Consider the following 72,089-nt stretch of genomic DNA (forward strand, 5'->3'; position numbering starts at 1 on the left):
AATTCAGGGAGAAAGGCAAGGTGTTTGCGGTGTGACGTGTGAGGAGGCAAAGATGCATGTGTGCTAAGACAGAGTTCGTTGGACTCGGTGACCCTGAAGAAATTCTCAAATGCTTGATATGGTGTTTCTTAACGTCCTCATTGCTGGTGGTAGCAGTGTCTGTGCTGCGGTCTTTGTAGGAGCCTTGATGAGAAGCTGTTTGCAGCAGCTGTGCACAGAGCGTCTGTTTGGTCCCCGACTTCCCTCAAGGAGGGAACATCCTGCCTCGTGTCAGGGGTCGAACATGATCTGTTCTATTTCGTTCATGGCTTTTTCCCCTCCCTGGTCCTGGGCACGCCCGTTCTCTCTGGTCTTTGCTCCGGATTCCGCATCAGTAAGGCCAGCTGCATTCCTGGCCTCTGCCCGTCTTCGGGGGTACACTACAGTGACTAATTATGATTTTTAAATGAATGTGTGTTGCTCGAAATTAATCCCTTCTCCCTTTTTGGCTCCACTGAGAGATAACACCTCCAAACTCCATCTCTGTGAGCTGTGCTGACCAGGGGGTGTTTCCAGGCAGGATGAGCAGCACCTTCTCCTAAACATCTCTGCTGATTGGACATAATTCCCAAGTTTCAGCATGAATCAGCCAGCCTGATAAGAGCTCGGTGCCATTTCTAAACGACTGCTGTGCAAACAGGGGCCAAGCAGGCTTTCGGCTTTTCTCTAGGGTTAACGGGTTTAAAACGCAGGAAGAGGGGAGTGTCTTGGAAATGGCTGTGTGCAGGGTGACCAGCACGGAGACAGCCCCTTCCCCTCCTCAAGAGGAGACCAGACACTTGCTACCCAAACAGACATTTCCGGCGGCTCTTGGGCACTTTGCTTGGCTTATTGCAAGAGGTGTGTCCTGCAGCTTCCCTGGGAAAAGGCTGCTGGAGATTGGGCAAAGGGTGGAGATTGGCAGGCTCATCTTTAGGGCTTAATTATCCTCTGCCCCTCTCCTTTCAAGGCCATGCTGCTCCTCACCCCAGTGGAGACAGACGCCTCCTGCTGCCCCCAGGCTGTGATGGGAGCCCTCCCATGCTAGCCCACCTCACACGTGCCTGATATTTCAGCCTTATCACTACACTCCTCAGGGGCCAAAATCAGTGAGTTGAGCCCATGACGTGAGCCAGGGGCCTTTCAGAGGAGCGTTTGGCAAAAATTTCTCACCTGAAGGAAATTACTTGTAGGGTCCCCATCTGCACCTTATCCTTCCATCCCTCTGTCCCTTAGTTCTTTTTTTATTTTAATTTTATTGGAGCATAGTTGATTTACGATGTTGTGTTAGTTTCAGGTGTACAGCAAAGTGATTCAGCTATACATATACATATAGCCATTCTTTTTCAGATTCTTTTGTCATATAGGTTATCACAGAGCATTGAGTAGAGTTCCCTGTGCTCTACAGTAGGTCCCTGTTGGTTATCCTCTGCCCCTTAGCTCTTCATTGACATCTGTTCTCAAACTGACCTCCTTTTGTGTGATACTCAAGCTTTGGGGCCTCCAGTTTGCAAAGACCTGCTCCCTGGCCAATGCTGCTTCCACCCCCATCTCTGCTCCCTCGCATTCTCAACCTCCTAGTGTCCCCAGCCCCAGGCTCCTCCGACCTCGGTACTGCTGCCCCTCGCTCAGTACAGGTGCCAGCCCACCTCTGCCATCCCTCTGGGCTTGGTGTTTCAGCCACCAGCAATTTGAAACAAGATTTGATAAATGAATCCAAGTGGATGTAACCATAGTTGATAATTCAAAGGGATGACAATTTTGGACAAGCTGGTGGCTTTTTGTGTCCTTCAAATCTCACCATGTCTGCTTGTCTGTGGGTCTAGTCCTGCGCCTGTGGGAGCAGCTTTCAAGTTGACTATCAGAGTATACAGCCTTCTCCCTCCTGATCCACCAATTTTTCACCTCCTGAAGCCAATTTTTTTTCCTTTAAGAATAACTACTTTATACTTTTTGTGAAAATGATTGATAATCGTTGTAAAAAGTCACACAATGCAGAAAAATACAAAGAGAGGAAAAAAATCACCCCAAACCTTGTCACAAAGAATTAGGTGTCATTATCATTATGTGAATACATTTCCAGCCATATTTCCATGAATAGATACCAATGAAAACATAGGCCGACTTAACAGTATCGTCTTATAAACATGGTATCGTGCTGTGCATCCTACTTTTAAAAAAATAATTTAATTTTCCCTAAATTAAGCAGAAATCTATGTAAAACGGAGGGATTTTGGGAATTCAGATCAATGTTTTTTTCTCCACAAAAGATTCTTCATAATTAACGAAAAAGATCAGGAAAACGTTGTGGTAGGAGGCGTTAGTTGTTATAAAGAACGTTTCATTTTAGGTAGGGTCCACTTTTGTGAAAAATGGGACATGAATACTTTTACTATCCCCCTGCCTCCTCTTTCATGTCGTTTTGTGATTCTAAGTTTTAGAACATTTATATTTCATGTTGTAACCATGGGTTGTTGAGCACAGCTCTCTTTGTAAACAATTTCTTTCTCACCGTTAGTTCTTTTATTATTCCTTGTTCTATTCCTTGTTTCTTTATTTTGATTTATCCCTTGGTTGGCTGGATTTCATTCTCAAATGCTTGAAAGGAAAACTTGGCTGGATATCATATTCCTGGATCACTTTCCCTTAGAATCCGTAAACATCGCTCCACTATTTTCTGGCACGAAATGTTAGACCTCAGTTTCTCTGTTTATGCCTTGGTTGCATCAATACATAGTTTTTCAAGAAGGACTCTAGGGTGCTGTATTTCTCTGGTCCTTTCATGTTGGGGACGTTTTAGACTTGAATGCATCTCGGTTGGGTGTAACATCCTTGGATCACGTTAGCTTCCCCTTATAACATTGCTCCACTCTTTTTTGGCTTTAATATTGCTGTGGACAAGCCTGAGGCTGGCCAGATGCTCCCTAGAAGATTCTCTACTTGGACAACTGACGAATTATTGATTTTCTCCAGGAAAGTTAATAACAACCAGGATAAGTCTCAATAGTCATAATTTTTGTATTGATTCTCTGAAAAATATGCCACCATGATCCAGAGTTTCTCTTCTCCCTGCATTTCAGGAAAACGCTTTTCATGATATGTTTTTGAGTGCCTTTTAGTTTTTCACTGGCTGACCTTTTTCTTAAGGACACTAACTTTTATCTATTACATTGTTCTTGTTGTAAGTGATTTGTCTTTTTCCTTTGCATTTACTCTGATAATATGAAACCATTCTTTAATGTTAGTAATTGATTTCTGACCTTAAGTATTTTGTTTCTTGCTGTTTCTAATCTATTTCTTGGTTCCGTAATGGTATTATTTCCATGCTCAATTTATTTCTGCAGCTTTACAATTCTATAATCCTCTATCTGTGTTCTTTTTCAAATCCTATCTTGCTTATTATTTTATGGAGCGCTTTTCAATGTTAAAGCAGTGATTTTATGTGCAGAGAAGATGATTTATGAGTTGTTTGGCTTCACATGAATATCTGACTGATTCAAATGGCAAATGTTAAAATCAAATTTCAAGACTTCAGATGTAACGCACACATCTTATCATTCTGTTTATAAATGTAAATCAACACAAATAATTAATCTTATAAGTTTGACTCAGTTTATCTCTATATTTATTTTTAATGTTTTGTCTTTTTTAAAATTTAATTTATTTGTTTATTTATTTTTGGCTGCATTGGGTCTTTCGTTGCTGCGCGTGGGCTTTCTCTAGTTGCGGTGAGTGGGGGCTACTCTTCTTTGTGATGCACAGGCTTCTCATTGCGGTGGCTTCTCTTGTTGTGGAGCATGGGCTCCAGGCATGCAGGCCTCAGCTGTTGTGTCACATGGGCTCAGTAGTTGTGGCGCATGGGCTTAGTTGCTCCACAGCATGTGGGATCTTCCCAGACCAGGGCTCAAACCCGTGTCCCCTGCATTGGCAGCTGGATTCTTAACCACTGCGCCACCAGGGAAGTCCCTATATTTATTTTTATTTATTTATTTATTTTTATTTTTTGCGGTACGCGGGCCTCTCACTGTTGCGGCCTCTCCCGTTGCAGAGCACAGGCTCCAGACGCGCAGGCTCAGCAGCCATGGCTCACGGGCCCAACCGCTCCGCGGCATGTGGGATCTTCCCGGACCGGGGCACGAACCCGTATCCCCTGCATCGGCAGGCGGACTCTCAACCACTGCGCCACCAGGGAAGCCCCCTATATTAATTTTTAGAAGCCCATGTATTGATACATTTCCATATTGAACAAGAAGGAGTGGTTTTGCCTCCTTGGGTGGACTGGGGTTTTCTGGACAAAAACTCCTAGGGCATCAGTGCAGTTATTCATCAAAGGGGGATCTGCACCCAGAACTCAGGATCTGGGGCTACACACCTGCAGGATGAGTCTGTCCAAGTGAAGAAGCAGGGACGGTTGTGCAGATTGTGTCCTGCACTGGGCACTCTGGGAGCCGAAATCCAACCTGCACTCCACCGAGCCGTGGCCCCAGCAAGGATGGGGAAGGAAGGGCACTGTGCTGACCGCTGTGCCCAGAGAGCATGCCGTTTGCTGACTGGTCCAGCCAGAAGAGCATCTTTTTATTCACCCACTTATTCTCCTAGAGCTTGTGCCTTTTTCTAATCTGTACCAAGGTGGCTTCCACGCTCAAGTGTTATTGGTAGCCCTGAGCCCTGGATAGATATGCTCACCTTCCTGACAGTCAGGGTTAGGGCAGCCGAAAACCCAAACCCTCACTTCTAGGAGGTTTAGTTTCACAACCGGCTCATCCTGTGCTTACTGCCCAGGCTTCTGGGACTGCTGTCCTCTAGGTGTTAACCTCTGACTGGGACACACAGCATTCTGCTCGGAGCTCATGTTACTGTCGATTTACTTTGTGACATGATGCTTTCAATTAACCTCTCTCCTGCCTCAGTGGATACAGCATTATTTTACTTTTTTTTTTTTTTTGGCTATATCACAGCCACATGCTATAATCATTTATTAACATGTGTTTTCAAAATTCTATAGTGTAAAGCACTCTGGGAATTTCTTCTTTTCCTCAAGTTATATTTGAACTTCTTCCATTTCTTAAGTTATGCGTTCTTCCTAATTGGGTCCTTTGTCATTCAGTGCTCCTTTCCTTTTCCTCCCTTCCTTCCTTGCTTCCTTCTTTTTTTCTCTCTCCCCTTTCTTTTTATTTTGCAGCAGATTTGTGTACTGGCTAAGAGGAGGCTTTTGTTCTTATTTAAAACAGGGTTTTTTTTTAGCTGTTTAGGATTACAGAAAACATTGAGGGAAGAGTACAGAGAGTTCCCACATACCCTCGACTCCCCCCCCCATTTCTCCTATTACGAACATCTTGCCTGGGTGGGGTACATTTGTCACAATTGATGAGCCAATATTCATATATTACTATTAAACTAAGGGCCACAGTCTGTAGTAGGGTTCACTCTTTGTGTTGTACTTCCTCTGGGTTTTGACAAATGTACAGTGACATATGACTGTCACTACAGTGTCACGCAGAAGAGGTTCACTGCCCTAACAAGCCCCTGTGTTCCACCTCTTCCTCAGGGAAAGCCTTTTCATCTGTGCTATTTTGGGTACCCTGCTGATTGTACCAGATGTTCACTGAGTCCTTCACAGTGCTACAAACTGTGAAGAAGTACTGACTCCTGAGGATTAATAATAATCTCCAAATATCAACCCCTCTGTTCAGTGATGTAGGTAAGAAGGGGGCCGACTGGTGTAGATGTAGTGATTTCCCCAGGATGAAAATCGTAGGTTCCTTTACCATGGTCCCCACTTAAATGTCAACACCCCGGGCTTCCCGGGTGGCGCAGTGGTTCAGAATCTGCCTGCCAATGCAGGGGACACGGGTTCGAGCTCTGGTCTGGGAAGATCCCTCATGCCGCAGAGCAACTGGGCCCGTGAGCCACAACTACTGAGCCTGCACATCTGGCGCCTGTGCTCCGCAACAGGAGAGGCCGCGACAGTGAGAGGCCCGCGCACCGCGATGAAGAGTGGCCCCTGCCCGTCGCAACCAGAGAAAGCCCTCGCACAGGAACGAAGACCCAACGCAGCCAAATAAATAAATAAAACGAATTTATTTAAAAAAAAAAAAAGTCAACACCCCACTCAAGTCCTGGTAAAGCCAAGGTGACAAAAATAAAGTTGGTCTACAACACATTTCCTGAGTAGATGTTGCAGCAAAATATTTAACTGAAAAGAAACGGTTCATGCACAAGTACCATTCACCTGCCCTTATTTATTGACACGATGGGCAGTTTGTTAAAATCTACTAGAAATGTCTGAGGGGGAAGGAAATCCACCTTTGGAGCCTTTTTTCCCATGATTTCAATAACACGATTCATAAAACCCAAGAATTGAAGATAGGATTTTGACATCACTACGGGCAACGTTACTGACAATATCCTACAAAAACACGTGAGAAGTGCCAGACGTCTGGAGTTGTGAAGAAAATGGACTCAACTTTCAAAAGAGGGAGGAGGGCTTCCCTGGTGGCGCAGTAGTTGCGAGTCCGCCTGCCGAGGCAGGGGACGCGGGTTCGGGCCCCGGTCCGGGAAGATCCCACATGCCGCGGAGCGGCTGGGCCCGTGAGCCATGGCCGCTGAGCCTGCGCGTCCGCAGCCTGTGCTTCGCAATGGGAGAGGCCACAACAGTGAGAGGCCCGCGTACAGAAAAAAAAAATAAATAAAGAGGGGAGAAAGGCTGATAGGAAGACTCCACAGCAAATGATTAGAGTGAGGTTGTGAGTATTCCTTAAACAAGGGCAGTGGCAGTTCTGTGGTCCCTCAGATGTGTGGGGAGGTCTCCTGGCATCCGAAGCATCTTCAGGAAGGAGGCACGTCCTTGCTCTCCAAGGCATGAAAGCCTCCTCTTGACCCTAAGAAGAAGGTGACACCTTGTTATAGGGCATACGAGGCTACAGAGGAAGGACAGTTTACATTACCCGTTTAGCTCTGATGTCAGATTGACCTGTTTTGCCAGTTACCGGTTGTGTGACCAGGGGCGAGTTAATTAATATCTAACTCTCAGTTTTCTTATCTATAAAATGCAGAAATCAGTAGTTCCTCTTTAGTAAGTTTGTTTTGAAGGGTAACTGAGGACACATTCAAAGCTCTTAGCGCAGGACAGTTACTCTGCCCACAACAAACGCAGCTGTGTACAGGTTGGTTAAAGGCTGGTTACCGTCATGCCGGACTCCTCCTCAGCTGGAAAGCCCCAGCCTTCAAAGGTTTCAGCACATCCTGCCAGTGATATCTTAGAGAGAATTCCTGGGCTGGATGTTGGGCTGGATGATCTAATAATCTCTTCCAGCTCTAAGATTCCACAATCCTTTAGCTTTGACAAAACCACAATTTCCAGGCACAGCCGAAACGGTACTGGGCCACAGAATGATTCCTTTTTCACTCCTTTGGGAGACTCGTGTTGCCATGGCTGCCTCTTGTCTGGTTAGCACTGCGACTCTTCTATGCCAGTGGGTGTCGTGCCACAGTAGATGGTCACAGAGTCTGTCCCCTAGAAAGCAGAGAACGAATGCAGCCTGCATTCGTGTATTAATTCATCCAGTAAAAATGTACGTGTATCTTCCAGCTCACCACCCCCATTGCCGCAAAGGAAAACCCTCAGGGGGGCAGGACCACAGACCACAGTTGTCGTGGGGAACAGAAATGCCCAGAGTGTCCTGCCCGGGGTCAGGCTCAGTGGAGATGTGTGGCCTCACCGAGCAGGAGTCAGTGCTGATCGGGGGTTTGGGGGCCTGGCGAATGCCAGGAAGGCCTCCTGTTGCCGTTTCTGAATCTGGAAAATGCAGCCATCTGCATCACCATTTTCCTGAGTTGGGAAGAAGTTGTATCAAATGAAAGATATTCACCCCTCGAATTCTGAGAAGCTGGGTGTTTCCCAGGCCTCGAGATCAGAGGAGACGGGGTCGTCAGAAATGCAGTCAGGCTGCACGGAGGCTGTGACCATGGGTCTGATCGTGTGTTTTGTGACCACACATGTTTACAACAGTAGGGTTTCAGCAGAACAATCATTTCAGCTGTTTAAGCCGGTGATGCTCGTGTCTTGGCTTATAAAGTGTACTTTACCCTCAAACCTCATTTTCAACCCAAATTTCAGAAGAAAAAGAGATCAGAGAAATTTCCACTGCAGTCATCTGGTTAAGAGCCCTGGCTTGGCACAGGTGGAAGTGAGACCATCCCAGGTCCGCATCAGGGGTGCTGGCAGAGGTCACCACCCAGGATGGAGAAATCAAAGGAGCAGCCTGGAGTGATCCTGCCAGGATATATCCTTCCAGGGACATAAAACTGGAACAAATGGGTCCATTGGGTTAGTAACGAAATGCATACGGCTTTTACAGTGTGCTGTCTTTTCTGGAACATTTATGAGTTCTGAACATGTGTGTTCATTTGTGGGTTTACCATCCAAGAGCGAGTCCCTTCTGAGCCCACACGGCTGTCCTTGTGGTTTCTGGCACGTTTCCTAATCTGCAGTGGAATCGGCATGCAGCGGGGATCAAAGGGCAGGCCCACCAGCCTCCCCCATGCCCTTGGCCCCCCGGGGCCTCTCAGCTTTAGGCTGAGAACCTCGCTTTTCTCTGAAACTGAACTTCAATTTGAAGTCGGCCCACTATCTGACCTCCACTTACATCTCCTTCTAGAAGTCCTCTCATATCACTGCTTAGGAGAGTTCCCTAGCACGCCCACTTTTGAGAAGATAAAAAATAAAGCATTAAGGGCATCGCTAGTGTTACCGCCTCTGTCTCCCTTCCTCCCTGGACCTATTTACTGAGGACAGACTGTGTGGCTAGAGCTGGCACCGTGGACATATGTGACCAAAGCCACCGAGAAGGGTCAAAGGTAAGATCAGGGCTTCCCTGGTGATGCAGTGGTTGGGAGTCCGCCTGCCGATGCAGGGGACACGGGTTCGTGCCCCGGTCTGGGAGGATCCCACGTGCCGCGGAGCGGCTGGGCCCGTGAGCCATGGCTGCTGAGCCTGCGCATCCGGAGCCTGTGCTCCGCAACAGGAGAGGCCACAACAGTGAGAGGCCTGTGTACCGCAAAAAAAAAAAAAAAAAAAAAAAAGGTAAGATCAAGGCCACTGTTGGGTGGCCCCCCTCCTCCCCAGGGCCGGCTTCAGGGTTGCAGGGCTCTGGGCACACATGTTTTGTGAGGCCCCTCTCTCTACAGTTTGACTTTAACATGTGTGACAGAACTCCTGGGTCCGTGAGAAGTAGTAGAGTGATTTTCGATAAAGATTTAGAATAATGAAGGGGAAGAGGTATGACCTCACTGGTTTGTTGTTCTGACAGCGAAGGGGTTTCACAGGGTCTGGCGTCACCTCCTCGTGTTCTTTATTATTGAGTCACTATTTCTGGCTAAAGTCAGAGCCCCTGGTTTAGGAAAAAGTCGCCCCACCGGGGGTGGAGGCGGCGGTGGGCGGCGTGGGGTGCAGGGGGTGATGCAGCTGGCACCGAGCCAAGGACCCTGACCTCTGGGCAGGGAGGGACGCTGTGCTAGGCGCACTTGGGCCACTTCCTGGGGACATGCTGTCGGCTGGAGCCCATTCCGTGGGACTGGAAACCTGAGCAACTTTCCAAGCGCACGGCCCATTTTCCTCAACCAAGATCCCCTGCAGGAGGAGCTGCGTTTTACATCATCACCCAGTCCTCCCAAGCCCGTCCCAGGACAGTCCGTACCCTGGCCACATGCCATATCCTCCTGTTCTATCCTGCCCTGCCCTATCCCACGCTATCCGATCCTAGCCCATCCCACCCTTCCAAAGGCTGGCCTGAGGTGTACCCTATGGCTCAAGGGATTCCTCCACATTTGCCCACTCTCCACACTCTCCTGTCCTATTCCCCCAATCTGGGCTCCCTGGTGCCTGCCTTTCCCAGCCCGACTACTCCTGTGGAAGGATGGCCCCACGTTTGCTTTGGTTTCTACTTAGGAGTTTTCTCTTGCCTGTTGCCTTGTCTCTTAGCATCAGAGCCCAGAGGCAAGGCCTGCCCGATGCCACACCCAATCCACCCCCCCACCCCCCCACCCACCCCCCACCCCCCGCTCAGGTGCAGTGCCCCAGGTCCTGCCGTGTGGGAGGGAGGCTCCTGCAGCGGGTGACGTGGCTCAGGGGCTGATGATAGGGGTGGAGGCAGGGGGGCACACATACTGAGTCAGGCAAGCGGGCGCTGAGACCCTGAGCACCACGGCTGCTTGTGGGGGAGCCAGGAGACGCAAGGAGCCAAAGGTAAGGGCACACAAGCACCTCCGCGTGACCCAGGGGAACTGGCCACCTTGCCGTCTGAGCCAGTCCATGGCCTTCCTTGGTTTGGGGTTTTCATGCTGCCTGTCTGTCCTGCTCAGCTCTTCCTCTGGGACAGTATTGATCCCCAGCTGCTTGGACTTTTTAATTTACTATTCATGCACTGTATGCAAAGCCGCCACAGAGGCAGGTGTAGCTCTTACATGGCTCAGTGCACACTTACTAAGTCAGAGGTGACCCCTCTCCCCCAGGGGCCTGGGGGCTCTTCCAAACCACCTACCGAGATTGTACGTGGGAAACCTGGTGTTTCTTGTCCCTTCCCTTAAACCTAGAAAAGGGTATCAGACATTAGTGGTCCAGATTCCTCTCTGAATGTTTAAAAGAACCCTCTCTGAGTTCTAGGGCTTACCTCGTATTAACCAATGAGTTTATTAATTCCAGTGTGCATCCAGCCGTTTCCCTTTGACCTTGGAATTCCCTCTTGGGATTATCATCTCATGAAATGCCTTTCCTCTGTGCAGAAGACCTCAGATCTGCAGGTCAACATCTTTGAGACGAATGTGAGGAAACACACTGCTCTGCAATGTAACTGGCCCCCTGGGCACAATGCTCTCCACACACAAGCCCACTCTGCCAGGCAGGGGTCCAGCCTTTCAGGGGCATCACTAACTCGCGGGGGCGGGGCTGGCTCAGGTCAGTGGGTAGGCTGTCTTCCTTGGAGAGGAAATGGTGTCACGTACGTGGTGTCAGCACCTGGACCCGGTTTACGACCCGCTGATGGCTGAGCGCTGTTTGAGTTTTAAAAGACAACACTTTAACGGATGCAGTTTCTTCCCAGGTGATCAGAAACTCACACAGGGGAGGAGAAGCGATTGTTCGGACAGGAGCTGTGAGTCAGACACCAGGCTTCATCCTGGCTCTGCACTAACTCTTGGACCCTGGGCAGTTCACAATCTTCCGGGCTGTACTTTCTTCTCTGCAAGGAAAAGGGTGGGATTGGAGTCAGTGTCTTCAAACTGTAGGTTATAAACCGTTAGTGGGTTGTGAAACCATTAGGTGAGCTAGGCTGGCCTTTTGAAGAATGTACTAGAATAGAAGAGAACAAAGATACAGGAGAATATCATTGGCGGGAATGGTACAGATGGTTCTGTGAATCATCCGTTCCAGTCTGTATGAGAATGAGTTCAGGTTATGATCCAAGATGTGATTCTTACCGTGGGTCTTGGTCAGATAAAAAGGATTTAAAAACCCTCTGAGCTAGAGAGGCAATCCTGCTTCCTTTCAGTTCTGATTGTATGTTCAGTGATAATTTAAGACCTGAAGATTACTTTTCCCTTAGTTATCAATACTTATAGGATCAAAATACCTCTTGGGTCCCCAAAGATGAGTGGCACAGGGAAAGGAATGGATTTTTGTCATGGAGGCATGTTTTGTTTTCAAATGGCAAAGGCATTGGGCCTCCAGTAGGAAACCCTAAGGAATAGAATGGTTGTCTTAAGACCTGAAGACAAAAACCTTGTCCTCATGACCATGTCCTTGGAACGTATATTCCATTTCTGAGTTCAAATGGGCAGTGATCTTATGCAATTGAATTTGAAAGGTGAGTTTTCACGTGTGAACAGGAGAGTGTCACATTCCTACAAGTTTGCCAGTAAATAATTGTCTCCATGTTGGGAGTGTTATGTGCACTGAAATTTGGGGTGAAAATACTCAGAGTTTCTATATATTCATTCATTTTTCACAAGACAGTACCCATGTGTATACCTCTGAGACCATCCTTGACTCTAAGGGCATATTGTCCTGTTTTCACAGAGCTGACGTTCCAGTGGGGGAGAGAGAGAGAGAATAGTAACCAAAGGAAGGAAGCAGCGTGTAGGGTCACGTGTACGGCAAGGAATGTAAAAGGGCGTGGAGACCTGGTAGCTGGTTTAGCAGAAGATCAGGAAAGCCTCTCTGATGGGTTAACAAATCAGCTGAGGTGTGACGATCAGGGAAGATGAGTTAAGATTTGTAAATGTTGCCACAAATTCCTTGCTATATTAGTGGGTTTTTTAAAAAATTTATTTTGCTGACGTATAGATGATTTACATTGTTGTGTTAGTTTCTGCTGTACAGCAAAGTGACTCAGTTATACATATATATATTCTTTTCCGTATTCTTTTCCATATGATTTTTCACAGGATATTGAATATAGTTCCCTGTGCTATACAGTAGGACCCTGTTGTTTATCCATAGTATATACAATAGTTTGCATCTGCTAATCCCAAACTCCCAACTCATCCCTCCCCCACCCCCTTGCTATATTAGTGTTGATTAAATAAATTAAAAGGAAATAAAGTCTGGGAGAAAAGCATTGCATGGAAGGAGCAGTAAATTAAAGCTCTGAGCTGAGGACTAGCTGGGCAGGTTCAAAGAGAAGCTGGGCCTCCTGGGGAGAGAAGGGCCTGGGGGCAGCAGGACTTGGTAAGTCAGGGCCGGGCATGCACTGTGCTCTGAAAGTGGTCTGGAGGCCATGTGGGGCATGAGACAACACGTGTTGGGAGAGGGGCCCTGGCTGCCAGTGGAGAGAAGCTTCTGGAGACGCCCCGTTAGAGCAGGGAGGTGGCCTGGCTCACGAGGAAGAAGTGCGTGCCTGCAACAGCCAGACGGCAGCTGTTCCGGCTCTGGGCCGTCAGGCGCCCTTTCTCGGCCTGGTCTCCATGGACATCTTTTGGACCCTTCATCTCTGGAGTACCATGGTGTAACATTCAGAAAGAGAAAGCAGAAGCCCATTGCCTTCGGGGAACTCAAACTGTCTGGTATCGAAAGGACAACACCTTTGAGAGAAACCTGAGAAGGTCAAGGGCACCAGCAGCTTAACAAAGGCCAGGGCAGCACCTGTACCCCAGGACGCGGGGCCGGAGCACGGAGCCCGCAGCGGCCACTCACACGCGTGCAGAGCTGCTGACCAGCCTGCACGGGTGACGCCCAGATCACAGCAGCCGTTTGCACCTAAATAACCAGTTTTGTGCCATTTCCAAGATGCTTCTGAATGCTGTTACCTTCAAAGAACCTACTTCCCCATTGGAAAAATGGGTATTTGATGTCTGCCCAGCTACAACTCCATCAGGCACAGAATGTTCTAGACATTTCCAGATGAAAGTTCTCCAAGGACCAGAACTCACTGAGGGCGTGTAGGCTCCTCCAAAAGCGGCACGGCTCAGAGATGAATACTAGCCTCACAGAGTTGTCACTCATCTTTGCCCCAGCAGAGTCATCACTGGGGACAGAAGGGGCTGGTGGTTGGCGCGTGGGGAAGGAGGGCAGAGCCCTGCAGGGTGGCCTCGGAGAATCAGGAGGACGTTCTGAACTCAGGGGGACCACGAGACTTCAGGAGGCTTGTGCGGGCAGCCTGGCCCTTTTAAGTTGTAGGAAGGAATCCCATCACTAGCAAACTCCAACGGTGTCCTCCTGAGGTGAAGGTGAAGGAAAGCTTTCTCAGCCTTTCTTATGAATCAGAAGGACAGGCTCGAGGTGGGACTTCCTGGGGCTGGGTCTGGAGTGAGAGGTTTCCACCCCCTGCTGTGACGCTTGGTTTCTGCCAGCACATTTCACATAGCATAGGGGGGCAGAGGGGCACCCCCAAGAATGAGGTGCTGGGTTACCCAAGGTCGTTGGGCAAGGGTGCCCTGCCCACACAGCGATACCCCAAGGGCACGCGCACGAGAAGGTTCATAAGGAACGCGGGATCACCAAGTCTGAACACAGCAGCTGGGTTCTTGGCTCAGGGCTGCTGGGTCTTGATTCCAGCCCCAGAGGAGCTGGGGAGGCTGGCAGGCTTCCTGCCTCACCCAGGGAATTGCCGGGCTGCCAGCAGTTTTTCACCTTCTGCCCACGTGACACCGTCTTTGCGGAGGATGTATGGACACGTTTGTGACTTTGAATCCACCGTGTCAGTTGGCAAGACAGAGAAGAGTTGGGGCAGTGATGGGGAGCAGCAGGTAAGCCCAGTGAAGGCAGTGGGGTCTTCCGTTTGGCCTGTCCTCCTACTTCTGTGGATTCACGCGAGGAGATGGGTCTTCAGAAGGAGAAGCTAACGTGTGCTCAGGAGAGAGGTGGGGAGCTGCTTCCTGCGAGGCTGGACACGTGGAGGGAACCAGAGCTGTTTACAGACGTTGACAATTGTTCAGCAGAAGGGGGTGGGGCCCGTTTCCTATCACTAAATAGTCACCGAGGTGAGAAGTGGGGCGACTACAAAAAAGGTTTCACTCAACATACATGTTTTCTGATGATCATGACAGTGAAAGGAAAGAGTATGGGTTCCAGGTTGGGACGCCCAGAGTTCAAATCCCTGGGCTGTGACGGACCAGCTCCAAGACCTTGGGCAAGTTAGACAACTACTCTGCATTTGATTTCTCTAATTAGTTCAACCGTTTCTTCTTGAGCTCCACCTACATGCCATGTTCCAGAAATGGGCAACCCAAGAGTGGGGAAGAGAGGAAAAAATAAGCCCACAGTTTGCGTTCTAGAGAAGAAGAAAGAGTCCAGAACCAAGTAACATGTACACAAGGCCACGTAGTGATAAGTATAGAGAGAAAGGTGAGGCAGAGGAAGGACAGAGGAGTGGGTGTGGGTGTGCACGTGGGTGTGTTGGTGGGAAAAGTCTCTGCCTCCTAAGGCATTAGGATTGGATGAGAAAACATGCATCGAAGGCCCTCAACTCGCAGCGAAGAGTGCACACCCGCCCCTTCCCTGGCCATCCCCCTAGCGATGGACCAGCAGTGACGCCCTGCCCCTCCAGTTACTGTGCGACCCCGGCAGCTACTTCTCTCATCTCTGAAATGTCTCCCGAGGAGGGAACAAGCTGGTGTGGACGAGCTCCGGGTGGAACCCAGGCCCTGACGAGGACCCGTGTGCCCATGGTGCAGAAAGCCAAGCTCTGACAGCGAGTGTTTGCGGCAAAGTAAGGGGTTATTTGCAGGGTGTCAAGCAAGGAGAACAGGCAGCTCATTCTCAAAAGACCCAGGCTCCCTGACGGCTGTCAGGCAAGGGTTTTTAAAGACAGTGTTAGGGGAGAGGGTGGAAGGATACATTAACAGCTTGTGGACCTTCTGATGGGTTGGCTGTGAGGTAACGGGGTGATGTTTTGGGAATCTCAACCTTCTGGTTCCAACCAGTCTGGGGTCTGCATGCTTGTGGTCAGCGTGTAGTCACCATCCTCCACCTGGTGGGGGTCTTAGTTTCTACAGAACATCTTAAAGATATGCACCAGGTTATAACAACCTATATCCCTTCAGGAGGAACTAGGATCATAAGGTGACTTTATTCTCCTGATCATGAACTACTCGAGCCTGCTCTTAGGAATCTGGGGAAGGCCTAGGAGATGAAAGCCTTTTTTTCCTACAAACACAAAACAGGGGGCATGGAGGTGCTTTTCCATCTGGGAAGTCCTTCCCAACACCCTCACGTCACCTTGAACAGCACTCTCTCATGACCTTGAAAGCTCTAAGACATCACCTTCATGCAGGTAGATAGTTCTGAGGGTATTTGAGTTGATTTTAATTTCCCCCTATTTTGCACAAGTCATTTATGTTTTTTCTTAGTTTATTCCTCGTGGGGGGGGGGTCGTATTTGGAATGAGAAGGGCCAGGTCTGAACCGTGAGCTTACTCTTAATATGTACAGCATCAGAAATATTGAAGCAATTCACCTTGCCACAGAAAATGAAATGGTTTCCTCATGGCGCTACCTGGACGGGTCTTTGTCATTCAGAGACGATTTTTGTCAGATTCATGATGGTGATCATGGTACCGTAGAGGTGCTGAAATTTGTTAGTGACGTCGCGAGAGTGCACAGGTGGGGGTGACGTGTTTACTTCCCAAGTTCATTTCTTCATGTACTTACTTAAACACTATTAGGGAACTTTATAGAGATCCATCTCATCTCCAAGTCGGTTATGTGATCCGGTCCATAGAACTGGATTTGGACATGGGTTCCAGGACAGCTAAAACCCCAGAGCTGACACTGGAGCGTGCTTCGCGTGAGCACTCACGTGCCCTTGTTCATCGATCCACTTTACAAGACTGTTTTCTTGCATCAGTTCAGGGCATAACAATTCCTGGTCACGCCTGGCCTGCTCAAAGCGCACGTCAGCTGCCCGGGGCTGAGGAGGAAGGAAAGCGGGCGGAGGGCAGGCGGGGAAGTTGAGGGGGGCGTTTGAGGGCTGCTGGGAAAGCCCCTCCTTTCCTCTGGAGGTTTAAAGGTGGATTCCGAGTTTACTTTACAAACGATGGGCTGCAGCCTGGTGAGCATCCCGGCTGAAGAAGGCACCCAGCGGGGCTACTTCCAAGCAGAGCCCTTGATGTCGGGGCTGAGCGGGGCATCCCCACCTTGGGGAGGTTTCCTGTGGGGAGGAGGAGACACAGCCACGACGGCTACGGGGACTCGGGGGTCCCTCCCAGGCAGGGGGCAGCAGACGTGCAAGGAAACAGGCTTGGGTTGGTGGGGAACTTGCGCTTGAACAAGCTGTAGGTGATGGTGGGGTCACTCTCGCTGGGGCAGACATTTACACAAGTGCCAGGTGGCTGCCCCTCTGTGGAGCTGCCGACCAGCGTTTCCTGGCCCCATCCCCACACAGCTCTCTGATGCCAGCCGGCAAGGAAGCCCTTGATAAGGAGCCCAGCCTCCTCTCTCTCTGTGTCTCTCTCTCTCTCTCTCTCACATGCTCGGAGCTTGCATTTTTTTGGCACAGAGGGTGGAAGCGCATTTGTCTTACCCTCCTGACCAGCTGAGGAGGGGGACATCTGGTTCCCTTCCCCATCCGTGTCCCCAAGGGAGCGTGTGCACACCTGTCTGTTGCTCACAGGTAGAGGCCAGCACGATCCGATGGATGCAGCTTCTGTTTCTGTGGGGTGATGGAGGGGCAAGGGGCCGTCCCCACAGCACAGAAGCCAGCTCACTGCCAGAGGTAGGAAAGTACACTCTGAGCACCAATGTCTGAGGCCTGAATGTCAGAAACCAGGGGCGGATCCACATGAAGAATAGCTACCCTATGGAAAGGGGGTGCCTGGCCCAGGTTGGCGGGCAGCCCTCTCTGTGAATGGCGGGGTCTTGGAGGCCCCTCCGTCAATGGTTTATTATGGTTAGGGTACCACAGGCAGTGTCTGTGGGAAAGACTTTTCTTTAGAGTCACACTGCTTTGGGGGCCCTTTCTCAGAGAGGAGGTTCTTGTGTACGTTTTCCCTTTGTAGATAACAACCTGCCAAAAACCTGGCTTCCTGGCTGCGACACAAACCTTCCGAGTGTCGTTGAAGATACACGTCAGCTTAGACCTGGGCCGTACTTTTTCTCACATGTGTGAGAGCTAAATTTCTTATCTTTAGGTGACTCAAGAAGTATTGCCAAAGCCAGTGCATTTAAGGAACACACAGCAGGTCCAGCACTTGTCTCCTTGTCACCGTCACCAGGAACTCGTTTTCATTTACATCCCTTTCTTCATTAAGTATTTCCTGTTCGTTTTGATTTCAAACGTTCTCCGCCCTCAGTTGATCACTGGTAATGAATTTGGTAGAACATAATGGACCCATATAAAGGATGAGGCGATTTAATGTTTTCCAGATGGCAGCTGTCAGGGAAACCGTGCGAGGCTGGGGGCCCTGGAACCCCACGCCCACGTGACCAGGGCTCTGGGTCCAGCTCTGATTTCCAGAATCCACTTTCAAACCACAGGATGGGGGTGAGATGAGGCGGATGATCGCAAGCGTCTGTGAGGTTCCACAACGACGTTGTCAAGTTTTAGTCAAACCTCCTAGTTAAAAATAATACCGCGCTCTGTGTGTCACAATGCTGAATGTTCCATTTGGATCAAAAGTATGGTCACAGAATTGACAGGTGAGGGTGAGTGTTTACAGATGTGAAGAATGGAATGAAATAGCACACTTGATAACCATGTGCAATTAATATCACAACACAAATTCAGCCATCTTTAGCTTCCAAAATTCACTTTTCCTTAATAAATGAGAAATCATCTTATATTTAAAATTTGTTTCTGAGCCAGGGGATGGAGTGGAAAGATCATACATCTCAGGTATAAGCAGCCTCTAACTGTTCAACTGGTTCTAATATTGCAACATATGAAGTTTAACTTTGCTTTGAGTCATAAAAATGCCAATTTGAAAATTAATGGTACTTGAAATCACATTTAAGGGTGCTTTTGAATCTTGACATGTTTTTAAGCCCTTTTTCCTAGTTATCAGGTCTGTGAGCACATGGAGGGTTGGAAGACTGGTGACCCTGTACCATTTAGAACTGGAATCAAAACGTAGCTTCTTCGTTTTGCTAACTTGCCACTAGAATTGGTGATGAGAGAAAGGAACACATACTTACCCCTTTCAAAATCTGTGAATCCCCTGTTCGATTTTCCCTTCTTCGACTCCTGCAGTTTGCTTTCAGCTTCTCTCTTCATTGGATATTTAATCTTCTTAGGGCCCCATTCTCTCGGGTTGCCCCTAACCTCCAGGAGCAGAGGAAGGAATGGCTCTGATCAAACCGATTGGCTGGAAGACCGGCCCCGCCTCGTCCTGCTCAGGACTCCTCACTCGGAGAAAAGGCCTGGAGACACAGTAGGGGTCTTTCAGGCACCAAGCTGGGGGCAGAGACTTGGAGCTGGGCCTTCCCGCTCGCTGCATGAGCCAGGCCAGCCAGGGGGGCGAGCTCGGAAGCCACTCTCCGGCTGGAATAAGATACTCTTACAGGGCTTTTCAGAAACTTGACTTCGAGGCAATGGGCTTCAGGGATGCGGATTTCTTGAGCATCCCTTTTATTTGATTTTCTTTCGAGTACGTCAGAGTGCTTTGGAGTTAGTTCCTTGGGTGGATGGGAGGACAGGCAGGGCGATTAGGACTTTGGTGGGTGGAGTACAACGGCCCCTTCAAAGCCGCAGGAAAGGAAACCCAGGCAGTAAATTAGCCGCGGGCTCAAAGCCCCGCTCAGCCAGCTATTCACAGCACCCCCTGTGTCACGTGTCCTAGCTGCTCTTTTCTCTGCCCTCCATGTAATCCCTGGAAAAAATAGAAGCCTTTTTGTGTGCTGGGGACGGTATGGGGGTGGGGACCGCCGAGCAAATGCCCCTGCGTGGATGAGAAACCGACGGAGTTGCCAGGGAGTTTTTTCAGCCTTTGTGGAAATTCAGGGGCTCCTGGAGGGGGCTTATCCTCCATTGATGGGGAGTTTGAGTGGACAATGGGGCTGGGTGGCACAGGATTACCCAGCCAGTCACAAAAAGCAACAGGAACTTTAAATCTGGAAATCAAATGTATGCACCCAGTGACCCCACAGTCAAGGAGGGCTCGATGCTACATGAAGGAACCTTTTTTTTTTCCACGATGGCAAATCTCTCTCAGTGTGGAAATACAGCTGTGAAGCTTCTGACGTTTCACCAGCCTTTTCAGAACCCCGGCTGCATAATTACATCCCCTCAGGACCCTGGGAGGATTAGCTCATATCCTTAGGAGTTGTGGGTACTGCCCTCCGATGTGCCCCTGGCCTGGGATGCCAGAGGGGAGGGAGGCGGGTTCATCTCAGAGGGACGGTGGGTCCCTGGGGAACATCCACCTTCCCCAGATACGTTGGTTCCTTTGAGGGATGTGTGGGGATTCGGTTTATTCAGCCGTTCACTTCTGTCCCGTTTTGTTTCTTTCATCTCAAGGTGCTTATGCGCTGGGGACGCCAACCCATCATAGCACAGCTGGGAAGAAGAGTAAACTGTATTTGATGTGTCTACAAGATGTGCAAATTCTTGCTGAGTGGTTGGCTAGGATTTAGGCCTTCCTGCGCCCTTCTGTGCGCGTGGGTGAGAGTGTTTTTGCAAGTCAGGAAAGTATTAGATCTTACCAACGTTCACCTGAGGGAGGCATTGAGCCTTGGACCTCTTAGGAGATGACCATTGCTTTGAAGTCGCCCTTTGGTGATCAGGGAAGAAGGATGCATCCCTCTGCGCGCTTGCGGGCTGGACGTCTCCGGGACTGTCCCAGAGCATGACCGAGGCAGCGCCGGCAGAGTGGAGAGAAGCTCGTGGGCCTGACGGTGGGCGTTTAGAAGTTTGGTTTTCAAGGCTGTGAGAGGCTGCTCCTGCTTTGCGCATAAACAGGGCTCTGCTGACCAGACGGAGGCTGATCCAGGCACCACCCTGACACCCAGAGAAATGTGGCAAATGAGCCTCTGTGTGCAAAGTCCACAGGAATGCCCCCGGGGAACAGATTTTCCTTTTAAGAGGCTGGTTCTGATTTCCTGCCCCAGGAATTGCTGTGGATATGTCTCCAAAGTCAGCACCCCTTGTTCTGTTCTCTCTCGGTCCCCTGGAAGACCCACTGAAGGCTGATGGCATCAGGGAGAGCAGGAGGCTGTGGGCAGTGCCCTCGGGAGGGGTTGAGTCTGCCTGAGCCCCTTCCTGCCCCACCTGAGGGTCCTGAGGGGCCCCGAGGGATGAGGAGGGCACAGGACAGGCAGCCCAAGCAGGACACCTGAGGTTGCGGAGGTGACACAGGATGGCCGTCCTTCCCATTGGCTGTCTTGTGGTGGAATCTGACGTCATACCCGGGGGCTGACTCCAATTTTCATAAAAGGACCAAAAGCTCAGTGGTTTAAGTGACCTTCCGCACGATGGAGGCCCCAGAGGTGTGAGCCCAGAGTTCTGCCTTCGGCTTTCTTGACCTCATTATTGAAACTGTGAATTAAATGGGCAGGTGGGCACTTGTTTCTCAAATCACAGACCCTACGATGAAGCCATACCATCGTGTCCTAAGAAATGGGACATTTTTGTTCAAATAAAAGAAAAAACTGATGGTAATAAATTTATCGAACTTATTATGCCAAGAGTGGTTTCAGCAAATTCTAGGTCCTCTCCTCCCCGCCCCCTCGTTCCCCCTCCCCCTCCTTCCCATCCCCCTCCTTCCCATCCCCCTCCCCCCCCCCGCCCCCTCCCTCCCCACCGAGTGGATGCCTGTGTTGGATCTGGACAACTTTTCCGGAGGAGTTCAGATGAAGGTTCCGAGTTCTCAGTGCAGCATCCCAGGCAGCTGTTTCCAATGTTGCAAGTTAGCCCTCCCCCACCTCAAATGGCAAATCCACTTTAATTTTGGAAAATGTACTTGTTTAATTTTTGGTTAGAGCACACATTACCATGGCTCACAAAGCAGAAAATATTTTAAAATGAGGGCCAACATCTCCTTCCAGCACATTCCCCAGTTTTCTCCTTCCCCAGAATAGAACAAAGCAACAGGTCACCATGACTCTTGGCTTCCCGTGTATCCTCTCAGACTGTCTTCACACTTGCATAAGCAAATAGAAATAAACACTCCTCCCCCTTTAAAACGTGACCTGTACTGTCTGCACCTAATGGAACAATATGTCGTATAGATTTTCCTCGATTCCTCCCGTAGTCACATCCCAGGGCCCTGCCTGCACTGTGATCTAGTTCATATAACAGGTGAGTGAGGGCACCAACCCCGACTAAGGGACGTTTGGGTGTTTTACCCTCCTTTGCAGTTACAATGATGCACTAAATAATTTTGTACGTATATTATTTCCCACATCAACCTATATATGGGGAGGATGCATTCCTGGAAGTGGAATTTCTGGGTCAAAGGACGGATGTACTTATCATTTACGAGATGTTTCCAAATAGCCATCCCCACTGATTGGTGTTTACACACCTGCCAATTCTATGTGAAAACGCCCCTTTCCCTCAGCCACATGCTGTTTTATCACACTTTTTATTATTGTCAAACTGCTAATCAGAAATGGTATCTTAGTGAGGTTTTATTTGGCATTTCTCTTACTATGAATGAAACTGAGCGTTTTTTCTTATGTTTAAGATGCATGTTTATTTCCTTGTTGTGTTATCTCAACTTTTAACTCATTGGTGGGTGGTGGGTAATGTGCCGCCTGGAGAAGTAGGATGTTCTGGGGTCACACATGCCTCCCTCATGTGTCCCCAGGACTTAGTGTTGTGGGTCATGAGTGTGACGGGTCCCATTTTCAGAGGGAAGGGCGCTCTGAGCAGAAGGCGTGGTGAGCAAAGATGCAGCGTCGCTGGTCCCTGACTTGTTTGGAAATAGACCACGTCTGTAAGACATGAGGTGACAGATGGGACTGGACAGCTGCCTGCAGGGCCTTGAATGCCGGGGTGAGGACGGCCTGGTTTGTTCTCCCCACCGCGAGCAGCAACAGTAAGTTACTGAGTAGAAAATCCATATCTCAACTAGTATATATAGGATGGATAAACAATAAGGTCCTACTGTATAGCACAGGGAATTATATTCAATATCCTGTGATAAATCATAATGGAAGAGAATATGAAAAAGAATATATATATATGTATAACTGAGTAACTTTGCTGTACAGCAGAAATTAACATAACATTGTAAATCAACTATACTTCAATAAAATTTTTAAAAATAAAAAAAAGAAAAGACAGGCCCCAGCTGCTAGCGCTACGTGCACTGCTGTGTCCTAAACACAACATAAATTTATACGAACATGCAGATCATATTAAAAGTCAGTCACTCCTACTAGAGAATGGACTTGAGGATATGGGGAGGGGGAAGGGTAAGCTGTGACAAAGTGAGACAGTGGCATGGACATATATACACTACCAAACGTAAAACAGATAGCTAGTGGGAAGCAGTCACATAGCACAGGGAGATCAGCTCGGTGCTTTGTGACCACCTAGAGGGGTGGGATAGGGAGGGTGGGAGGGAGGGAGTCGCAAGAGGGAAGAGATATGGAGACATATGTATATGTATAACTGATTCACTTTGTTATAAAGCAGAAACTAACACACCCTTGTAAAGCAATTATACTCCAATAAAGATGTTAAAAAAAAATAGTCAGTCACTGAAAATAACATTAGTTGCAGGGAGTCCTGGCTAGTCACCAGTGGCGTGTGGCTTACAGCAGTCCACAGCGCTGTGGTCCAATTTTGATATCTTAGCAGTCCTCCCAGGCACCAGCGCTGGTCCGGGGTCCCAGGTCCTACCTCCATCCCCATCACAGTCTGAAAGAGAATCCTTTCTGGGTAGAGTCTGACCACAGGGGACATGGAACTGCTGTCACCCCCAACCTGGGAGCCGAGAGGACTGAGAGGTTGACTCTAAAGCACATTTCTTCCTAGAAATGGTTTTACTACATCAGAGGGAAAAGGAAAGAGGAGAAGGAGAAATTAGGCCAACTGGATCCAATTCAGGATTCAGGTGTCGAGATTTTCACTTCCTCCTCATCCTTACGTAGATGGAGTCCAAAATTCATTGATATTTCCTAGCTTCACAGATACGCGGAGTATGTCACTAAGAAATGTAATGGCTGTCCTTAAATATATTTCAAACCTAAGTATACATTGATTTTCAATTGGCTATTGCTTTGAGGGATTATCGCGTTGCATCCTCTTCTTAGCATGAGTAGCCCAAGCTGAGAAGCGGCACTAACGTCCTCCCGTCCCGTCGGCACAGCGCGGAGGAGGGGAGGGGCCCTTACTCTTTCTGGAAGCCCACAGATCCATCCACTGCACCTCCAGCAGAAGTCTGCTCTCCCCTCTCTGCTCGACCACGCTCTCTCACCGTCAGGAGGCAGATGGTGCGCAGCCCCTCCTTTGCCAGGAGCAACTCTCAGAGCTCCCGATGGTGAGGTCTCCCTGGGTGGAGGAGTCTGTGAGAAGTTGGCTTTCAATATCCAAATAATGAATAGGCTTTAATGTGATTCTAAAAAATCATTCAACCAGAAAAAGTTGGCTCAGATGCGCAAAGCACTTCCCGAGAGCCTCATTTACATACGATCTTCCAACTGCGTTTTCTTAGGACCCCAGGGATGCCGGTGGCTGGCTCAGTAACTGAATTAAAAACTATTCCCTAGTTAATTTCAGGTACTCTGCACCAAACAAATACTAGTCTTCCTATGTTTTATAATTTTCTCCAAGGCCATAATCTCAAATTATCAGATGAAAACAAAATCAGGGACTTGGCTATTCTACCACCGTGAACTTCTTAACCCTTAATAATCACACTCCAAATAGTAACCTACACTTATGTTAGTTTATAGAATGCAGAAGATTCTGCAAATACGTCACTTGCCCCTCATATTAACCCTACGAACCAGATGACAAAACAATCCTGGAACTGTTTTTGAGTTTCCCATGTTTCCATAGCAACAAGCGCATCTTGTCTGAATCACACAACATTTGCTGTGGTGCGTGCTATACCTTCGTGCAAAATTTTAAGCTAGACAGGACCCCAACTCTACATTTTTCTTGCATGCATTTTATTCCTAGTACACACAGTGCTCTTTTGTACAGAGTACACAGTTTTTTTGGTTTTTTTTACATCTTTATTGGAGTATAATTGCTTTACAAGGGTGTGTTAGTTTCTGCTTTATAACACAGTGAATCAGTTATACATATACATATGTTCCCATATCTCTTCCCTGTTGCATCTCCCTCCCTCCCACCCTCCCTATCCCACCCCTCTAGGTGGTCACAAAGCACTGAGCTGATCTCCCTGTGCTATGCGGCTGCTTCCCACTAGCTATCTATTTTTCATTTGGTAGGTACACAGTTTTATTAATGTTCAGAGCAATCAAAGGACAAATTTCTGTCTGTTTTTGCATGAGAATCTAAAAGTCCATCTTCCCAACTCTTAGCATCATTGAGATCATTTTCCCAGTGGGCCTGGCACCCCTTACACAGCAGTGCACAAGTGCCCACTGGCTTTTATTCTAAAGGTCTTCTTCCTTCTTTTTTGTTTTTTTTAAAGCAGAAGCCTGTACAAATCCAAATACTCTCTATAAAAGACAAGAGAGTTAGCATTTAGTCATTTTTTTCTGGGGTTTATTAAAATGAAATATGTAGATGATGACAAAGTTGTATCCAACCCGGACCCGCAAGTATGAACTCACTCACCTCCTCTTCAGAGAACTACCATCACAGATTCAGTGAGTGTCCCTCTAGTTTATATTTTTTACATTTTAATTACATATATATTCATAAGCAATAGATAATACTGTTCTGTGTTTTAAAATTATGTATACATGGTATCATCTTAGAAAACAACTTCATTTTTTAAACTCAGCATAGCATTTTCAAAATCTATTGATATTTCCATTTACATAATCAGCATGTAGCTGGATTTTAAAATTCAATCTCTCTTTTAACATGTAAGTTAAAAATTTATGGTTGTGATTACTGGATATATTTGTACTTATTTCTGCAATTGTATATACATTTTCCTTTGACTATGTTTTTTGAGACACATTCTAACTTCAATTTATTGCATTTGTTTAAAGCTGTAAGTTGGCTAAAAGTGCATTCCTGTATGTATGTTCATGTCATCCTGGACAACCGTCCTGCTCTCATCTTTATCACCCCTGAGGCCCTTCCTCATGTGTGATCCTGGGCATGGTTCTTACTCTCTAACTCTCCTCATCCAGTTGGTGTGGTTCCATGACCAGGAGTTTTTCCCACATGCTGGTCATCTTTAATAGCAACAATAACCCCAGCAGTAATGACAGCTGTCATTTATTGACAGGCTGCTATATTTTCTATATTTATTGAGAGATACATTCCTGGAAAATAATAAGCTCTTGGTAAATACCAGGTTCTGAGCCAGTTGCAAAGTAGACCCGAAAGTCAGAGATGGTTTCCCTCTCGGCTGGATTAAGAATGTGTTGGGACCATCATCTCAAATGAAACTTCTCATTCCTTCCTTTTAAGTTTAGGTAAGAAATAAAAGCAAACACACAATCACATGGAGAATCTCTGGCCTACGAGATGGTGAACGCCCTTGAAACTGCCCTCCCTCATAGAAGGTACAGACCTTACGATAGGTCCCACTCTCAATTCACGCTCATTCTGTTACTGTGCTGAGTTCTTGAATTCATCACTTGCACCTCCTTATCACTGGCAAGGTTCAGCCGTGGAGATGATACTCTGAGCTGATGTCTCTTCAAATATCTAAACAAATCACCAAGTAGAAACCAAATCATAATCAATCTTTCTATCTTTGTTCGCTTAGGATCCAGAACATTCTGGCAAAACCAATCTATTGTTTGTTCAGCTATGATAAACTGTAAGCGAAAAAATTCCCAAGAGATTAGTGAGCAGGATTATGAGATGGAATAATATCTCTTGAATATGTGGGGCTTATAAGAACGAGAAATGCACAAATGTTGTAATTTCTGCTTCAAAATCAAATGTCATTTAAAAACTCGAGAGGAGAAGAAAAATCCATTTATCCATATTTTTGCTTTTTCCACGTTCTTTCATCCTTCATGATGTTCCCAAGATTCCTTCTTTTATCCTTTCCTTTCAGTTTCAAGAACTTCCATAAGCCATTCTTACAGGGTGGATCTGCTAGTGACAAATTCTCTTACTTGTCCTTCATCTGAGACTGTGTAGGCTTCCCTTTCATGCCTGAAGGATATTTTTGCTGGGTATAGGATTCCAGGTTGACAGTTCTTTTCTTTCAGCTCTTGAAAAACTTAGGATACTTTCTTCTGTCTTCCCCAGGGTTCTGATGAGAAATTCATCGTCATTCAGATTGTCACCCTTATAGGTACAGTGTCATTTCTCTTTTGCTGCTCTCAAGATATTTTTCTTTTTTTTTTTTTTAATATGTTGGGGGTAGGAGTTTTTTTTATTAATTAATTAATTAATTTTTGCTGTGTTGGGTCTTCGTTTCTGCGCGAGGGCTTTCTCTAGTTGTGGCAAGTGGGGGCCACTCTTCATCGCGGTGCGCGGGCCTCCCACTATCGCGGCCTTTCTTGTTGCGAAGCACAGGCTCCAGACGCGCAGGCTCAGTAGTTGTGGCTCACGGGCCAAGTCGCTCCGCGGCACATGGGATCCTCCCAGACCAAGGCTCGAACCCGTGTCCCCTGCATTAGCAGGCAGACTCCCAACCACTGCGCCACCAGGGAAGCCCCAAGATATTTTTCTTGTTTTAAGTTTTCAGAAGTTTGATTATGTTGAGTCTTGGCATGAATTTCTTTGTTTTTTTATTATTTTTAACTTTTTATTTTATATTGGAGTATAGCCAAGTAAGCTTTTCATTGTTTTTTATTGTTCACTCAGTTTCTTGAATCTTTAAGCTTATGCCTTTTGCCAAATTTGGGATATTGTAGTCATTACTTCTTTGAATGTCTTTTCAGCCCCACTCTCTCTTCTCTTCTTCTGGGACTTCATGACACAAGTATTAGATATTTTGTTATAGTACCACAAATCCCTGAGGCTCTGTTCATTTTGTTTTTTCAAAACAAAAAGTTTTTTCCCCATTGTTAGAACTGGGTGATTTGTATTGTTCTAGCTCCAAGTTCAGTGATTCTTCTTCTGTCTCTCTGTTCTTCTGCTGAACCCATCTACAGAGTTTTTAATTTCAGTTATTATATATATGTTACAAAATTTCCATCTGCTTCTTCTTTATTTCTTGGTACTTCTTCTATTTCTTTGCCAAGACTTTGTATTTTTCATTTGTTTCAAACATGTTCAAAATTTCCTGTTGAAGCGTTTTTATGACAGCTGCTGTAAAATCCTTGTGAGATAATTTCAGCATCTGTGTCACCTCAGCGTTGGCCTCTGTTAATTGTCTTTTCTCATTCAAGTTGAGATTTTCCTGATTCATGGTATGATGAGCAGTTTTCAATTAGATCCTGGAAATTTGGGTATTATGTTATAAGATTCTGGATCTTATTTAAGTCTTTTGTTATAGGAAACGTGTGTGTGTGTGTGTGTGTGTGCGCGCGCGTGTGTGTGTGTGCAATGCTATGGTTGTCATTCAGTTTATTTCTATGTATGTCATAAGCTTCACATTGTTAATAGTTTTGCTTTGGATATTCAATTCCCTTTTAAAGATATTAAAAGTAAGGAAAGTGTCTATTATATATAACATTATTTTTATTATTTCCATCACACTTCTTTTCTTTGTGTACAAACACATTTCCATCTGCTATCCTATTCTTCCTTCCTGAAAAACTTTCTTCAATATTTCTTGGCAGTGAATTCTTTTGGCTTTTGTTAAAAAGCCTTTGTTCTGTCTTCATTTCTGTAAGGTATTTTCACTGGACACAGAACGCTGGGCTTATTGAGTTTTCTTTCAATACTTTAAAGACATCTCTTGATTTTAATTAGGCTTGATGAATTTCTGATGAGAAATTGGCTATCATTTCTTTTTCTCTGTGTAAGTTGTCTTCATTCTCCTGCTGCCGTCAAGATTTTCTGTTTTCTTTTTGGTTTTCTGCAGTTTGATTATGATGTGCTTAGGTATGTTTTTCTTTTTATTTATCCCATTTCAGTTTCCCTGAGCTTCTTGAATCTGTACTTTGTTGACTCTCTAATTTAAAAAATTCTCAGCCATTGTCTCTTCACATGTTTTCTCTGCCTGACCTCTTTCCCTGGCCACTCCAATTATATGTATTCCATATTGTCCTACAGCTCTTACATGTTTTGCTTTATTATTTTTGTCCTACAGCTCTTACATGTTTTGCTTTATTATTTTTTCTCTTTGTTCTTTGTGTTTCACTTGGTTTAATTTCTATTTACCTATCTGCATTCACAAATATTTTTCATCCTGATGTGTCCAGTTTGGTGATAAGCTCACTGAAGGAGTTCTTCTCTGATATCATGTTTTTTATTACTAGCATTGCCATTTGACTCTTTTTATAGTTCTGTCTCTCTGCCAAAATTCCCCATCTGTTCATGCATGTTGTCCATCTGTTGCACTAGATTCTCTAACACATTTGACATCTTTATTGAAATACTTATTTAATTAAATATTTATTTATTTAAATATTTAACATATTTAACATCTCATTGATAGTGCCAATATCTGGGTCATTTCTGGATCAGGTTCTGTTGACTGCTTATTATCATTGCTACAGCTGAACCTGGTACTGTAGGTGATGGTCATCATTAGAAAGAAAGGAAGAAAGAAAGACAGAGAGAAAGGAAGGAAGAAATAAAGAAAGAAGAAAGAAAGAAAGCAAGCAAGCAAGCAAGAAAGAAAGAAAGAAAGAAAGAAAGAAGAAAGGAAGGAAGGAAGGAAGGAAGGGAGGGAGGGAGGGAGGGAGGGAGGGAGGGAGGAAGGAGAGGCAGTGTAATAATTGAAAGGGAAGACATAAGCATATCATTATTTTCAGACACCGTGATCTGAAAATGAAAGAGAAAATTCAACAAAATCCAACAGAAGCAGTGAGAGTTTAGCAAAGTCAAATTTCAAAATTCAATAGCGCTTTTTGAGCTAATCAACTAGAAAACAGAAAAAAATAAGATGCCATTCACTCTTGTAACACTATCTGTGCAGCATCAGAAATTAACAAATCATGAATAAAAGCTGTTCAGAAAAAATCTAATTAAATTTCGTAAAATAGAATTTGAGTAAATGGAAAATTAATCATGTTCCTGGATGGAATGACTAATTTTTGAGGACATTAATTCTCCCAACAACGTTCTATAATTTTAAACAACCTCAATCAAACGTCAGACATGTATTTTAAGGTACTTGGTAAATTGGTTCTGAAATGTACATGGCATAATATTCTAATATTTAATGGCCTATGAAAAGTTAAGAGGAGTGGAAAAAGATGAGTGGAATTTTGTTCTGTGAGCTATTAAGATATGCTTCACAGGCACAGTCATAAAAAACAGGACTGTACCGGTCAAAGAACAGATAAATAGGCCAACGAAATGGCATAGAGAGCTCAGACACAGACCCCTGTATTTTGGGAACTTAATATACAATAAATTGGCAGAAAAGGTCAATGGAGAAGAGATGATTAAGTAGACCAATTAAGGGTATACTGGTAAACCAGCTCTTTAAGAGAAGAAAGGCCTGTGTTATAGAATTTGCTGATTCCCATGGTATAAGTACTCCATCAAAGCCAACTTCAAACTCTCTCCAATGCTCAGCAGACATGCCTGTTTAGACCTGCCCTTGTGGAGGGCAAACCGTGCAGCACTGGGGTCCACTATGACCATGGGCTCAAGTCCCCCAAATTCATATTTTGAAACTCTAACCCCATGGAGTTGTTTTAAGAGATAAATTAAAAGTAAGTACCTTTGGGAGGTAATTAGAACATGGTGGGGGGGGTGGCCTCATGATGGGATTGGTGCCCTTATAAGAGGAAACAGGGGAGCCTCTCTCTCTTTCTTCTCTCTCTGCTACATGTGGTCTGCTGGCACCTCGATCTTGGACTCCCCACATCCAGAACTGTGAGAAATAATTGGTTGTTGTTTAAGATGCCCAGTCTGTGGTATTTGTTAAAGCAGCCAGAGCAGAATCAGGCAGTCTCGTTAAGAGAAGTGAGGGCTGTGCCAGCGTGGAGGGGGTGGGGCGTGTGCTACAGGGGTCCTCAAGCAGTTAGAGGAGAGAAAAGAGTCTCAAAGTAACAGGGAAGGCATACTTGAAGAATGTGGAATACCATCCACATTTAGAGCAATGTGCAAGAATAGCTCCATGACGTGTGATGAATTTGTACACGTCCCAGCAGCTGGAAGCCCTTGGCTCTGGGTAGGACAAGGAAAGGAAAATAGGTCATCTTCTGAGGTTCCACTGCAAGTTTGGGGGCTCTTCTAAAGGAGAAGAATACAAGATTATGAGTTCCGACTTGCTGAGCTCTCCCTCAGGCCCTGGAAAGGGCTTACTCTGGGTGTGCAGTTTAGAAGCTGTGTGATCCAGCATGATCACTTATCCTCTCTGAGACTCAAGTCTCCAGGTAAATGAGGGGACCACACCCACCCTCAGGAATGGGTGTCCTTGAGCCAATGTTCAACCTCGTTGGAATCGTGGTGAGATGGTCTAAGCCACTTAACATGGAAAGGATGAGAAATCAACCGTGGGAAATAGATGAATCAGGTGATAGATGGTGGCCTGAGGGGCACGGCTTATGGAGACAAATGCTGAAATTTAAACGTGGCTGAGAACAGACACCCCGGAGGCAAATAAGAGCAGCGCATATTGGGGTCTAAGGGAGAGACACTCAAAGGTGTAACGAGGTCGGGGAAGGGCAGCGGCTCCCCCAGGAGTGACCCTGCTGCCCAGAGAGAAAGGTTCGTGGCAGGTTTGGGATGACTGAGCTGAGAGCCACAGGTGGGAGGAGAGACAGAATGCCCATCCCAGGGAGGAGCCATTGAGAGCATCTCGCGGAGGAAACAGGCGGCCCCCGTGCTGAGAAGGTCACACGGGATTCTAAGAGAATAAATCAGATGTTTGGAACCAAAGCACACTGGGAAGCCTTATGCTCATTCAGCTGGGCTTCCATTGACCAAACTTCCATTTTGGAGAAGTCTTTAGACCCTAACGTAGGTTCTGTCAAGTGCCCAAAGTAATGGCAAGTCTTTGTTAATGGTGTCGAGATTTGTGTATAAAATAAAATCATTTTGAGCCGAGTCTAGTGACAAACGTAGGTGATCAATCTGGGTAACATTTTGGGCAAAAAATGAGGAGTAAGTCTAAAGTAATAAGACAGCTCTTTTCTTTGGTGGCTAATATACTAGCTGTGATGCTATTTCCCAGAAAGAACAGAGGGAAACTGTTAGACATCAGCCAGCTCCTCTAGGAGGTCCCCTCAGTTGAATGAAGAATTTCTGGTGTTTCCTTGAAAAGGGAAATAACGTGACATTCAGTGAGTTGTGGAGCTATGCTAATGCTCCAGGTCCTCGTATGGGATGCGGGGTTAATGCTATCCGCTCACGAGGTTGTCATGAAGCTGGAATGATGGAACATGGGTAAGCCACTGAGCACCGCATCTGTGATGCATTAAGTGCTGCAGAAAGGTCAGCCGAGAGCGGTTGGTGTTCAGAACTTCCCTTCTCAAGACCCTCTACTGGGAGCATCTAAACAGTATTTTATTCAAAGCTGATCATCGCCCTAAAATTTAGGGATTTTCAAACTGAAAAGCCTAAGTCTCAGGGACATTAACTAAAGCCTGCCGGCTACCAGGAGTGAGTAAGTGGTGAGTAGCGGGATTCCAGCCCAGGTTACCGTGGGGTCCACACTCTCCCCGCTCCCCACAAATCTCATCTATGCTTCCGAGTTACACAGGGCTTTGGTCCACACCGTTCTGCAGGTGCGGGCAGGCTGGGTGTTCCTCTCTCGTGAACAGAGGGGGAATTTAACTAGATGACCCTTGCCCAGTGAACCGGGGAATCTAAGCTTGGACCCATGTTCACTGCCTTGCAGTCATGAGTTCTTTCTAAACAAGAGTACACCCTCTCTCTCACAACAAGTTGACGAACAAGCCTAATCTTATATCTCCATCTGAGGATCATAATTTACCGTCCTCACTTATCTCCTGAAACGTGGCCCTGAGCACCACACAATAACAGAGGATGCATGAAATATGATTTACTGGAAAATCTTTGTGATGAGCAGTGAGGGATCTGACAAGACCACATCATCAGGAATCTGTCATAAAATATTTGTGGAAAATGAGTGAACTTCTCTTTAGAGAAGATCAGCCAGTATCATCTGCTGCTCTTGCTACAACTTCCTATTTCAAATTTCTATTTTTCTGTAAGAATCCAGAGTCGTGTCAGCTCCGTAGGAAATGATTGTTGTTGAATGAAATCCTGAAATTCTTACACACGAGGCGGTCTTTCATGGAGTCACTATGTGTGCCCATCGCAGGGTCTCCGTGACTGAACTTAAACTGTCATTTGCAACCCGTGGGTTATGCCATCACCATGGACCACAAACCATGGCACGTTTCCTGCTGTTACTGTGGTGATGCAAATTTTAAAATCACTGCTCATTTTTAAATCCCTGTAGAAAGGTCCTAGTGTGTGACGCTTCTGGTGTTTAGACTATTGGGCAAATGGTCTTTTACTCTGTTTTCTTTTGGAGTCTGGAGTATCATTTGGTAAAAATGACCCTCAGGCTTCCCTGGTGGCGCAGTGGTTGAGAGTCCGCCTGCCGATGCAGGGGACACGGGTTCGTGCCCCGGTCTGGGAGGATCCCACATGCCGCAGAGCGGCTGGGCCCCGTGAGCCATGGCCGCTGAGCCTGCGCGTCCGGAGCCTGGGCTCCGCAACGGGAGAGGCCACAGCTGTGAGAGGCCCGCGTACCACAAAAAAAAAAAAAAAAAAAAAAATTGACCCTCGTAACCACCCTTGGCTCCCCAGTGACTGGTATGCCATTGGATTAACAAGGGCCCAGCCCTCTGATTGTTCCTGTGCTTCTAAGAGGGATGGGTGGACAGTGGTCACTTTATGCTGTGGGATTGTGCCCCGTGGGAGTTTCCCATTAAACTCTGGGCTCAATCTGTGCTGTGTGCCCACCGGACACCTTTATACTTCTAACGACCTCTACTCCCGGCTTCCCTGGAAGGTGCTGCGACTTTGGATTAGTTACCAGTAATTTCTGTAGCTAAGAATGAAGACAAATGTGGGCTCTGTTTTTTGTTTAATTGGTTAAGGTGTAAAACAACTGGGCTTAGCTATTTGCGTTGAAAAAAGGGGTCTGTTTGGCTATTCAGTGCTTGGTGAGTGCATTCATTAGTAAGCAAATATTTACATTAGTTTCAGTAAAAACACATTTGTTTGTACAAATATGGAGCAGAGTAGGAAAATGTTTACAGCATCCCCACTTGCCAACTCAGAAAGGGCTCGTCCTGCAGATGCACTGAAGAATCAAACCTCACCCCCATCTCCGCGCATCGGCAGGGCAAGCAGCCCGGACTCTGCAGGGAGAAGTCGCCTCTTCACAAGGACCCCCGGTCGCTCTGTTCACCCCTCCCAAATTGGAGGCAGCTCCTCCAGCATCCTTGACAGGTGCTTCTGCAGCTCTTCCTGAACAAGTTCAAAGACAGGATCCTTTCCTCCTTAGAGAACGATCATTGTTTGTCTAAACAACTCTGTTAGAATGTTCTTTTGCTATTGATTCAAAGTCTGGATCCTTGTAACTTCTTCCTGTCTGTTCTAATTCTATCCTCTGGAGCCAAACAAAATAACGCTCTTTCCTCCTCCAAACAGTAGTGCTTCAAACATTTGAAGGAAATTCTGTCATCTATGCACTGTGTTTTGTCTCCAGTAAACATTTAGCTCTTGAAGCATTCCTTTTAAGACATGGTTTCTAGTTCTTTCTTTCGCCATCCGGGGTCCCGCCCTGCCCTTGGGTTTGACCTGGAACAGAGGTGAGGACACTCCCTCCCCTTGAATCTCGTTCACGCTCCCACCCTGGCTTTGGGTTTCCTCTGACAGATTGTAAGAGCCCAGCCAGTGATCAAAGTCAGAAAGTAATTGTTCTTGAACATCGTGTTTTTGCTGGAAGGTCACGGAAATGTATCTGACCTTCTGGTTCTGATCCATCAGCGGTTGGGGTAGAGCTGTGGATTCTGACGCTGTGTACGCCTTATGTACCATCACTTCTCTTCTCTTGCAGAGGTGGCGTTTCCCTGGGGCAGAGGTTCTTGGGGAGCAGAGGGAACAGGCCAGATGCCCCATCTCTCCAGAGGGGTGGAGGGTAAGAGAAGTTTGCAAAAGCCTTCCAGGGACTTTGACAGTCCCGCGTTGCTTCCTGGGACTGAGAACCCTGCCCCAAGGACCAGGCCACCCTTTGAAGGAACACACTTGCTATGTCCCTCCTGGTTCCACAGAGGAATTCCTACTCACCAGCCCAAGGGAGTCTGCTTATATCCGCTGCTCTACTGTCTCAGAATCTGCAGGGGAGAAAAAAGTTATCTATGGGTTTTACAGCTGATTCGGGACTGATGTCCACACACAAACTATCTGTGACGAGCATCGCATCCCCCAGGGAAGCCCAGCGCCTGGCGGCCGTGTTCTCACTCAGCAGGCCTGGGTGGGTTCCCTCCCAGGAGCCCTGCCAACCTCTCCCTTGATGTTTTAAGGGGGCCCAAGGGCTGTCCAGACCCAAGAGCAGAAGGGATTACAGTCAGAGATCATGTTGAAGTTTAATATCTTGGAACATTTTTCTTTCAAATCTGTTATTTTAAGCACACATTGTGATTTAATGACTCTTTTGGGGAGTTCATTTTGTGGTTGAGGCCTGGGCCCTGAGGAATGCATGTTTAATTTTTTTCATCCTATAACCAGTATTTCATCTTAGACTAAATAGATGCACATTTTAGAAATCCCACAGAATCACTGAGAGAAACACTGCTGTTTATATAAATGCTTGCATGTTTGAGCGAATTTAACTAAAGGAAACAGTCAGAGCTGGTTCCAAAGGCTTTGTGGAGCTCCCTTCATTCCCCACTGGCCCCGTTCCTCCTTCAGCTGCGTCCTCACAGGACTTATGCGCATGCCTGGCACTGTAACTTGTCTGTGTACTGTGGTCCCTCCACTGATTCCGGTCCCCCCACTGATTCTGGTCTTTGCGACCATAAAGTTACCAGGTCTTGTGCGTCTGCACCCAGCACCCAGCACAAGGGCAGCTCCCTCGCCGCACCGGGTGGAACTCTGGCTGAGTTTGGACATGTGGAATTTTCATCCTCTCTGAAGATGCGGTGAAAGGAATTGGATGGATAAACGGAAAGAGAGCTTTGCAGTGGGACCTGTGACAGTCGGAAGCCTCATCTTTCCCCCAGAAGACAGGAGACAAACGGATCACCTTGCCAGTTCCCTTCCAGGCTTGACCAACACCAGGCTGTGGCTTCACTTGGATAAAAGTCTCCAACACCAGAAGGGTGGAGAACTGGTGGCCACATAGGAAAGAATTGTCTGAAAGCTTCTCTTCTATTGGCTGTTCTCAGGGGAATGTGTTTCCAGAAAACAAATCCACACCTTATTCAACTCAGGATCCGCAGCCCAGAACACGACAGCCCCGATAGCTGCGCAAAGTACACTGGATTTTAACAAACAGAAAAGCCAAGGACTGAATGCTCAGGGAGGGATAGAAAACACAAGAAGTGCTCCACAGGACCTCTCAGCTGCTTGAGTAGAACATCGCTGCTTAGATGATACGCACATGCTTTCCCGGTCACACGCCCGGGCGTCCTGGGACCAATGACTGCTATGCCCGCTCCTGGACACAAATATGCAAAAAGTGGCAGCATCACCCAGAGATGAGGAATGTGTACAGAAAGGGAGACGTGACAGATAAACAGACTGTAGCTCCAACGCTGGTTCCCAAAGCCGGATACAGACACACAAAGGGATCGTTTTTAAAAGAATCGGTGAATTGAACGTCTGGAGAGTTTTCCAAGTTGGGTGAATTCTGTGACAATCAGAGAACAAATGTATCTGTTGGCAGAATTCTGGAGTGAGCGTAGGTGGGGAAAGAGGGTCACTCTCGGGCCCAGCAACTGGCAGGGGATCCCGAGCCTTTTATGCAGCGAGGGCAGCCGTCAGGGTTTCCCGGAATTTTAATCATCGTGTGGTCAGAGTTAGCCGCTTCCATTCCACTCCTGCTGCCAGCTGGCCACACGTGGACCACCGAGGATGCGTGGCCCCCAAAACCCAGGAAGGCGGGTCCTCTCCCCCCAAGTTCTGCCTACCCCATGGCCACTCGCTGCCCAAATTCCACCACCAGAGTGTCGTGCCTTCCACCAAAATGTGTCCCCAGTTCAAATAGTATTTCAAACGTGTGTTATTCCTTTCAAACTGCCTTCTGCTTATGAATGGGCTTGAGAACCCGCTTAGAAAATAGGCCTTGGTCAGGGGGAAAGGGGAAGGGGAGAGACGCCCTGGTCGGGACCCCTGCTGACAGTGTTTCCCCCTCCCTCCTCATCCTCTCTCCCCACTACATCGTCACTCTGCAGCATCATTTTCTCCCTCCTGCAGATGAGAAAGCTGAGACATGGGGGGTTAAGTGACCTGACCCTGCGGAGTTAAGGGCCCAGCAGACCTTTTCTGTCGGGGAGCAGATGGTGAGTAGCTCAGGCTTTGCGGGTCCGCGGCACCTTTGTCACCGGTCAGCTCTGCCCTGGTGGTGTGAGCGCAGCTGCAGACAACACCCGAGAAACACAGACACCGCATTTCACAGAATTCTCGTGCGGAGAATTAATATTCCTTTGGTTGTTTTCAACCAGTTAAAAAGGGAAAACCATCCTGAGCTCACAGGCTGCACGCGGTGGGCAGCAGGCAGGGCTCACCAGCCCCTGAGGGGAGCAGCAGGGAGTGGCTTCAAACCTAGGTGACCTGGCAGCTGACGGGGAGACCGAACGCCTCTGCAGAGCGCGGCTGTTCTCGGGTGCGGCCTCGACGCCGCTTCACGAGCTCCTGGAGAAACAGATGAACAGCAAGGGGCCGGCCGGCCCACTCTGGGGATGGCGTCAGGCCTAGCGCACGAACCACTGACCCTTCACTCGCAGTCCTCCTGGCATGCTCTGGGCTGACCGTGTGTGTGTGTGCATGTCTGTACGCATGCGTGTGTGCATGTCTGTACGCATACACGTGCGTGGGAGGAAGTGCTGAAGCTGGACTTCGCGAAGCGCTAGCGCGTCGTCACAGGTGCTGTATGACAGGCAGGTACACGCTGCTGTCATCACCTCCACGTTGCCGAGGAGGCCGAGGCTGGGAGGGGTTCAGCAGCTTGTTCCAACTCACTCCGGATGGGAAGCCAAAATTCCGATGCCGGTCTGCCGGCTCCAGAGCCAGCACCTCCCGCCCCCACCCCCCACCCCCGCTCCGCGCTCTCCTGGGCCGAGGCCACCCCCGCTGCCCTCGCACCCCCGCCGGCCACCAGCTCCCCTGAATCACTCTCCGCCTTGGCTGTCCCGCCGGAGCCAAACAGGACGATAAACAGTCACGACAAGAGAAAAAGGAGCAGTACGGACGCTTAAAGTGACGAGTGGAAAGCAAATTCTTAGAAGACAGTTCTCGCAGGCCGTTGTGTGTTTGAAGTTCTGATGTCGTCCCCTGATGGTTTGATTCCCGTGAAGGAGGCTGATCCGAAGCAATTGTTTCACAGACCAACAGGCCCTGGAGCTCGCGGTTCACCCACGAGACCAGCCACATGCCCTTCTGACCCTGGAACACTCCGCAGCCTTCCCTCGGAACAAACGCACCGGCTTCGCGCACCTGCTTGTCCGAAGTGTTCTCCACCTTGGAAGGGTCCGCGTCCCCTCTGGACCGTTCCTGCCCCGTCCATCCCTGGGCCGCCGGGCCCAGAACCAAAGCTCAGGTGTGATGGCCCCTCCTGCCGCCCCTTGTTTCCCATTAACAAAGCATAAAACACATCAACTTGTTCACTTTCTAGGTTCTTCTCTCCCGTGAGCAATACCTTTAAATAGACATGCGCCTGTGCTATAGAGTAGCGTTCGGAAGCCCTAGTCTCTATTTCCCGCGCACCTTCTGGTCAGCCTTGTGGATTCGGACCAGACGTTTCAATTTCTGAGGCTGGCTTCTTTCCCTGTAGAACGATGGTTGTGGTCATATTTGTGAAAGCATTTAAAAACTTCTCAAGGCCCATGAGTAGGTAAGCAAAAATTACATTAAACTCACAAAGGGTCCGTAGCTCAACTTGCAACAGCACTCACGTGCCAGGAAGGCTATCCCCAGACTGAATCTGGTCGGAGTAAAGTCTCAAAAGCAGCAGCTGGCCCTCTGATCCCTGGGCATGCAGTCCCCCAGCCCGCACCCCTGCTACGGAGCCCCACCGCCACTCCCGTGGACGCTCCTCTGCTTATATCGTTCCCATCCTCTAAATGCCTCCGACGGCAGCACATGCAATGTCCTCAAAACTGTAGCCACCGCCTCTTTACTGCATCCACAGCATCACTGACTCTGCCTAATGTACTGAAAACAAAAAGCAAAGGGAGTTATAAAATACAGCATGCAATCAACACATGAAAGCTAAGAGGTCATGCACTTCTGCTCTTTGTCTTTCAAAAATGTTTGATTAGTCAAAAACATATGACTCAACTAATGAAGTAACAATGAAATGTATATTTATATTTTCTTTCGGACCCTCTTTTCTCTGAGGGTTCTGGCAGCCACACAGTTTGTCCATGCAATACACCATCTATACTTCAGCACTTCCCTTGCAAAGAAAGAGCACTGCAGGTATCACAAAACAGCCTCGGTCTACTGAGTGGACCCGATGGGACATCCTCAGGGTCCTAGTCAAAGTGTCAAGATGGGTCAGGTGGGATGGGGCTGGATCACGAAAGATCGTACCCTCATTAACTATTTGAAGTCATGAAGGGTTATTGAAAGGCTTAACACACTGGGTTAAAGCGGACTTGTCTGCATTCCAGAAAATTACTCAGGCAGTGGAGTGCATGATGGTTCGAGGGGAAAGAGAAAGTCAGAGAGAAAGCTGCTTCAATTATCCAACAGAGGAAACATGACTGTTTAAACCAGGATGGCCTGCCCAGGGAAGGGGAGGTAGATGTGACGGCTTCGTAGGGAAAATGACTGACGGGCCGTGCAGGTCAGTTAGATGAAAAGGGCAAAGAAGAAGAAGAACTCCCCGATTTCTGGACTAGGTAATTGGGGGAGCCAGTTCGTGGAGGCTGTGCTCCGTTTTTGACATGTTCTGCTTGAAGGGCTTTGAATTTATCCAAGAAGGGGTGTCTGGTAGGCACTGGGTGTGCACATCAGCCGGCGGGGGGGAGCAGCCAGTTTTCAGGGGGTAGCAGAAGCCACGGACTCGAATGAGATCACCCAGGAAGACCGGGTATTGAGGAGACAGGCTGTGGTGAAGCCGTGATGAATCCCAACATGTATGATGTGGACACAGGAAGGGAAGAGCGTGATGAGGCCTGAGGAGCTGTGAGCAGGAAAATGCCAGGCTCCAGGCCAGAGCAGCTCCACTGGCGTCAAGGGAAGCCGGAGGTCAACTTAGGGACTCCCAGGAGCGTCAAATATTGGAGAAGGTGTTAAAAAGTAAGGATCAAAATGTGCCTGTTGCAACTTGCCATCCCGAAGGTAAGCACAACTTGGTGACAGTAGATTCACTTGAGAATAAATTACCTCTAGGCTCTCGTTCACGCTGAGATTCTGCATCTGTGATGGGCAGAGGCCCGTTCACAAGGCCCCGTTTTGGAAAGAAGTTGAAGATTAGAGTTCTATATATTTCTTTTTCATAGAAATATGTATTTTTTTAAATTCCTAATGAGTATCTTCCTTTTCTAGCCCAGGTATGTTCCAGTTTAATATTATTGAGGATTATTTGCTTTTTTACTTTCTGCCAAATTGAAGGGGGGCTAAAATTGGTGCAGCACATGTGAAACGAGGGTCCATCATGTCTGGGAACTAGACTCGGCTCTAAATGTCCACTAGGGTTTGTTGAAATCCTGATGTCAGTTCCGGTTTCCCATTCAGAGACATGGCAGTGAACTTGGCTTCCTCGGTATCTGTGTGGTCGGTCCAGTTCCCTTCCCCCAGGAAACAGCAGCTCTCCCACTGCTGGTTGAAACGGCCCCACGTCCTGGGATTGGGGGTGAGGATGTAGGAAAGAGGAAGCAGTGATTTCATGTGTTTCTACAAGTTACAGAAAATGTGCCAGGTCCCTCCTCGGGATCTCGTGTCAAGAGGTGGGAACCCAGCTGTGACAGGTGGAGCTCTTCCCGTTCAGTTGCCCTTGGTAATCAGTGTAACGCATGGAATGAACAAAATCCCCGAGATGTGTACACGCAGAGGAGTATTAATAGGTCAAAATTTTAAATTTCATTATGTTCCTTTTTAAACACAGCTCAGTATGGCCTCTGGAGAAGGAGTGGGAGTTATTAGAGAATGTGGCGAATGAAACACGCACAGCCCGCGGATAAAGACCGTTAGCTAACGTTCCCAGCACTGGGGAGACTGGAGCTTCGTGAGCTGGAATAAGTGATGTGTTATGATGATAATTCTATTGCAAATTCTTCACTAGCTACTAGACTCTTTCCTGCTACCTAAACTATTTCTCAAGCAAGTTCACTTTCTATTGTTCCAAAGAGAAAGAAAAGTTCTATAGTCAAAGATCCCTTCAGGTGCATTTGTTTACTTCTGAGGTAAACTGGGGAGACGTGCCTGGATTTTTATGACACTCACACAGGCTGCAGTTACCTTAAATCAATTCAGGCCACTGTAAGTCATAATGGTTTGGGGACAAATTTGTAACTAGAAGTAAAAATCTCATGACTCTCCTTAAAAACTTTTTTTTAAGCTCTGGAAAATTTTGTTTCAAAATTAGTTGTGTAACTTAGCTTCCACTCTGAGAATTTGAGAGCCCACATGAAAAAAAGTTGCCGGAGCTGAGCTTCCTGAGTTTAAAGCCGTCTTGCTCCCGCCTGGGGCTGCACCCACGCCAGGCACAGGCCCCACTGACTCACTCCCCCTGAACTTGAACTACAGGACTCTGAAGTTTAACTGATCATCTGGGTTTTTTTACCCACAGTCAATTTTCATTTGTTAGGAGAGGAATAATTCCTTTTTATCTCTGTTTTTTGTTGACTAATTCAATTAAATCAGCACTCAAACATACCGTGGGATTAGTGTGGGCATATAGCTTTTATTCTTGGATGACGTAGCTCTAACTTTCTAATTTCTAATAAAAATGTCTCTTCTTTTTTGTGTGAAAGCTTGCCTGTGACTTCTTGATAATTGAAAGAAAAATCAGATATTGTAACTCACAGTAATTCACACAGAGCTTAAAGGACTGTCAGATTCGGTCCCAAAGGAAAATCTTGGCTATAAATGAGTCGATGGATGTACTGATCAAAACCTTGTCAGAATCAGACTCAGAAAAGTCAGACCAACCTTTGGGATTTTAAAAGTGTAACAAAAATTAGTCAGTGGGTTTTGTCTTCCACCTTAGTGCAAACATCTTCCTCAGGCGGTTGTGCTTCTCATGGGTGAGGATCCCAGTCTGGGGGGCGCGCCTGGCAGGGCTGGCATGCTCCTGACGAGGAGGGCGAGGTCTTCCCTCCACGGGCCGCCAGCCCATCTTCCCAAATCCCGAGAGGATGTGAACACTGGGGTCCCTTTGGCTTCAGGGGCCACCTGGGGCAGGGGTGCTAACAGGTGAGGAGCAGAATCTGTAGAATGAAGGTGCTTCATCCCCAGCACTCAGCAGACACAGAGGGCATGCGGCCTGGAGCCAGGGATGCACCTACATCCTCTCTGAGGCCTGGAAGGACCCAGCTGAGGCCGTGGGCCTGCAGCACCGGCTTCGGGTTAAAAACCCCTCGGAGACTCAGGAAACACGGCAGCACAATGCACGGACACCTGATGGCGAGAAGTGACAAAAATCAACCCGCGAGCAGGCAGGATCCCACATCACAAAGGACTTTGCGCGGCTTCTGGAACAGCTCATGCCTCACTTCCCATCAAATCTGGATTAGCCGCGGCAAAGGAGGAAAGAGAACAAATAAAGGAAATCCACAGATAATCCCCAAACCTCCACTTGCGCTAACAGCTTTAATTCCTCTGTGCCCAGTCAAACCTCCTTTCTGTTTACCAGGGTTGATAATGAGGGACAGAATTAACAGCCCTCCCGGCAGCTGCGTCCTGTGCATGCACACGGGAAACGGGCAAGGGCTAGGGTGACCCTCGATTTGGACAGATCTGCAGCCACACTCTGGAGGGACTTGGGGAGGAGACCCGGCCGCAAGGTGGGGAGCAGAGGAGGATGCGGGCCACTGGCCGTGCTGGGGTGGTCGTGGAGGGATACGCTGGCGGGGTGGGTGACACGGGACCCAGCCACGGAGCCAAGTGGTCAGGAGCCGCTGAACGTGGCCTGAGCAGAGGCCAGGAAAGGCAACGTACTGAGAAAGTGAGCCACGGGGAGCTTGACGGCATGAGGCAGGGGTCTCACTATTTCTCCCTTGGACGCCCCCTCGATTAAAACCACAGGACTGGGATCATGACATCAGCCCCTGATTAAAGCTGACACGCGTGTCACTGCACCTGCCATGGGCCTGAAGCCCTGAGCTCAACACCCGGGCACGTGGAGGATGCTTTCTTCATGTTTTCAGACACGGGGCCTCCTTGTGAGACAACGTCACCTGCTTCCTCTTGCCTGCTCGGGGCATCTCTTCCTGATAGAGCAGCGCCAGGGCTGCGGGCCTGGGCCCTCAGCCGGCTGTGTCCCCAAGGAATGTGGTCACCTCGGGTAAGTCCCTCTTCTGCTCCGGGTCCCTCTTGCCTCATCTTACCTCAGCTCACAGGGCTGATGCAACCGGAGCGTCTTACCTCCCATTTGATAAACAGACTCGGAGAACACGGCTTGGGGACTTTTTCTCCTTCCTTCCTTCCTTCCTTCCTTCCTTCCTTCCTTCCTTCCTTCCTTCCTCCCTTCCTTCCTTCCTTTCCTTTCCTTCCTTCCTATACATTTTTCCTTTTCCTTCTTCATTTTCTCACTTTGGACGTACATCTGGAAGAACGCCCAGCATCGCCGTATTGATCTTCTGCTGCTTTTTACCTCTTCTCCATTTGGTAATAATTTTATAAATGCGTTCTGGAAACATTTTTTAAAGATTAAATGATATAAAAGACAGTGAAACAGTGGACAGAGAAGTCTTTCGAACACTAACAACATTCTACCAACAGAAGCTGATAAGTTATTATTGAAGAACTGGCCTTCCGGGAGCATAGCACATACCAAGGTCAGACTGGGCCTCAGAATCCAAGTCGTTTCAACAGGGTGAGTTCCCACCCAAATTCCTTCTGGAAAGTGGAGCAGCCCTGGAAGGGCGTTTAGAACCACCTCAGGCTTCCCTCCTTTTGGTGTCTGAAGTGCTGTAGCCTAAAAAGGGCCCCAGTGGGCCTCTTGCCAGCGGTCGATAATCCAGGATTTTAGGTCAGCATCGCCTGTCTTTCTTCTGAGAAGAGAACAATCCGGCCTAGTTCACTGTTAAGCCCTTAAGCGCTCCTGGTTCAGTCAGCTCACGCTGCCCTGTTGTCCTCACTCTGAGGACAGAAAATGGGCCTGGCCCGTCCTCAACCTTCCAGATCCCCCAGCACAGCCCCTACCCGCCAGGCCCAAACCTGGGCAGGAGGCAGCGGGGCCGGTTCCTCCTCCAGGAAGGAAAGGGCCCCCACGTCTCAGGCATCAGTGGGGCTCAGTGGCCACCTCCACGTCCCCCCCACCAGCGTCGGGACATCCTCCAGCTGGCCCTGTCACCTTCCCAGTCATCCTCTCAGAGCCCCAGGGGCCCCAGGGCACGTGGCTGGAGACCTGGACTCACCCGGCTTCTCCTAAGGGGGCAGCAACACTCCAGAGGACACACAGCATTGGGGCTTCCTGAGGGTGCCCCAGAGGACATCGCACATCAGACATATGGGCACAGGAACGTGGGTTTGGGGAGCAGCGCCTCCCCAAGAGCGTTTAGGCAGCTGCCCTGATATCCAGGTCCCGGGGCCTCCCCTTCGCTCCTCTCCTCCTTCCCCTCCCCTCCCCTCCCCTCTCCCAGCTTCTCTTCTCTTTTTTGTGTTAGGACACTGGGTGCAGCATATCCGCAGAATTAACATGAAACTGTTGTCATTATTGTGACTCAGTTGTTTTGGAGAAACATGATCCTGAACCTCGCTAGTGTGTCACTGTCCTCACGTGTCACCAGGAGACTCACGCAAGCGATCACCCAGACAAAGATGGAACCGCCCCAAGTCCCCAGCAGAGGCTCCCGGGGTTTTGAGCACACCTCTGTGATCTTCGGGGTCCTTGCCTGGCCTCGGCCGCCTGGTGTCCCTGGAAGGACTTTTCATGCAACATGAGACGCCTTCCACGGGAGGCACTTGAAATCCAACCATTTTTTAAGTTGCAAAAGAAATTCTCTTTTGCAGACCATCTGTTACTTAGTAATGTGCAAATTACCAATAAATAATTCCAGATTCTTCTTTGCAAACCCAGCTGTAAACAATTGCTCTACAGGCCGAAATGGAAGTCGTTTCCCTTTGAGGACTCCTTAAGTTCTGCATGATTGGAAGAGATCAGGGCGGGGTGGGGGGAACTTCCCAGCAGATGTCCGGAGCATTGGGTCCACACACAAATAACAACAGGAAGCCAAACCTGGGCATGCCTCTGGACTTGCCCTTTTCTTTACTTGGACCCTCTCCTCGCCAGGTACCTTTGTTCCGGGCAGTCACCACGCAGTGCGTATGTGTGCCTGTGAAACCCCTAAGGCTGGTTTATGTGGACTGGTCTTATTTGTTCTTTTAGCCATTGGAAACATTGGCAAACGTAAGATCCTCTCCTACAAAACAATAGAACATCACACATAAAAATTGCATCTGACCTATTTGTTCCCAAGATATTGTTGGGAAACCATATTTCCTAAATGCTTCACTAACCCCGGCACTGCCATTTCATAGGATGCTCTGATCATGTTCCTGCTGAAATGGTTCTCAAGGGACGGTTATGGGAAGTAGGAGAAAATAAGGAGGAGGGAAGTCCTAGCTGAGCAGATTGCAACGCTCACCACAGTTAACTGTTTATTCTCCTGCAGCAAAACCAAACTCCAGGGTCAGCATTCAGGCAGCATTAGGGCAGGGGTCGAGTTCCAGACCGACTCTGTGTTTCTTTTCTGAGGGGTGCCTGTTGGACCTCCAATTCTCTTATACTCTCAAGGTCAACAAGGCTGAAAACAAATTTTAGTTTTACCTTCTTTTCACTAAGGATTCTTTTTCTATTGAAAAAGAGCTTGATTCTAGACAGCCCAGGTAAACATGGACGTATTGAAAGTTAGTTTTGTCTTCTAGTAACGACTAGAAGTTTAGCCGGATGAGCACTCCTACAGATAACATACAAAATCTGCACAAAATGCTGCCAAAAGAAAAGAAAAGTCACAACTAGAAGCTACCGGAAAGCTACCAAAAGTAGGCAGAAACAGCAGGAACTTTGACCTTTGAAAGATGAGAACTGAATGCGGTAAACACATTCATTCATTTTCTATTTCGGCAAACTAAATCACCATACATTTATTACCTCCTAGCTTCTGTAGGTGAGGCGTCTGTGCACCTGCTAGCTGGATCCTCCACCTTGTGGGGAGAGCCATGAGGCCCTCGGACCCGAGCACTTCATTCCTACAGCTTGAAGCAGCCGACTTCTGCCAACAACCCGTGAGCTGGCAGAGGACCCCAGGCTTCAGACAAGACTGCAGCCCTGGCCGTCACCCTGACTGCAGCCTGTTGAGGCCCGGAGCGTAGGACACAGTCGCAGTGCGTAACTCTTTCTCGTCTGTAGATATTATCCTACCATCATCCAGCACCCCAGCCGTGTAAAAGAAAATCTCTGCTGCAATTCTGGTTCTTTATACTTTGCAAATAAATAATTTTCCCGTCTGGAAGTTTGTCATATATTCTATTTTTCCTCAGCGTAAGATACACCTAGGTGTATGCTTTTTCCCATTCAAACTGCCTGGAACTCAGTGAGTATGTGCAATTTGAACTGTTAAATACTTTGTTAGTGATTATTGCATGTAGGTCCATAAATGAATTTAGCCTATAATTTTCTCTTATTTTGTGGTCTTTTTTGGATTTGGTATCAAGATACTAACTTTGTAAAACAAATTTCCTATCTTCTGGAGCAACATATTTTAGCATGGGGTCTAACAACTCTAGAATGATTAATAGACTTTATGTTGATCTAAATATAACACTAGCAAGCAGATAACATTAAATCCTAGATACATAAGAATATATAATAACATTTATTTAAATTTCATAAAATATAAACTTAACACATTTGATTTAGAATATTAGCATTTATTAATGACAACTAATTATAATCTGTATCTTATTTTAGATTTTAATGAATCATTTTGAATATTTTAGAAAAAATAACTTTTGGGAAAATATATATGAAATAACTTCACAATTTTTTTTCATTTACCTTAATTTATGTACACACATATATTGATGAAAATAACTCATATTTGAAAACAATTACATTTTAACCCTTCGTATTAGGTAAGAGGAAATGAGTACAAATAGAGGTCATAACGGAAATAAAAATGCAAAAGTAGAGCTCAGAGAGAAAAAAAAGAAAAGAATAAAGAACAGTTTCAAAAACATAATCTGCTTAAATGTTTAAAAACTGGAAAGAATAAAAATAAGCAGATTTCTGTTAAACATGACTCATAAAATATGGACAAAACGTTAGACGTTTTTAATTTGTGAATATTTAATTTTGTATTAAAACAACAAACATGAGAAATAAAATTATCCTCATCAAATTCACAAGTTGATAAAATGAAATCCCTATGACTTCATCATCTTCCTAAATGAAGATGCAATTACTGATTTTGAATGACACACAAAAAAAGTCAACCTGAAGGCAATAATTACAACTTTGACCTGTTGTAATCATTGAGATTAAAAACTGGCGTATTAGAATGGAGAGCTGGGGTCTGAGGAGCTTTACGGTATTTATTGAATGATGATCCTGGATAACGGCCATTAAATCCGCCTGACAGTGTGAGAATGCTTCCAGCAAAATACAGTCCACTCAGATTAATTATGACTTTCCATTGGTTGGACATGGAAGAAATTTTAGGATTTCCATTTGTACCAAAATTTCTTAAGTGGAGGGGAAAAAATGTAGTTTTTATATGGTAGGTTCAAAGAAAGCATTTTATAGCCTCAGTCAAAATGTTTTATAGCCAGTTGGGGTGGGGGGAGCTGAGGTTCAAATGAGTGAAAGCAGCCGGAAAAGCATAAACTTCCAGTTATAGAATAAGTCAGTCCTGGGGGTGTAATGTACATCATGGTGACCATACTTAACAATATCATCGTATGTTTGAAAGTTGCTAAGAGAGTAGATCTTAAAAGTCCTCATCGGGCTTCCCTGGTGACGCAGTGGTTGCGAGTCCGCCTGCCGATGCAGGGGACACGGGTTCGTGCCCCGGTCCGGGAAGATCCCACATGCCGCGGAGCGGCTGGGCCCGTGAGCCATGGCCGCTGAGCCTGTGCGTCCGGAGCCTGTGCTCCGCAACGGGAGAGGCCACAACAGTGAGAGGCCCGCGTACCGCAAAAAAAAAAAAAAAGTCCTCATCACAAGGAAAAAAATTTTTTGGTAACTTTGTATGGTGACAGATGTTAACTAAACTTATTGCGGTGATCATTTCACAATATATACAAACATTGAATCATTATGTTGTACACCTGAAATTTATATAATGTTATATGCCAACTGTATCTCAATAAAAAATGTTTTAGAACCAATCTTCAGGATTAATCTTTGGTTAATCATTGTATTTGTACTGGAAAAACTTAGATTCTTGATTAAAATAGCATGAAATGCCATTTTTATAACAGAAGAAATTGCACATGCCATACATATAATTTTTTAATAAAGCTGATTAAGGAGTAAACAAGAGTATTCAACAATGACAAGAAAACAGTAGCAGAGAACACTGGTGTGGTATCTTAGGAAATACTGTGTCCAGTATTTAACCAAGTGTAACATTGGTTTTTTTTTTTTTTAAATCTTTTTTGGAGTATAATTGCTTTACAATGGTGTGTTAGTTTCTGCTTTATAACAAAGTGAATCAGCTATACATACACATATATCCCCATATCTCCTCCCTCTTGGCGTCTCCCTCCCACGCTCCCTATCCCACCCCTCTAGGTGGTCACAAAGCACCGAGCTGATCTCCCTGTGCTATGCGGCTGCTTCCCACTAGCTATCTATTTTACATTTGGTAGTGTATATATGTCCATACCACTCTCTCACTTTGTCCCAGCTTACCCTTTCCCCTCCCCATGTCCTCGAATCCATTCTCTATGTCTGCATCTTTATTCCTGACCTGCCCCTAGGTTCTTCAGAACCTTTTTTTTTTTTTTTTAGATTCCATATATATATGTATATATGTATTTGTTTTTCTCTTTCTGACTTACTTCACTCTGTATGACAGACTCTAGGTGCATCCACCTCACTATAAATAACTGTTTCGTTTCTTTTTGTGGTTGACTAATATTCCATTGCATATATGTGCCACATCTTCTCTATCCATTCATTTGTCAATGGAAACTTAGGCTGCTTCCATGTCCTGGCTATTGTAAATAGAGCTGCAATGAATATTGTGGTACATGACTCTTTTTGAATTATAGTTTTCTCAGGGTATATGTCCCGTAGTGGGATTGCTGGGTCGTATGGTAGTTCTATTTTTAGTTTTTTAAGGAACCTCCATACTGTTCTCCATAGTGGCTGTATCACTTTACATTCCCACCAATAGTGCAAGAGGGTTCCCTTTTCTCCACACCCTCTTCAGCATTTATTGTTTGTAGATTTTTGATGATGACCATTCTGACTAGAGTGAGGTGATACCTCATTGTAGTTTTGATTTGCATTTCTCTAATGATTAGTGATGTTGAGCATCCTTTCATGTGTTTGTTGGCAATCTGTATATCTTCTTTGGAGAAATGTCTATTTAGGTCTTCTGCCCATTTTTGGATTGGGTTTTTTTTTTTTTTTTTTTTTTGCTATTGAGCTGCATGAGCTGCTTGTAAATTTTGGAGATTAATCCTTTGTCAGTTGCTTCATTTGCAAATATTTTCTCCCATTCTGAGGGTTGTCTTTTCATCTTGTTCACGTTTTCCTTTGCTGTGCAAAAGCTTTGAAGTTTCATTAGGTCCCATTTGTTTACTTTTGTTTTTATTTCCATTTCTCTAGGAGGAGGGTCAAAAAGGATCTTGTGATTTATTTCACAGAGTGTTCTGCCTATGTTTTCCTCTAAGAGTTTTATAGTGTCTGGCCTTACATTTAGGTCTTTAATCCATTTTGAGTTTATTTTTGTGTATGGTGTTAGGGAGTGTTCTAATTTCATTCTTTTACATGTAGCTGTCCAGTTTTCCCAGCACCACTTACTGAAGGGGCTGTCTTTTCTCCATGTATACTCTTGCCTTCTTTATCAAAAATACAGTGACTATATGTGTGTGGGTTTATCTCTGGGCTTTCTATCCTGTTCCATTGATCTATATTTCTGGTTTTGTGCAAGTACCATACTGTCTTGATTACTGTAGCTTTGTAGTATAGTCTGAAGTCCAAGAGCCCAATTCTTCCAGCTCCGTTTTTCTTTCTCAAGATTGCTTTGGCTATTCGGGGTCTTTTGTGTTTCCATACAAATTGTGAAATTTTTTGTTCTAGTTCTGTGAAAAATGCCATTGGTAGTTTGATAGGGATTGCATTGAATCTGTAGGTTACTCTGGGTATTATAGTCACGTAACATTGCTTTTTAAGGCATTAACAGCACACTATTTAAATAATATAATAAGGCATTTACAGATTTAGTAGGAGCAACTTCAGAACTTGATTCTAGAATGGTAAACATGAAAGACAGATAAAAATAATAAAACAAATGATGAATCTGTAGGAGGGAGAATTCAAAATACGATTAGTAATTTAAGGAGTGATAAAGTGAAAGAAAAAAACACGCATAATAATAAGAAAATTACGGATTACTCGTTTCAACTAGGTTGTATCTGAGAAAAAGTCACATTGAACAACTAATATTTATTACACATGTTGAACTGCCAGCAGAACAAAAACAAGGAAATTGGGATTTGTGAGCAGCTCGCTGGTTTTAGACCTGTTATAGGAAGTACAGGCTTGACTTAAATCAGTAACTGAAAACATAACTTTTAACATTAAGTACTGATTTGAAACCCTTTCTAGGAGAGCCTGTGGGGATGAGGAGTCACAGGTTGGTAAAGGAAAAGGTGTAACCAGAATTCTGACCAGAAATCCAAAAGGATTCTTGTGTCAGTACAAGAGGTCTAGCATGAATTTGAACCAAGGGGCTGTGGCCTCAACTGTGAGGGTGTTAATGTCATTCTTCAGATACACACACTGATTATCTATGAGACTTTTTTGCATCTTCCCCGAAAGGAACATTCCTATGAAACACATAAAATATGACCGTATGGCCACTTTGGGGTACATGATGGGAATGCCAACGGAATGCTTTAAAAATTAGATTTCATTGAGAAATGACATGGCACACACTAGAAGAGTTAAGAAAATAATAGAATACCATCAAAGAGAAAGCTCATTGTGATCTTTGGATAAAATGAATTGAATTTTAAATCGTGATACTCACAGTTATAATTACTGTGAAGGTGAACCATTTCCTACTATGAATATAATGTTATCTTAACAGATTTAGCTTTAGCTATTGATATTTCACTTTTAGAAGTAGTGAAACTGTTAATTTTTGGAGAAAATATGTTCTTAAAATCCCAGGAAATTTCATGTGATGAAGTATTTAGGGGAAATGTTTTGATATCCATAATTTATAATGCATCAGAAAGAAGATGAATTACTGTATGTATAAGTGGGTGAACAGATGGATGGATGAAGAAATGACAGTAAAATGTCAAAGGTAGAGACCAGGTGGTAGGTATAAGGTGTCTACTGGAAAGTCTTTCAGATTTGCTGTCTCTGAAGCTATTCATGATAAACTGCTGGAAAAAAAGAAATTTCATGTGAAATCTGCAATAAGAGTGGAATTCCAATAAACTATAAGAGAGATTTTTAAATCACTAAAAAGGAAAAGATTCACATACAAAGAATCCCAAACCCAATTTCTATAGAGACAATATTCTGGCCATTAAAGACCAAAAGCTACAATATGATCTTAATTAAAGAGATTTAAAGAAATTGAGCAGTATGACAGCTATTTTCAACTCTCTTCATAATAACCTAGAATTTTAAAATTTGGAAGAAGCAAAGCTGAAATACTGTGTGGATATCAGTGGTGAAAATCATAACATAAATTATAGCAATTTATATAATAAAGTTAAAATATTTCGTAAGATTTTCTGTGATGAAGACAATTTTTTTCAAATAACCCGTTATGATGTATACATCATGATATGTCACATTTTCAGTTCATCTGAATCTAAGAATCTCTCTAATATTTTTGTTGACATTCCAGTTGCTATTCTCTTGGCAAAATAGTTTCTCCAAATTGAAATTAAAGTCAGTGTAATAACCACAATGACTTAAGAAAGTTTGCTTCATTTAGCATTAGTGACAACAGAACACAAATTACATAAAAATTTCAATTATGAAGACATAGCTAGTGACTCCATTAGAAGGAAGGCAAGGAAATAAATTTCAGGAAATAAATGTATAATGATTTATTAATTACATGAGTCTTTATTGTTTCGCTCTGGCAAACATCACCAGCCCATCAACAGATCACTCAGACAATTGCGCTAATAATTAAATTCAGTTATCTTTGATATCTTGCCAACCTTCACTTTACACATATTTTTCAACTTAGATAATACGACTTGAAAAATACCACTTGCCAAAAGCAGATTCTAGAAGCAGTAGAAAACCAGAATAGTACTATTTTTAGTAAAGAACTTGAATTTGTAATTAAACACATTCCCCAAATCTCCAGGCCCAGGCGGATTTACTGGCATATTCTTCTCATCAATCTTACGTAAACTTTTCCAGAAAATATAAAGAGGGACCTACTTCTTAGCTCACTTCATGAACCCAGAAGAACTAATAACAAAACCTGACAAGCACACTAAAAAGAAAGAAAATTTTAGGCCAGTCATCCTCATAAGCAAAGATGCAAAAACCCTAAATAAAGTGTTAGTGGTTACGTTAAATCATGTATGTTTACGGTATACGGAATACTTTGAAATCTGTAATGAATATTAGCAATGTATAAAAATGTTCATCCACCAAAAACAATTGGCGTTTGCTCTGGGAAGCAGGGTTGGTTCAACATTTGAAAATGAATCAGTCATTCACTACATCAATAGACTAAAAGAGAAAAAACCACGATCATATCAATAGATGTATAAAATACATTTTAAAAAGTTCATTACCAGTCTGTGAAAAAAATATAGATAACTCTTTGCAAATTAGAAATGGAAAAGTAATGCAGCATTGTCAGTGCTTTACCCTTACCCCAACTGTGACCCTCCCTCTAGGGTTCTTTTTCCTACCCTGGGAGGAGAGTAAGTCAGAGATGCTGGAGGGTTGATGTTTACGAAGCAGCCCTAGCCCCTGGTGGTTGGGGAGAATCCAGGAATACTCTGGATTCCTAGCCCCTCTGACCAGGGAAACTCTGAGGTGTGCCCTCCACGTCTCTCAAATTCCCCAGGGCGAGGAGCTCCGGCTGCCCCTGTGCTAACTGGCTGACCCTGTAGCCGGGATTGGTCTCTGTCCGTGCAGCTCCCTCCTCCCCCAGATTCTGCTCCATCAACTCCAGCCAGCCTGTCTCGCTCTGGCTGCTCCGCTCTGGGCACCTCCGGCGTCCACCGAGGTGCCCTCCGGGAGCTGTGGCCTGGAACGTCTGCAGGCAGTGAGCTGGGTGGTCACAGGCTCACCTCACCATTCCCCTATGTGGAAATCAGTGAAGACCACCAAAGGAGAACCAGCAAACGCCCTGCCTCGGGGCTGCGGGCGTGGGACGCAGCAGGCAAGCTCTCTAGGACCAGACTGTGCTGTCTGGTTGGTTAGGAGAACATCACTGCCTTCCTCTGCATGGTCCTAAGCTGGAGGTGAAAATTAGGGAAACTGTCAGTTATTAACCAAGTCCTGGACATTTGGGGCCAAGTGTCATAGGGATTATGGTTTGGCCCCCTGGACTGGTTGCTAGAGGGGGTGGTCTTACTCCCCGGGCTGGTGCCTGCAGGACGTGGGCTGGAGTTCTGTTTTCATACATAGACAGGCCCTGGTCTGTTCGTATATCCCGTCTCTCGCCTCTCAGTGCTGCCTCTGGAGTAATGTCTGAATACCGTCATTTCGGATGTTTTGCTCAGTGTTTTAAGGTTTTCTGCAGGGCATGAACCCCAGCTCTGCTGGTCTACCTTGGCTGGAAGCAGCAGTGTCGGCCTTCCCGAGGGAGTTTGGGATCATCGTCGCTCTGTCATCTGCCTGTTTGCTTTACCTGCGTCGTCCTCTCCCATGTCCTCAGCCTCTTGGTTTAGACCTTTGTCTCCTTCGCTTTTTGTCACTGGTCCATGGCAGCCAGACATCCCTCCATACCCCGCAGTCTCTGTTTGGGATCCTGTCACGGCTAGAAGGAGCTCCTGCAGATGACACAGCAGCACACGCTGCTCCAGCCACGCCAGGAACTTCTCACCACCGTCTGACCTTTGCCCCAATCCTAAGGCTCTGATCTGGCCCTGAACCACGGCAGGATTCCTGCTGCTTTGATCGGACTCACCTGGGCATCCATCCAGGGCAGCTTCTGTACCAGGTGAGATGCCCCCAACCCTTCATCTTGGTGAGAAGAACTCTGCCCAGGGTCAGACGCCCCTCCCCAGGTGGAAGGTGGTTTTTGGGGGGACGATCTTCAGAGCCTGGGAACATGTCTGTTTCCCTTGTATACAGTCATATGTTGGATTGAGTCATTCGATTTTTAAAAGTGTTTTTAGCTTTCTGATGATACAATTCATTGAATTTTCACTAATGGAACACACCTATGTAGCCAACACTGAAATCAAAAACAGAACAGAACTGAAATTGTATTTTCTTCATATTTTACTTGGCAGTCTCTGCTCTCAGCTGTCGGAAGCTCCCTGAGGGCAGGACCACATCTTGTTCCTCACTTCTGAGTCTTCAGGGTCCCGTCGAGTGCCAGCCCCACACGAGGGGCCCGGTTTGTTGAATACATTTGCAGACTGCAATGGGGGATGTGGAGCCGTGCTCTTATTGGAAAGAAATCGAACCACATCTGTAAAAGATGAAATTCCTTCTCCTTGGCTGTTACTAATCTCTTTCTCCCACGTATGTTAATACACAACAGAGCTCAGCACAATTACTGCAAGTAAATTGAAAGTTATTGAAAGCGAGTTCAAATAACATGACACAAACAACACAGCATCTTTCTCTGCACGGTACCTGTGAGCAGAGCCGTCCGGCCCCTCCCGCTCTGGCAGACGTCGGCAAGTAGTCAGGATGGTGTGAACAGCTGTGTGGGTTGGCAGATGTGTTCGGGGCAGAAAAGGCACTGAGGCTGGCAATACCCACTGCTGTCTGACAAGCCGAGTGACGAGAATCTGATTCCGTTGCTCTTGGACCAGCTGGCGAGGGGCCGTTAGAGCCTGGGCACCCCCTCACCCTGGGTCTGGGTCCCTGTGAACGTGGTGCAGCCTGGTCAAGCCAGGTGCTCATGACCTTGGGTTTATCTTTGAGAGACGTAAACGTGCAGAACCTGTGGCCTCTTTGCTCACCTGCAAACTTGGGAAAGTGTGCTGGGTGATGATATTATCCCAAGGGCTGGACACACACCAGGTGATCAGAGCTGGAAGTGGGTGAGTATCCCCTTTGCTGAAGAGAAGAAGGATGAGAAGTGGCCCGAGGGCAGGGCCCTGCACTCTCTTACAGAGGAGAAGGGACTCGGAGAAGTAACCAGCCTTCCCGCCATCGCCTGGTCACTGCAGCAGCTGCCGGGTCCTGTCCTTTCTTTTCCTTTTTTAAAAGTTTTATTGAAGTATAGATGATTTACAACGTGGGGTTAACTTCTGCTGTACAGCAAAGTGATTCAGTTATACATATTCTTTTTCATATTCCTTTCCATTATGGTTTATCCCAGGACATTGAATACAGTTCCCTGTACTACACAGTAGGACTTTGTTGTTTATGCATCCTATATACACTAGTTTGCATCTGCTAACCCCAAACTCCCAATCCACCCCTCCCCCGCAACCCCCCCCCCCCGCACCGAGTCCTTTCCTTTCATAAAGGCTGTCCTAGTTCATGCTCTCAGGAGGAAGAACCCAGCTAGAACCTGGTTTATCTTGTGAAGGAGACACAGAAAGCCTGTCACAGGTGAGAAGCAGCAACACCCCTTTATTAATTCAGGAGATGGGGTGGAGGGCCTCCAAAGGGCACCCCACTGGATGTGAGGGCGCGTGGAGGTGGGGCGGAGGGGTGGGCAGTTGCGTGATGTGTGAGTCGTTCCAATCCCTTCGAGCTTCCTGCCAGGGCCCTGGAATCCTGGGCTCGTTGTGAAATTTGGATCAGGGACAATTTGCTCTAAAGGGGGTCTGGCATAAATCAGTCATTATTATTAACAAACACTTGGTGAATGCCAACTGTATGCTTAATGCTGAAAGAAAGCTGTTCTTTGCTTCTCTTTCTCTTAGGTTAAATTACCAAGTCAAAGGGAAGGTCCTCAGCTCCATGTTACTCAGAGGAGGCCCTTTCCTAGTCCTCTTGGCCCTACACTTAGGTCTTTGAAGCCCTGGGAGCATTTTCCAAGGGTCTTTTCTCTTTTAAGAGAACATTCCAGAATATCGTTAAGTGCTGACTTTAAACTCTTCACCCATTTCATTAGCGAAAGAATGGATTTCAGAGAGGAATGCAAGTGTCTTCGGATGCAGCCTTAGTCCAACCTGCTCTTAGAGGATGACTAACTGCGGAGCTGCCAGGCCTTCATGCTATGTGGCCTCCAGCAGGTCTGCTTCTAAATGATGGCCCTTGAATTACATGGACGAATCTTTAAAATATAGAGTAGAAAGAGCTGTGTTTATTTTAGTAGGTTTCTCCCCATAATGTCCATCTGCCTGTTTCCCTGTCTGTACACTTGATCTCATATGGGAAGCAAGGAAAAATGTGGCTTCTCGAAGGAAAACGTGCAAAAGAGTTTTGAAAAAGGCCCCTTCCTTTATTTCCCATACAAGAATTGGCATTGAAAACAAGACATGACTATTTTTTAAGCAATAAGTGGGTCTTTCACACGACAGTGACCCCCATTGAAGAAGATGGGGTCAGGGTTGGAAAGAGCATCAGAGGCGCCCACCCCAGAAAGAGGAGGGGTATCAAGAGCTTCCAGCGTCTTCATGATGATTTTCATCTCAGGATCTGTAAACACCTTGTAAACAGATGTTCAACGGAGACTTAGCTGCCAGTGTACAAAATAGAGGCCAGAGGCAACTGGAGAGTTCTAGGGACTCTGGCCGCGAGACACCCCCATTTCTCTCACTGCCCCCGGGCACATCAGCCTGTCCCTAACCTCAGGCTGCGGGCATTGCCCCCTCTTGATGTAACGTAAGGCATCAGCTCAGATGCCTTCCTGGCCAGCCTAGCAAGGTGCTGGAAAGTTTACCATCAAATAATTGTTTATTTACTCGTTCCTTTGTTGAACAAATCCTTCCTCTGTGCCTGTATCAGGTGCTAGAGCAGAACGGCCTGACCTCAGCCCGCACCGCTGTACCGCGTGAGTTGCTGGTACATCTCATCTCCCGAGGTCACATCCAACATCACTAACAGGTCATCTGCGGTTTCTTGGAGACCCAAGGTGCTGGCAGCCTCCCCAGATACCACCACCACGTTAATGTCACTACCCCGCTGGGAATTCCTCAAGACCTTCCCTCTCTTGAGATGAAGCTTGTGGTCTCTAGTGTGGCCCCAGAGCCCCAGGGCCTGGCCCTGCCCCCTCCCACGCCCTCAGAGCAGCTGCCCTTTGCTCTCTGCCCCCAGCCGCGTGAACTTTCCTCCAGCTCCCGCGCAAAGTTCCAAGTTCCTTCTGACTAGGATCTTCAGACTCGCTGTCCCTCTGACTCGAATCGTCCCTGCTTGTCCCATCACACCCTTTACCTGGTTAAGACCCCTTTGTTCCTGAGATCTCCGCGCAGATGCCACTTCCTCCAGAAGCTCCCCCGCGCGTCAGTCCCCCGCCTGGCCCAGGCCAAGCATCCTTTCTCCTCAGCTTCCTGGGAGACCGTCCTGTCCCTCCAGCACCGAGTATGGTTGACAATCACGTTCACGTCTGTGGTCTGTGCTATCGACACCTGTCCCCCACAGACCCTCACGTTGCATTGCCTCATCATGTTATCTGGGAGCAGAGTTGGGTGCCCGGTGCTTAGTAGGTGCTCGATCAAAACGGATTGAATACGTGAGTGAGAATGAACAGACACAGGAGAAAATCTGTTCCTCCCCGTTTTCCAGGCTGAGCATTAGGAGTAAAAAGTGAAATACAGTAGCAAGAGCAAAACCTCTGGAGTCAGATGGGGAAGAGACAGGGCCCTCGCTTCACCCACCAGCCGTGTGACCCTGGCTGGGGACCCGTCATCCACAAAGCGAGCCGCGCGCCGGGAACGAGGGGGGCATTTCACACGTGGTCTCTCAACGGACCCTCACGACGATACTGTCATTTGATGTTGTTTCCATCCTGCAGACGAGCACAGTGAGAGATTAAGAGTCCGAGTAGCTGACTTGATTAGTGGCAGAGAAAGGAGTCAGGCTTGCGTCTCTCCGGCGACAGTGCCCGGGTTCTTGAACATTCCTGTTGTTGTTCAAGGACGTCGAGCTTTGTTTTCCTGGCTTTGCAGTGAGATGACGCTCTTGTACGTGACTCGACCACAAGCACGTGCCTCACCAACTTCTGTTCCCGTTAGGTCTCTGCACCCACATCACCACCATCAGCTAATCCCAGGGCTCGGCCAGGGCGAACACTTCCTAGCGTTTGCTGCGGTGCAATCGTAAATTTGTCACGTTCACCATTTTCCCATTAAAGTCAGCGGGCCTTTCCTGCACCACCAAGCAGCCCAAACACGGTGGCTGAAAACAACAGTTATTCACTGTTTCTCATGATTCTGTGGTCAGCAGGCGGCTTCTTGGCCGTGTCACCTGGGTTCACCATTCTGCACTGGGAGGTTGGACTAGCTGGAGGGTCCCAGGGGACCTTACACAGATGCCTGGCCAGCAGTGCTGGCTGGGGGCTGGGAACCTTCGATCTCGGCCCTCCAGGGCACTGGAGGTGGGAGCAGAGGGGCTGGGCTTCCTGGAGCCCTGGAGTCTCCTGGCATCACCTCCACCACCTCCTCCTACCAGTCCCAAGGCAGCCCAAATTCCCGGGGAATAAAATAGATGCCTACCCAGCCCCTTGAAGGGGGAGGACCACAGTCTCACTGCAAAGGAGGGGGAGAAATTGTTGTGAACATCTTTCGAAAAAAACCCCTCACAACATACAATGGAATGCGACACAGCGACTAAAAGTAAGATTTACAGGGCCCTTGCCATCAGTATAAGAAAAACCTTATGAAAAATAGGGCATGATGGTATGTAGTATTATCATAGCAAAGCTTAGAAGGAACAAAAATGTACAGACTGATGTGCAAAATAAAAGCAAACAGATTGGAGAGGAAGCGGCCAGAGCATGACCTTGAAGGCACCTCCAGGGTCTGAAGCGGGGCGGGCAGGTATGGGGAGCCTCCTGGGGCTGCCATGGGGGTGGCAGCCCACAGGCTGGGCGTGGAGACCCCTGAGGTCCCAGCAGCAGGACTGGAAGAAAGTGAGCCTGAGAGTGTGGGTGAGGACCTCTCAGCAGGAGGGGCTTCTCCCTTGGATGGGAACCCAGATCTCCGCTTAATAAAAAGGCGACTAATGCCTTTCAGGCTCTCTGGGGGCGATTGTTCTCTAATGAAATGAAGACCTTCTTTAGGGCCTCTGTTCCAGGCTTATCCTGTCTTTGCAGCATCTTTGGGCTTTAGCGCCGAGAATACCAGCCACCACTGTGCTCACAGCATCCCACCCCAGGGCCTGGGCCAAGGGGGCTCTGCTTTAACCAGAACTTTTCACTGAATATAGGACATATTTTTTCGAAAGGTCATACTTTGGCTTTAATACTTTTGTAAGTTTGACATTCTACTCTTTCATAACTCTGATTGTTTTAATGAAATAATAATATTTTCTGTTTCTACCAAATAATGACTTTCCAGGAAGACCATTTAGTGTATTCCTTAGTGTCTTCACATACCCCCAAGCTTGAGTATCCGGGGCTGAGAAACACAGATACAGCAGAATCTCTGGTTTGACGGGTGAGGGACCGAGGCGACGAGGTCGGGTGACTGTCCTCAGTCTGGGAGTGACCCAGCGACCCTGGGCTGGACGTCCCACCCTCACAGACGCTGGTGCTGGGGTCCCGCTCAGCCTCGGACTGGGGTTTGGTTTGGAGAAAGGAGGCAAGTGGTAATATCTTCCAGATGTCAAGAAGATGACGTTACCTCTGCAAGTTAATTGCTCGTAATAATGAAGGGGTTGGGAGAGGCAGGGAGTAATTAAAGATTCTGAGTGAAGCAGAAATTCAGGTTTAGCAAGTTAATGACATTGGCAGCGCGGAGGACAGGGAACTCCAAAGCCTCCACCACCTACTATTTTTGAGAAGAATGTGGTTATGGTGACTGTATTTTATAAACCAAAAATATGGCCTGACGAAGGAATCAAAAACATGCTTAGAAAAACACCACTCTTGATTTTGGAATTTATTTTTTATAAGTCTTAGCAAAGGGAAGAAATAACTATATACTTACACATTTTTAACGGCCTTTGGAAAGGAATAAAAGTACCAATGTTTGGGACTCTCCCAAAACTCTGACTTATATATATGCCTGCAGAAAGAAAAATGATTTTTTTTGCTGGGCTGTATACCTGAATTTGTGCATTTTAGAAGTTTCCATTTGGCTACATACTTGCTCCCTCAATCAAATCACTGAACGCCCGTGGGTCAGTTCTCGTGTCCACAAAATGATAGAATTACAGAAATTGCTATGGACCTTTTGAAATTCTATGACTCTATACCTGCCTCGAGCATTTCGTTTCAGAGGTGCTTGTCATATTTTATTTAACAAATTGGTTTAGTGGTTGCTAGAAGAGCGGCTGGAGAGACAGGTGTTTGCACCTCCGCTCGCTATGGCCCCTGACAACATCATCTGGTGACGGCAGAGCCTAGTGCCTTGTGCTCCCAGCTGGGTTCTCCGTGACTAGAGGGGGGATAGCTATTGGATGGCTGGATGGATGGATGTGTCCATACCTCTTGTTATGTATGTTCATTCAGGAAATGTTTCTTTCTTTTCTGGAAGAACATATCATTTTATTAAAATACTTTGTAAAGTTTTCAAACTGGACAGTAATAAACACCCTTACAGGGTGAAATTTATACAACAGACTAGCATACGCTGATATTCATTTCAACATAAAGTGATAAAATAAAGTTTCAAAGAAAATATGGAATTTATTTTGTGAAATCTGGGTAGGCCACTAACTGAACTATTTTAAACAGCTTTATTGATTCACACATCGTAAAGTTCACCCAATTAAAGTGTACAATTCAATGGTCTTTAATAGATTTACAGAGTGGCTCAAACATCACGATAATTTAAGAACATTTTTTCACTCTAACAAGAACGTTTTTGCCCGTTAGCAGTCATTTTCCTTCTCTCCTCACCTCCCAGCCCGACTCCCCAGTCCTAGGCAATCGCTAATCTACTTTCTTTCTCTATAAATTTACCTACTCTGAGCATTTCATGTAAAGCAGAATTGAAAAAAAAAAACTTATAGTAGCATAATCTCAATTTTGATATATCCAATCTATCCTTGTGGGTGTTTATACCTATCACCACCATGAAGGAAGGAAGCAGACCTAAATATTAAAGTTGATTGTCTTCGATCATTCTACTTATCTTTATTTTCCAGTTTTCTGCCTGATAATGTGTTAGTTCTCTATCAAAAGTTGGTTCTTCTGAATTTTTAAAGTTTTTAGAACATTTAGGTCACGTTAATGATGCTACGAATGATTGTAAAGAGCACATAGGAACCCATTTCTATGAGGGAATGAAGTATGAGAATCAGGTCAAAATGTTTCAACCTAACAATGAACAGTTTTCAAATGAGCAGTTTTGACTTTTAGGCTGTAGTTTTCCCAACCTTGTATTATCAGTTTTCTTTCAGCTTATGGACAATATGGTTTGTGAGAGGCTTTGAAATCCTCTCTGGAGTGAACCCCAATATAAACATATTGACTAATAACATAAGGTCTGATGAATTTAACGCCGACGCGTTAGCTAGAGACGGACGGGAGAGGAAAACCACTAGGAATTGAAATCCATGGTGAGATACATCCTCTTGCCTTTTCCGATTTGCTAACAAGGAGAAACGCACACTGATTTGGACTCTACTTTCTTTTCTTGCTTCCCTTGGGATGCTCCTTGTATGTAAGGAAACGTGTCAAATTTGGGAACTAGACAAACTATATCAGAGTTATGCACAGTGTTTATTAAAAATGTGAGTTTTACTGGATCAAAAGCTCTAGGGGCAACATCTGGGAATTTATCCAGAACTGCTCCCCTAGGTACCCCGAGTGGACGCAGAAGCTCAGAGCCCCAGACAGAAGCCGAGGAGAGAGCAGGGGCCTTAGAGTCTGGTAGACACAGGGCCCCCCAGCCACTTTCCCCAGGAGGAGACTCAGGTGGACCGATCACTGCAACTTGGCAATCGAGAGCTTCTAGACTGTTCCTGGAGAGGCTGCCCTGTCCCTCAGCCAGGACCCACCCCTATAACTGCCTCCCCTTCCCCCCACCACGAGCTCAAAGCCCGAAGAAGGGGGCCCCAGGGACTGGGATTTTACCAACATGGATAAAGTGTTCTTGTGTGAAAACCCACCAAGAGACTGCAAACCTACTTCATGGCCCAGGTCCCTGGTGGGGCTACTCGGAGGCCAGAGCAACTTTCTCTCTGAGGTTTACTTTCACAGGAAGGCCGTCCTCTGCACCAGCTTGCATCTAACTGGAGTCACCTTTCTGCCACAGATGAGGTCTCACCAAGAACACCATTTCAAGGATTTCCCTTGTCTCAGGCTTGGTCTTGGAGAGAAATATTTTATTCCCAGGTGCAAACGCAGAACACAGGTTAACATAAATTGTTTGCAAAAGTGAAAAACGTGAGCTTGGACATTCCTTACGATATGGTTTATATTCAGTGTACGTTTTCTGATAAAATTATGGTTAAAGGGGAAAATAATTTGAACTACAATAGGTAATTTGGTACCTTCCATCCCTCTCTTAGGTTTGTGCATCCAGAAAAAAAACAATAGCTTCTTTATCAAGAGAAAGAAATCAGGCTTCCCTGGTGGCGCAGTGGTTGAGAGTCCGCCTGCCGATGCAGGGGACACGGGTTCGTGCCCCGGTACGGGAAGATCCCACATGCCGCGGAGCGGCTGGGCCCGTGAGCCATGGCCGCTGAGCCTGCGCGTCCGGAGCCTGTCCTCTGCAACGGGAGAGGCCACAACAGTGAGAGGTCCGCGTACCGCAAAAAAAAAAAAGAGAGAAAGAAATCTGAGGGCAATCTCGGATTACAAATTCATGAGTGAGTAGTGTGTGTGCGTGTGTGTGATTCCAAAGATTCTTTCTCACTCTCATACTTTCCACAACCCATCAATGACTAGATTATCAACAGGGTTTCCCTTCTGTTTTCATAAAAAAATACATTTTTATGCCAAGCAGATACGATTTATCCTCCTCGAGGTACAGAAAACAAAGAGGCTTCAGGATGATTCTTTGCTATGCTGATACCCTCCCATCTCCAGAAACACCCTTCTCCCCTGCAAACAGACCATTTATTCTGTTCATGGCAGTGAAGACAGTTAGTGTGAGCTGTGTGTCTGTGTGGTGTGTGTGTGTTCTATAAGCACCCTAAAATTAATAAGTTCTAGGAAACCAAGATTTCTGGGGTCTTCCAGGACCCGGGCGCTGACTCAGATGGCACCCGAGTTAGTCAGTCTTTCTAATCCACTCTTGGGCGGCGGCAGCCAAGGGAGTTGGAAGAAACGGGCTGTGGTCTAGTCACGCACCCAGTGCCCGGAGATGGGGTCCCGCAGCCAGTCCCCCACAGCTGGTGCTGCCGGACCCCCGATTGGCAGATCCCTTTGGAGCCACAAGCCCTGCGTCACCTCTGAAGGTCTGACCTGTCACATCCAGCCACATAACCTTGGGCCCGCGACATAACAGGGTTACCCTGGGGCCCAGACTGTTCATTCCCAGGAGAAATTCCGTGTGTCCCCACCTCCCGCCCTACACAGGGGTGCTGTTCCCACTGCTGTGGATAAAACTTAACAGAGGAAGAAGTTCTCACATTGACAGAAGGATTTACTGGAAGGAATTCCTAAGTGTTTGATCCATTTTCAAACTGGTCTGCCTGCCGAGCCTGTGACACGTACCTCGAGAGGGGATCCAGCCCAGCCAAAGCGACGCAGCATCCCTCCTCCTCCAGTCCTCTTCCCCAGCATTTCGACATCCTCGAACTCACCTGCCATTGATGCAACTGCCCGTCAATGGCAGGTTACAGCCTCACTGGCAGCATATTTCCATTCTTTACAAAACATACAATGCCAGTGTGTCTTTCATCCCCGTGAAAGATGACGGAATCTTAGCTTTGATAAAAATTGTGCCGCAGTGACTTATTCAAAGCTTCGTATCTCAGAAGTCCAGGCGTGGGCTTTGAGGGGGCGCTGGCTCCTCTGGAAGGGAGATTTCTCTGCTCCTGGTCAGAAGGACTCAGACCCAGCAGAGGACAGGCAGGCAGCCGAGGCGGGTGCGGTGCTGGGGAGGAACGCCCGGCTGCTGACCTCAGGCCTCACCGCCATCCATACTCACAGATTCCCGGGGGACAGGGGCCCAGCCTGCAGCTCTGGGTGCACCCCAGGGCCCCCCCACCCCGCTGGCCTGGCAGACGGTCACGCGGCGTCGTGTGTCCGTGTCCTCAGGATTCCCTGGCATGGGGACTGTGCTCAGCCAGCGGGGATCATTTCTTTGAGTCTTGAAGTAGCCCTTTGAGGAATGTACTCCCAGCATTCCTTTCATAGACCAGAGAGCGGAGCCTTCAGAACTCAAGATCTACCTGCAATGGCCATCCCTCGAGGGATGGAGGGATGCTGTGAGCCACGGTGCCACCCGGGCCCGCGCTGCTGTTCCGAGTCTTCGGAGGCCGTGGACACTAACAAGCTGACCGGGCAGGGGCCTCAGCCCAGCCTCGAGGGTGCCTGGGGCGCCGTCTCACCCCCAGCCCCCCTCTGTGCTGTGAAATCCCCACCACTTAGGGCAGGGCAGCCCTGAGAAAGAATCCGAGGAAATGAATTCACCCTAAATCATGGACAACTTTGGGGACTTTAGCCCAGAGTGCTCCACATTAGTTAGCCTCTTGAGAGTTGTGAGTGGGCGTAAGGAGAAGAGAGGATCCAGGGCAAAAGGGTGGGCTTGCTGTGTGCGATAGGGTAGGGCTCCCGGGTGGGTGACCTCGGGTGCCAGGGCCGGGCGGGTCCCTGTCACCTCTGTCCACTGGCCTGGGCTGTTTCCTAACACGTGCCCCGTGGCCCTTTCCGGTCAGTGGGTGCAGAGCCAACCTGCGATCTCACGGAGCCAGTGCCCTGGGACAGGGGGACACTCACGATCCCCGCCACAGAGGCGTCCGCACTGGTGTCTCCAACGGGCAGCTGAAGGAGACCCAGGCCGAGGATTCTCTCCACTCAGACACTTGCAAGAGGGCGGCTCCCCGGCACGCACTGCTTCACCACTTCCTTCTCGTACTGGGAATAACCACCCCCTACCTCGGACTCTCTTTGCCGCAGCAGAGCTAGCAGCCAAGTCCTTCACTGGGGGCCCTTGTCCCCGGGCGGGCGCGCGGGCGCGCGAGGCAGGACAGAGCGGGGAGCGGAGGCCGGGCTCCCGAGAAACCCTTAGTGTTGTGCGCGCCGGGCTGGGATGCGGCCGCAGCGGTAATGAGCTTAAGAGTGGGGACTGCAGCTCCCAAGGGTTCCCTCCCCCCGGGAGTGACCGCCTCCTTGTCTTTTCCTCACCATCCCCCCACATCTGGGACATTTTCCTTTTCTGAGAACCAGGCTGAACGCGTTCACGTTTGCCTTCATTCTCCCTGAAGTACGGCCCTCTCTGTAACAGGCCCACGGGGACAGGCCCATGGGGACCCCGACATCTCGCCTGTGCTCTTTACCCCGACGGACTGGCCTCCCCGTTGGTGGTCTGTCGGCTGGGTCTGCTGTCCTTCCAGCCGTCCTGACTCAGCAGCTGTCACCCCGGGCCGCCCTGCTGACACCTCCACCTCCCCCAGTTCTTCTCCTCAGCTCTACCCTCCCCGGGGACCGTGTCATTATTTGACAAGATTTACTTGAGTTATTTATATTGCCACTAAAATGTAGGTTCCACAAGGGCTCCAGGTTGTTCCTGTTCTGTTCATCACTGTCGGCAGTGCCTGGCAAGAAACGACGTTCGTGGACAAGTTAGAAATGATAAAACTCCTGGTTGTAAGCGTGCCCTTGGTGTATCAGCGCCGACGTTCACGTTTCTGTCCTGCGCCGGATCCTTCCAGAGTCGCCCGTCTACCCATGTTCCATAAGCGAACGTGCTGAGCACAGGCCCCCGGTATGCTCAGCCAGGAGAGCAGGAGGCGGCACAGGGGCAGCTCTCTGTGGCCCGAGGACCCCAGATCTCGTCCAGGAGGGGCAGGGGAGCCACGTGCAACCTGGAGATGGTCAGTGAGGCCGCCCGCCAAGCCGCAAGGATGAAGGATGCATCCTGTGCTTACGGGAGGGAAGAAAGGCCCTCTGGTGGAGGCCAAGGCGTGGGTCCCCTGAAAGATGCCATTGGAATGACTCGGGCAGGAGAAGATGAGAGAGAGGATGGGGGGTGGGGACCAGCTGCATACGAGGGCCACGGAGAGTGACAACCACAGGATGGGAGGGGGAAACCGGGAAGGAAAAGCACGAAAAAACATGACTCCACAGACCCTCACTGTGACAGCGGAGTCGGTGACAGCGGCATCTCTGAGACAGGAGATACAGGAGATGGGGCGGTTTGGGAGGACAGAAGGTCATTTCTGACCTGGACACCCTGAGTGGTGAGGTGAGCAAGCCCCCTCTGGGGTGGCAGGTGGGCGCTGGAGATGGAGACCTAGCTCAAGAGAAGGGTCTGCGCTGGAGCCGGGAGTTGGGGCTTTGAACGTATAAATGGCAACTGGAGGCTGGGGATCGCGTGGGAGGCCCACGGTGTCTGCAGCCGAGGGGAAGCGGACGGCGGGAGAGTAGGGGTTGGGGGGATCATGGGATGGACAGCGGGGAGCTGACAGGGAACAGGGCAGCCTGGGGGCACGGGAAGGGGCCAGGCTGCAGAAACACAGAGAAAAGAGAGAAGATTTAGTGACGGCAGCAGACCCACGAGGGGGTAGGCGAGTGGCTGAGGCCCCACCGGCCCCTCTGCTCCGCAGTGACTCCTGAACGTTTCGTCTCTGTCTGTCCCCCATCAGCTCACGGGTGGCGGCTCACTGGGCACCTGCGTGTTGTCACAGAGTGACGGGCTGGGCACCCGTGTGGCTGGGCAGGTGTGGGCAGTGGTCCTCGGCTGTGGATGGGGTCACGTGCCCAGGGCCCCCTTGTCTGCAGACAGCATCCCCGAGCTGTGTGGTGGTCACAGTTCTGGCCTCTGTGAACCCACCGTACGGACCAGGTGGTCCTGAGAAATCCCCATCTGAGGACAGTCTCTTAGTGACCTAGCGGCCACCACGCTCACATCCTCCCTGGGGCCTCCAGGGCCACGGCCGGGCCCTCCCTGGGTCCTTCTGAGCACCTGGCACGTCTGCTGTGGCCTGTGCAGCTAAGCAAAGGCCCCGGGCTTCCTGGCTTACGGGGCTGATTTTCTTGGCATTTTCTTTGTTATTTCTTCCTCTTCGTTCCCAGGGGAAGGCTGGGAACTGGCACGGGCTCCCTGGCACCCACACAGCTGCTGCCCCAGAACCTGAGCCAGGGACGGAGGTTCAGCTCCAGGTCAGGTGCGAACTAAGTTCCCATCCTGGATGCCGGCTGAAAGGAAGACCTTTTCCAGCCCTCACTCCCTGCCTGCCTTGTACCTCCATTCCGTTCCCTGTAAAGCGAGCGAGGCCGTTTCTACAGGCGCGTCCAGCTCTGGGCCGGCTGGTGCTGCCCTGGGACAGGGTCCCGAGACAAGCCCGACGTCGTGTGTGATCCCAAGGGGGCGCCTTCCTAAAAGCTCACCCTAGAAAGGGTCTCTGTGCCGCCTACTTTATCCCATAACTCTTCTCCCAAGTGCCTCTTGGGGAGACACGGGACGCTGGATAGAAATTCAATGAAGAACAAGAAACTTTTACAGTCAGGAGGAGATGGGACAGTGTGACTGACATCCTGGCGGGAGAGGCCCCCCTGCCGTCCTCGGCCCTGGTTTCAGATTCCCACCGGCCACCACCTGGCTGTGCGGCCAGGCTCATTACTAATCTCTGGAACAACCGCTTCTGAGAATACCTTCCAGGGCTGCTATGAGGGTCAGCGACCCTGTGTGCAAAGTGACTCCATGCATGTGAATACACTGTTCTTCCCTGGACATCCATCGTCACCGCCAGGACCCAGACATGCCCCCTAAAATGTGACCTGGGAATATTCGAGTGGCTGATGGACACGAGGACTGACACGAGCCCTCATTCTTCCCGCTTGTCCACTCACCTCCCTGTCTCCTGCTCCTCGGTGCCCGGCCTTTCCTGGCCCCGCCCCGTTGTGACCACTTATCCCAGTGGTAACCAGTGTGAGGCCCATCAATTCTCTTCCTACGTCTGTCCTGGCTCGTAGGTGTGACGGGGCTGTTGACCAACCAGGAGCGAGGGCCAGGGGACGAGAATAGGAATTCTTTCTCAACATCCTCTTAAAAATTCTCTAACACAAGTAATTTTTCTAGATTAACACTGAAATAAAAGTAGACTTAAAAAAAAATTCTCACAGGGCTTCCCTGGTGGCGCAGTGGTTGAGAGTCCACCTGCCGATGCAGGGGACACGGGTTTGTGCCCCGGTCCGGGATGATCCCACATGCCGTGGAGCCGCTAGGCCCGTGAGCCATGGCCGCTGAGCCTGTGCGTCCGGAGCCTGTGCTCCGCAACGGGAGAGGCCACAACAGTGAGAGGCCCGCATACCGCAAAAAAAAAAAAAAAAAAAAATTCTCACAGAACAGAACTATTCTGCCTGAGAATAGTTTCATATCTTGAGAAGCCCAGAGAATTTAGGTAAATGTATTGTTTCTACCAGGAGGGTTTTCCTTCTCTCTCTGTAGATGAAGATGCTTCCACATCCACCCGACAGCGGTAGAGCTGGATGGAACCATGCTGCTGTTGCTCAGAGAGCTTATGCCCTCCAGGGAGTGCATCTCCCTTCCCGGGGAGCCGGGCCACCCGCGCCAACCTGCCCCTCCACCTTCCACATTTTCTCCATCCCGTTGACTCATCTGGTAAGAACATCTTTCTCTAGATTGGTCCATGTGTTGGTGAGTTGAACTAGAATCCAACTGCTTATCACATTGGCCTTGGAGATATGCCTTTCCTCCACTTTGATATCATATTCAGGTTCTTGGCAGGGTGGTGCGGAGACCCCAGCCAACATCCTATAGTTCACGCGGTTTATAACCCTGTGGCATACACAAGGCGTATGCAAACACCACTTGTATCCCTACTGTCTGTAGAGAGCGTGGATCTCTCACACACTCATATTTCATGAATCCTCCCTCGCGAGAACCTTGTAGATGGTGGGACCTGGCATTTGCTTTTCCCCCCTGTGTGTCACTCGCTTTAGCTGCTTCACAGTTTTCGTCTCATCTAATCCTCACTCAGTCCTGCAAGGGCTATATAATTTTCCTGGCTAACGTTACAGAAGTGCTAGAAGTCACCAAGGCTTAGCAAAAGCCAGACAGGTACTGACAGCCTAATTCAAAGTTCGGTGAAACACCAACACTTCCAACTCCGAGTTCAGAGATTTCCAGCTACTCTCATGAAGACAGAACTAACAAATCCAGACAATACGCGAACAGGCCAGTGAGGCAGCAGACAGAGCTGGGAAGGTTGGGCCATGTACAGGGAATCAAACCAAAACAAAGTTCGACAAAGCGACTGTGATGATAAAAATTATCAATGCAGTGACTGGTATTTTAATGGTCCTATTACATCCCTTTTCCACATAAGTATCTAGAAGGAGCTGAAATGGAAATGTTCATTTTGGGTATATGTGGATTTGCCTGTTGGGTCCCTTTAACCAGTGACATTGTCTTAATTAATATTCCATTTTCTTCAAACCAAACTTCATTTGAATTAGACAAAAATCAAATTCATTAGCATGAACTGGCCCTTCTGTGTCTCTCTGAGCCCAATTTAATTTTGCCATTGGCCTGTGATCCCACGTTTCTGAGGTCGGAAACGCAGCCTCTTTCTCCCACAGTAAACCCGGGGCGTCTAGAGGACAATGGCTCATTCCGCCGTCAGTGAGCAATGCCCAGGTCTTTCTCCCAGGCCCAGGGGCGCCCAGGTGGGGTCTGTCCCTATTATGCCGCTCGCCTGGTGTGGCCTGGTCTGCCCGTAATCGGGGAAACTCCGGGAAGCCTTTCAACTCTACCCGGGATTTGCAAGGACGGCCGATGGGATGCGAGGGTGACCCTGTGGACAGTTAAGGAGATGAAAGACAGCCGCTCGGATTAAATGAGATTTAGGAAATAAAAGGATTAACAGGACACAAAAGCTAGATTTACGGTTTTATTTAGGCAGCGCAGTGTGGCATGCGGGACGCGGGACATCCAGAAAGAGATAAAAGAGACTAACTCGTGGGGTCGCAGGGCAGCAAGGATGAGCAGGGCCCCCCTACCGAAAGCCTGCTAAATCTTCTGATAATTGAAAACGGGCCAGAAAGGGATACTTCCCCATGGCTAAGTCTGGCTCCTCCCCCAAGTAATAAGAAGAGATACAATGACCAGCCATCTCCCCGACTGGGGGGTCGGGCCTCAAAGAAGCTTAGGATGCAGGAAGCTCATTTTATGGCAAAGTCGAATTCACAAATTGTTTCTATCAAGAGCAACAAAGCAAGTTTAAAACTGGGGGAGGTGGGAGACTTAATATCATTTGTGGGGAGAAAAATCTCAAAGGTCCCCTCCGCTGTTGATTATCTTTGCTCAGCATTTCTCTTCTCCCAAATTGTGGAAGCAGAAATCCTGAAGCTAAGAGGGGCGCGGCACATCTGGTCTAACCCCTCTGTGAGTGGGGTGCTCTGTCCAGCACCCTGACAGACGGCTGTCCCACGGGCAGGGACCCTGCCGGCCGTGGGTCACCTTATGCTTACGGACGACTGCCCTGCAAGGCAGAGTTTCTCCATCGTTCTCCTTTCATTTACCAAACTTCACCACCACTGGTCCCTGCTCTGCAAGATGGTGAAGCTGAGAGCAAATCCTCTGTCTCACTTACACAACTGCCACTCAAACATCTGAAATTAGCCAGTAGGATGCCCTTAAATACCCGCTTCCTTGGTCGATCTCGCCTCCCTTGGTAATGCCGATGATTTGATTCCTGGCTCCTTCGTTGGGAGAGTGCAAGGGAGGAGGGTGTTGCCGTGAGCCTCCTGCACCCCATTCTCCATGCTGTGCCCAGAATCACTGGGAGGATTTATCTTCCCGATCGGGTGTCTTCTAATCCCTGGATCACTGTGCCTGATAAAAACAGTCCCCTGAAGTTATCCACGCAGGGTCCTGTCCAGTGTGAGGCTACGAAACCCGACATTGGGAACTGACCCGAAGAGCTGTCATTAGTAGACGTGACCACATCTACTCATTTGGTAATCACTGGACGTTGACGGGGCACCTGCTGGCTACCTGGTGTCTACCTGGTACTGGGAGGGGGTGATCCAGACACGGTCACGGCCCTGAAGGAGCTCACAGTTCAGGACAGGGAATCAACACCAGCAGTCAGAATTAAATGTGATACAAGCTATACGAGAGGGAAGTTCCGGAGATGGAATACCCGAATGCTCACAGGTAAACGATGAGGATGAAACTCTCTCAGGAGGAGGGGGCATGCGTGTAAGGTCATGAAGGCGGGTAGGAACTTGGCATATTCAGGAAACCACAAGCGAAGTCAGACGCTTGTAACCCAGAGTGAAGTGATGTGAGGAGAGACGGAGGGAGGAGTAAAAATGGCCTCCTGCCCTGGGCATGGAGACCTGATGACACGTTTACCTGAGACTAGAGACTGGATATAGGATGAAGAACAGGTTTAGAGCAGGTGGCAGGCGGGAGGGAGTGTCGTGCGTTACCTGCGCTAACGGTGATAAAGGCCGCTTTGTATATCACTGCTTCACAACTCCTGTGTGCCCACTTGTTGAACTCATTTCCTTCGGATCGTATTTTTGAAGTT

General features: G+C 47.7%; 1 long non-coding RNA gene across 1 annotated transcript; it reads right to left on the reverse strand.

The window, feature by feature from the left end:
- Positions 1–26,202: 26,202 nt before the first annotated feature.
- LOC141276253 (uncharacterized) lies at positions 26,203–37,601 on the reverse strand. Its single transcript, XR_012325522.1, has 3 exons — positions 37,095–37,601; positions 34,901–34,947; positions 26,203–26,254 (listed from the first exon to the last, which is right to left on the reverse strand). It is a non-coding gene; the product is annotated as an uncharacterized lncRNA (long non-coding RNA).
- Positions 37,602–72,089: the final 34,488 nt, after the last annotated feature.

This window comes from Tursiops truncatus, chromosome 13, assembly GCF_011762595.2.
Source record: "Tursiops truncatus isolate mTurTru1 chromosome 13, mTurTru1.mat.Y, whole genome shotgun sequence".
Classification (NCBI taxonomy): Eukaryota; Metazoa; Chordata; class Mammalia; order Artiodactyla; family Delphinidae; genus Tursiops; species Tursiops truncatus.